The sequence below is a fragment of the Bubalus bubalis genome, chromosome 6 (genome assembly GCF_019923935.1).
Source record: "Bubalus bubalis isolate 160015118507 breed Murrah chromosome 6, NDDB_SH_1, whole genome shotgun sequence".
Lineage (NCBI taxonomy): Eukaryota > Metazoa > Chordata > Mammalia > Artiodactyla > Bovidae > Bubalus > Bubalus bubalis.
In genome coordinates, this window is record NC_059162.1 from 9956836 (window position 1) to 10021337 (window position 64502).

Genomic DNA, 64502 nt, shown 5'->3' on the forward strand with positions numbered 1-64502 from the left:
TTCATCTGTAAAATGGAATAGTAAGAGGCTATTTTGTGTGACATGGTTTTAACAGAGCCTGGTACATAGTAGGGGCTTCCCTCATAGCTCAGCTGGTAAAAAAAATTTGCCTGCTGTGCAGGAGACCCTGGTTCAATTCCTGGGAAGATCTACTGGAGAAGGGATAGGCTACCTACTCCAGTATTCTTGGGCTTCCCTTGTGGCTCAGCTGGTAAAGAGTCTCCCCACAGTGCGGGAGACCTGGGTTGGATCCCTGGGTTGGGAAGCTCCCCTGGAGAAGGGAAAGGCTACCCACTCCAGTCTTTTGGCCTGGAGAATTCCATGGACTGTATAGTCCATGCGGTCGCAAAGAGTTGGACACAACAGAGTAGGGGCTCTGCAAATGGTTGATCCCAAGCCCCTAGTCCTCAATGTGTAATTTCAGAGGAGGGCAGACCCGGAGGCAGCGATTTAACCACACAGAGGTCAAGGTTGGAGGCTGAGGTAGTGGGAGGTCCAGAGGGAGGGGGAAAGAGTGAGGAGAATGAAGCCTTGGGATTGAATCTGGAGATGCTCAGCATCTAGGGGATTAGGTGAGCAGCCCAGGGACCAGCGAGTAGTAAAGCAGGAGAACCAGGCCTTGCCTCTGAATCCTGGAACACGTGTGCATATATTAATATTTACAGCAATCCTCCTGAGCAATAGTGATACTAATAATAACAGGAAGCACCTGAAACACAAGCTCAGCAGGCCCCAGCCAGGCCTGAGGATGAGCTGCCAGGATTCTCAGCGCCGCCTCCTGGGACCAGGGTGTGGCCTCTGTGACCTTTCACCTCTGCCTGCTCGCAGCTCCTGGGGATCAGGCCACATCGACTGCCTCCCTGGTCCTGGTGCCCACTGTGGCGCCCCTTGGAGGACTGACCTGATAGCCCCTCCCACAGAGTATTCATCCAGCTCTCCCAAAGCTGAGGAGGGACCCTCCCAGCAGAAGGCACGGAGATTTTCTTCAACATTTTTGGGAGAATCAGCTCCATCTTGAACCCGAGCCCCTTCCGTACACTACAGGCCCCGCTTGCTGCCTGTCAGGCCCCACAGACACCTCCTGGTCAGGGCACCCCTCCCCGCTGCCCACCTTCTGCCTGGATGCCACTTGCAGCCATGGGGCACCTGCCCTCCCTGCTGTGACTTGCCTGAACTTGCAAGTGGCTCCCCTTGCAATGCTCAATGCTCAGATTCAGCTCCCAACCTCGGCTACAGCCCCAACCCCCACCTGGACTCAGTCCCTTGGTAGAGGCTGTTTTCCTTGCCTGTAACCCTCTCCTCCTCTCACATCCTCTTTCTCATCCTGCATCAGTTCTTCAGAAAGGCACCCTAACTATGTCCTGTTCTATGATGGCAGTCTCCCAGATAAAGGGAAGTGGTGTTGACTTTGCCTTCTCTGCCCTGTCCTGGGAATGTCCTGCATCCTCTCGCATCCATCAGACTAGGCTTCCACCGAGGGCAGGACTGTGTCACGTCTTTTCTCAACATCTGCTCCTTTCAAGAGTTCAGAACCTCTCCATGAGCTGACCTTCCTTGAACTTAGTGTGATGGATGACAATCAGACAGACAATCAACTCCTCCCCCAACTTGGGGTAACAATAGCCAATGCCCCCGATGACTTCAGGGGCACATGATGGAAAAAGCCACAAATATCCCCCCAGATCCTTCTCAAAAGCACATGTGAAAACTGTCCTCCCTAAAAGGGCCTGGAAGCCAATAAGCAGAGTCAGGCAGGACCTGGGAAATCTCTGGTCCAGGGCAAGTGGACATCAGGCATGGCTCTGCTGAACAGGTGAAGCTGCCCCTGTTCCTTGGACTAACAGACTCCTTAGGAAGCTCTTTCCTATACAATGTGCAGGCTTCCCATTCAGTTTATTAAGGACTTGTGGAAATAGATTGCTGCCATTAAAAAACTGAGCAACAGGTTCTTGGGCAGGAGCCTGATCTGTAATGATAACATTGTTCCTGTGGGGAAATAAGATTCCTTCCTTTCAGTACCCATTAGCCTTTCTAGGAATGTATCACTCAGTTAGAGAAAGTGACGAAGGAGGGTGGGAATCATCTCCCAGTTGGCCCCTACCTTTCTATCTATCCATCCATCTAAAATGGATGTGCCCAGTGACCTCTGTTTAGTCCTGAATGGCTGGGGTCTTTCCTTCAGTTGCATAGCTTGTCCCTATACTGCTGCTGCTCCTGAGTGTGCAGCAGCAGCAGCAGATTGTCTCTAATTGTTGCATACGTCGTACCTTGAGAACTGCCTGTCCATTTATCTTTATATCAAATCTGAATGTATGGCCAGTATATACTTAGAGTCATTGTTTGAAAAATAATGTTAATAAAAAATAGCATACCCCAAATATATAACATTGATATGCCTACAAAACCCAAGTTTATCCACCCAGGCCAGGCCTCTCTCCCACACTGCACACTCCCCTGCCTACTTAGATATGTAACAGACATCTCAAACTCAGCATGCCCCAAACCCTGCCCCTGATCCACTTCCCCCAGCATCTTGCCCACTGCAGTTGAGAGCCAGTGTGTCTTTCCTTAAAACCTTTCTTACACTCACCTGTCTCCCCAACACATCCCATCTGAGGAACTGTCTCCCTTCAGAGTGGATCCAACCTTTGACCAGCCTCTCGTCCACCACTGTTATCTGCTGGCTCCCAGCCACCATCATCTCTTGCCTGGGTTAGAGCAATAGTGACTCCACGCATCCCCCTGCTTCCCCTGCTTTTCACTTGCACTTACTCTCAATGGAGAAGCCAGGGTGATACAGAATCTTCCAGCTGGACACGTTTGGCTTCCTTGCCGAAGGCATGTCTGCAGCATGGTCACTCTTGTCCACCTGTATGTCCCCAGCTCCTGCGTTAGCCACTTAGAGCATTACAACTTACTGTGTGTCTGTGGTGGGACCAGGGCATTAAACCTGACCCTCCCAGGGTCTCCCAGCCTCCCTAGGGAGATCATTAATCCATTTGGAAAAATTGCAGAGTGAGGCGCATGATTATTGATCCAGCTTCATGCAAAGCTGGGAGAGGTGATGATCTGAGATCCCTTGAAGGAGGGTTTCTTAGAGAAGGAGGGCCTAGGGCTGGACTTCAGAACTTTGACTGGAGAACAAGGTGGATAAAGGGATATATTCTAGTCTGGGAGGTAGGGGAAGAGCCTGCAAAAATGATCAAAGTGCATGAGCTTGTCAGATTCAGGGACAGGCAAAGGCTGGGCCTGTTTGGAATGGAGGGTGTGGGCTGGGGCTGCTAATTGCTGAGTCATCTCCATCTTAAGGACTCCCAGGGCGGTGCTGGGGGACAGGGGAGGTGGGGTGTGTGTGTCAGCTGGTATGCTCCCCGGTAAGGGGTGTGCCCTCTTCCGTGCTCCAGACTGAGAGCCCTTACGTTTTCTGCTGAAAATGACCATGACGCCTCATCTGTCCAACACTCCAGCTTCCTCTCCATCTCCCCCAGACTTCCCTGACATTCTTCTTAGCTTTAGCATAAAGGACTTGGCTGACTCAGTTCTCCAGGAATGAGGCTGTGCTCTGACGGCAGCATTAAAGCCATGTTGGTCCCCGAGAAAGAGGCAACTTGGTGATGAGACGTTTGTGTGTCCCTCAGACTGGGTGCTCGGACAGCCTCATAGGAGACTGTGAGTCAGGGGAAGGATTTTTACTGTGGTCGGTGATGACCAGATGGCCACAGCTTCAAGGGACGGTGCACAGCAGACCACTAGTGCCCTCCTCTCCCGGCCCAAGGCCCTGACTCATGCTGCCCCCGACTCTTGGCCTTGTCCTCCCTTTGCCTAGGTACCCACTGGCCCTTCAGAGAGATAAGAATCATTCCAGGTTCAGAGCACTAGGTACCCAAAGATGGTCTCTGCTTTGACCTTGCTTCAACTCTGGGGCCGAGAGCCCCCTGCTGGCAGGCACTGGTCTCCATACCGGGAAGCTCTCCTTTCCCCAGCCAGCCTGATCTGAGGGGGCTCCTCTCCGAGTCTCCTTTCCTGTGCCCCGCCCTGCTTCACCCTCCACCGCCCCCACGAAAGGATGCCCTGAGTTGGTTGTTGAGACTGATCTCTGCAGGACAATTATGGTGTCTGGCAATGACTCCTGTGGAGTGAGTGATGAGCTGCTCTTCTCTGACCAGGGTACTGGCTCTGCTTGGAAGGGCTCCCCTGAGACCTCACTGGGGCTTCCCCTGGACAATCTAGGTGGGACTCTGAATGCTGTTGAGTGGGTTGCATTCAGAGAGTGTTGGGGTCCAGGGTGGCCCCTCATGGCCAGTGAGGCATCTCCAGCTCACCCTCATCATTATCAACCTCGAGTCTCGAATGTTTCAGGGCTTTCTGGGGTGAGTAGGCAGGACTCAGGCCAGGTGGCGGAGAAGCAAACCAGGACAGGATCAGCCGGGGCAGTTTGTGCCGAGCCTGCTGTGGGAGGCCCTGTCTGCCTGAGATGACTTACCGTCCCTACAACCTCAGGTTTGTGTTGGGGTCTAGAATGTAATTCTGGATCTGAATGGAGAAATTTACTAGTTACAGGCATGAAACAGCTGTCCTGAGAGGGAGTGGAGCCGGGGAAGAGGGGTCAATGGCTTCTCTTCCTTAAATCGATTTTTGTTTAAATTATAAGGTTTCATTGTTTGAAATTACCTACATTTGAGCATTCTATTTTCACATGATTTCACATACATTGTTCAGTCTCCAAATGTCTTGTTCCTTTTAAAGTCCTATTCCCTGATAATTAAGGGACAATTAACTTCCCCCTAAAACTTCCCCTTCTTTCTGTATTCCCAGTTTGGGTAAGTGGTGCCTCTACCTGCCTTGTTCCTCAGGTCCGATATCCTGCCCAAGTACCCCTCACATATCCCCAAATCTTGTGGTGGCTCATACAGAAAAGAATCTGCCCACAATGTGGGGAACTCAGGTTCAGTCCCTGGGTCGGGAAGATCCCCTGGAGAAGGGAATGGCCACCCACTCCAGTATTCTTGCCTGGGAGATCCCATGGACAGAGGAGCCTGGTGAGCTACAGTCCATGGGGTTGTACAGAGTCGGACACGACTGAGCTATTAACGCTTTTCACACACTTTGTCTGTTCTAGCTCCTAGATATTTCTCTAGTCCATGCACTTCTCCACCCACCCCCCTGCGCTTGTGCATCTCAATTCCAAGCTGTCATCGCATCTTGCCAGGATCCCTGCACTAACTTCATCTTCCTGCATTCACCCTCCTCCCCCCAAACCACTACCGCGCCCCCCCCCACCCCGCCTCTGTCCCTGCAATCCATTCTTCACAAGGCCCCCAGAGGGAGCTTTTAAAAATGTAAGTCTGATTATGTCATTTCCCTTCTTAAAACTCTTCAGTGGCCTCCTTTTACTTTAAGAATTAAATTTTAAATATTACCATGTCCTACCAGACCCTGCGTGCTCTGATCTCTGCTGTCTTCTCCCAGAGTCCCCCTTGCTCATTACCCTCCATCCTTCAGACGTTCATATGTGCCAAGGTCTTTCTAGAAGGGCTTCCGCTCTCTTATCCTCTGCGTGGAGGACCTCCCTACTTTGCATCACTAAGTACTGTCCATGCCGGTCTCAGAGGGAATGTCCCTCCTCATACAGGGCCCTGGGGGTTGCCCCTTACCAGCTCTATTCTTCTCCTTCATTATTCTTGCTCACAATGTTCAGTTCTTTTTCTCTCTAGAGCTCAGCGCAGTTTTAATTAAGTATTTGTGTGTGTTTGTTTCATCTCTCTCTCTCAAGTAGATGGCAAGCTTCCTGGATGCAGAACTCTCTGTCTGTCCTACTCACAGCTGTATTCCCAGCATCTCTGGCATGGAAGCTGCCCACGAGAGAGGTGCTGAGTGATGAGCTGGAGACACACGGCTCAGTCTTGTAGGAAATTAGGGGCTGTTGTTCCCCCACATGATTCCAGAACAGTTTGATTCTGTGCTGCAGTGTGAGCTGGGGCTTGCTGTTCATCATGGGGCGGCAGGCGGAGGGTCTCAGTTCAGGAGCTGGATGGGAATCATGACAGAAAAAAATGATTGTGGTCCAGTGGCTACGACTCTGAGCTCCCAATGCAGGAGGCCTGGGTTCGATCCCTGGTCAGGGAACTAGAGCCTGCATGCTGCAACTAAGACCCGGCACAGCAAATAAATAAGTAAATAAATAAATAGAAAAAAAAGTCCAGTGAGAGGGGTCCTCATATTCAGGCCCACTGTTAACTTTTATAATGATAAGTAAGGCTAACAAATAGTTACATAAAACATGTCCTAGCTTCTTCCTTTACCTACCTATGCCTTCCAAATGGCCCAGAAGGCTAGAAATCTTGGGCTACTGGGATTTCATACCAGAACTTGGAAGCATAGAAGAACTGGCCCTTTGCCCCAGAACCAAGGCCAGCTCACTCTTTTGTTGGGAGTTTTAATCTTCAGCGAGTAACACGGGAACAGAAAACAGGACAGATTTACTCCATGGTAGCGCCTAAGGAGGTGGTCCTGAGGCCTGCACTTTCCAAGGCCTCCTGGCTTCATCCTTTGCAAGGCCAGGTTGGTCAAGATTTTCTTTAGTTCTCTGAGTGGGCTGAACGTTTATATTCTCCAAATTTGTGTGCTGAAATCTAATCCCTAGTGTGATGGTATTTGGAGGTGAGAACTTTAGGAGGTGATTAGGTCCTGAGGATGCAACCCTCAGGAACAGAACTGTGCATGTGTGATCAGTCATATTTGACTCTTTGGGACACCATGGACTGTGTAGCCCACCAGCCTCCTCTGTCCATGGGATTTTCCAGGCAAAAATACTGAAGTGTGTTGACCATTCAGGAATAGAATTAGTGCCCCTAAAAAGAGACCCCAGAGAAATCCCTCACCCTTTCTGCCATGTGAGGGCACAGCAAGAAGACAGCTGTCTGTGACCCAGGAACTCTGGCTCTCATCAGACACTGAATCTGCTGGTGTCTTGATCTTGGTCTTCCCCACCTCCAGAAACATAAATCAGTTTCTGGTGTTTATAAGCCACCTAGACTGTCGTATTCTTTTATAGCGGCTTAAACTATGACACTGAGTTACCCAGAAGTTTCTAATAAATTCTTTTTCCTGCCTTAGTTAGAACCAGAGTTGGTTTCTGCTGCTTGCACCCCGAAGATAGCATCCCTTTATTCTTAAATATTTTGAAGAATGTGATTTTTTAAATGCTATATGTATTGCATTCGCTTGTTTGGCTGATATCCTGTTGTTTTGTGCTTTCCTGCCAATAGCATTACTACTTTTGACCTCTCTCCTTTTTTTTCAGTTCTGATGCGTTTCCTGAGCACATACTTAGCAAAATGGCAGAAGCAGGCAAGCTGGAGTAAATATTCTTTATAGGGAGTATGGCTTGTTTTTGACACCTTGGTGGAATCCTTTCATTGTGCATTTTCCCCACTGTTTACTCATTCATTAACTTAGAATTCATTCTTAAGACTGGGAGGAACTTAATGTTGTTGGGAGGATCCTATGGTTTGTCTAGGGCAGGAATGGCATCTTGGCTTCCAGCTTCAATTGATTGGTCAGAGTTACATGAGTGTTGCATAAAGATTCAGTGGGAAAAGTGTGTCATAATTAATTCTCTGGATTTGACATGGTCACAGAAAGCAGAAGTCTGGATATATGTACTATGTATTTGTCATTCCCAATCTAATGCAACTTCCCACCTCGTCTGAGAAGTCTCTGGTCTGTAATATTACTCTGAGATGGTTTCTGCTTAAGCATGTTCATTGGAACAGATCATTTCATGTTTGGATTTCTCCATTTGTTATTAAGTTCTTCCCTGGGAGTATGGTGCAGGTAAGGGGCTCGGCTGGTTTAGATAACCTGAAGCTAGCTCTGACTCCTCCACCTACTAGTTATGTGACTCTAGGGAGTAACAGTCTCTCTGGGTCTTGGTTTTCCACCTGAGAAATGAAAACCTTGAACTGAGTAACCACAAAGTTTCCTTCCAGGTTTAAGATCCTATTATTCATATGAGTCAGTATCTGCCTCGCAGAGACATGTTCCATGTGTTCACTTACACAACCAGGCTTCTGTGAGAGCTCTTCAGATATTGGCCTTCTGAGTTTTCTGTTCTTGCTAAACATGACCAGTTTCTTTAATCATGTCTGATATGATGAGGTTTCCAGACTTTTCACCATTCTGGCTATTCTCCTGTAGACATGAGTTTTCCAGTGTCTCCCTGGAGGTGTGGCTCCCAGAACCAGACCTGGGCTAGTGGTGCAGTGGGGTATCCCCACTCCTTAGCCATGTGCTCAGCCTCCTGGCCAATGGGACCCACGCTGACCAGTGCACAGTCCACTAAAACTTCCTGAATCTAGGGCTATATGTTTTAGAGGCCCTCCTTCAAGCTGCCTGCAGAACAGATGCAGGGGGCCATGGAGTCATATCTGACCAGAGATGGTGCTTCCCCGAAGACCAGTAAGTAGCCAAGTGCTGATGAACTGAACATGTGCTACTTCTTGATAAACACAGAAGAAAGATTTGCCAGAGACGTCATTAATGTTTGCTGTGGTTGGTTTTAATTGATCAATTTTTAAAATTGAAGAATAGTTGATTTATAATATTATATATTTCAAGTGTACAAGACTGCAATTCAATATTTTATAGGTTATACTCCATTTAAAGTTATTCTAAAATAATGACTGTACTTTCTTATGCTGTGCAGTATATCCTTGTAGCTTATTTTATACACAGTAGTTTGTACTTCTTAATTCTCTACTTTTATCTTGCTCCTCTGTCCTTCCTTCTCAATTTTTTTTTTTTTTTTTTTTTGTGGTTGTTCTTTAAATGAGGCATTGGGTGCTCATATCTCCACTAGTGAGAAAATGTGTCTCTGACCCTTCTCTTTTGCTATTCTGCTCCCCACTCTCATTCTCTCTGACTTTGTGGTACATGACTCCTTTGCCTAAGTGGCTCTTGTATTTACACAGAAGTACAGGTGTGAAGGTTCTTGCTCACAGGAAATACAAGGAAAACAAGAAAAAACAAATGCAGATTTGGAGAGGATTCTGCTTTGTCCATGAGCCTACTAAGAGATGATGATGCCAAAATCATTACGGGAGGACTCTGACCCTCAAACAGAAGAGGGCCCTCTGGCTTCCCTAGCCCCAGGGACAGGGAGTTCTGAAGACCACAGAATCCCAAGTGCTGTGGCCCTGCACGATCACTATGGCCCTCCCTTTTCCTTCCCCACCCACTTTGTTTTGACCCAGATGCCCTGGCTTCTTCTCTGCTCATTGTAAACCCCAATCATGATCCCACTTCAGGGCCTTTGTATCTTCTGCTTTCTGGAATGTTCCTTACCCAGGCACTTCATGGCTTACTCCACTGCATTTGGACTTCTGTTCATACATCACCCCATTTGTTCTCTGAGGTCCCCTTCTCCCCAACACACCATTCTCTTGTCATCTACTCTTCCATCTATTGTCTTAGCTTTCTTAACAAAGCCTATCCAACATGTGACATGTGCTTATTTATATTATCTAGAATATAAACTCCATGAAGAAAAGACATTGCTTTATTCACTACTGATTCCACAGGGCCTTGAAGTATACCCAGCACATGCTGTGCCCTCAATATTTGTTCTTATGTGACATCATTCCCAGTGCTTATCAACACAAACACTCTTCTCACAGAACAGTTTGAGGTTTTCAGTAGCTGGTTAATTAGTCCACCAGTGGGCAAGTGAGTCACTGGGGATGGGAACATCCATTGATTTGAGCAGCGTGGATTTGTTCAAAGGCTCTGGTGTACCACACTACAAAACCACCATCTACATAAAGTCACCAAGGGTTACTGTGTGAAGTGAGAACTGTGAGTTCCACCTCATCCAGAGCTGCTCTGATCTGAGGCGAGGCCCCCGAGATGAAGGCAAGAGAGAAGGCGAGTGGTGTGTGTGTGTGTTTCCCCCATACAACCACCGTGGCTCATTGCTAGACCTTGGGCTTTCTCTTTCACATCAGTTTTAGAGACCAAGGCCAGTTTTGCATGACTCATTGACCAGGCAAGGGGAATGCTCCTGGGGGGCTGTGGGAGCAATATCAGCTGCCGTGGCCATGTGCACCATTCAAGCGGACTTGGAAGAAGGTGATGAGGGAGCAGTGGATGTAGAAGAAGCGTGAGGCCTAGGTGAAGCCGTTGAGCAGCAGAGGACCTCTGAGCAGAGCCAACAGACAGGGAAATTCCAGGACCAGTCAAGTGGAGGAGTGGCCATGTGACTCTAGAGGTCAGTTGAGCTGACCATTTGTCCAAGGTGAAGTGACTGCCCAGGAACTGGGGAGAAGAGGGAAGCTCCTTGCACAGAGCTGACATCCTGAGTGGAGGCATTAAAGCATCCCTGGGAAAATACTTCAAAATCTATCCCTGTTTCTTCAGTGCTTCCTTCCTCTATCATCAAGACTTGCGTGAGGTCCCAGAAAAAAGTCCTATTACACCTGGGAGGAAGTAACTCTGAACCTTACCATTTACTAATTCCTAAGTGTCATGTACAGTTGTGAGAGTTGGACTATAAAGAAGGCTGAGCACTGAAGAACTGATGCTTTCAAACTGTGCTGCTGCAGATGACTCTTGAGTATCCTTTGGAAAGCAAGATCAAACCAGTCAATCCTAAAGAAACTCAACCCTGAATACTGTTTGGAAGGACTGACGCTGAAGCTGAAGCTTCAATACTTGGGCCACCTGATGCGAACTGGAAAAGACCCTGATGCTGGGAAAGACTGAAGGCCGAAGGAGAAGAGGGTGACAGAGGATGAGATGGTTGGATAGTATTACCAATGAACTGGACATGAACTTGGGCAAACTCCAGGAGATGGTGAGGGACAGAGAAGCCTGGTGAGCTGCAGTCTATGGGGTCTCAAAGAGTTGGAACTGACTTGGTGTCTGAACAACAAGTGTAAGTTTAGCTCTTCAATTCTTTTTTTTCCCCAGTGACAGTACTCCAGAGCTTTTCTGGATAGAACTGCTCAGTGGCAGGCTGTGTTTTGCAAAGATGGCTACAATAATACCTTCCATCCCACATGTGCTCCTTTTGAAGTGACCTTGAACATCTTTCCATTGAGTGGTGAGTCCCTTGAACTTGGGTGGATCATCTGCGCTTGCATCTGAAGATAAACATAAGAGATACTAGGATGCCTCAGCACACTTTCCCTCCATAGTTTCCCTTCTGCTTAGCTTTTCCTGGATCCTCCCTCTCTCAGGGTCAGACAGAGACACTCATTCTGAGCTGAGCTGCTTTTCTTAAAGTTGTGCAAGAACTTCCTGTTGGCTGGGCAATTTTTTATTTTTTGACTGTGCACAGCCTACAAGATCCCAGTTCCCCAACCAGGGATTGAACCCGTGCCTCTTGCAGTGGAAGCATGGAGCCCTAACCACTAATTTGCCAAGGAAGTCCCATGGCTGGGGCAAATTTAATCTCTCTTTTTCTGATCACTGTGCTAGACAGTGAGGAGAGAATCTCAACCCCTCTCCCCACCCCAGCTCCTGCAGGAGGCATGATAGTCAGTCTTGAGGGTGAAGATGTCAATTAAAACTATGTTACCTGCAAAATGTCACCCATCCCAAGCAAGAGATGTCAACCATCCTTTGATCATCTAGAACTGTAAATTACCTATGAGGACCATGAATTTGGATGACCTGCAAGTTCTTCAAGGCCAGAAAGAGAAACCCTTGACCCCCATTTCTCTTCATCAGGTTCTAGACCTTTTCTTATGATAATTCCTTGGCTTGGGGGAACCATCAGGGTCTCAGATAACAGGGGCTGAAATTGGGACTGGAAGTAGGTGATTTTCTAATGTCTTTTAGAGGCTGGGACCCAGGCTGGAGGTAATCCTTTGATGCTGGCTGGTTAATAGTTGTATTAGTCTTCTCAGTTCAGTTCAGTTCAGTTGCTCAGTCGTGTCTGACTCTTTGCGACCCCATGAATCACAGCATGCCAGGCCTCCCTGTCCATCACCAACTCCCGGAGTTCACTCAAACTCAAGTCCATCGAGTCTGTGATGCCATCCAGCCATCTCATCCTCTGTCATCCCCTTTTCCTCCTGCCCCCAATCCCTCCCAGCATCAGAGTGTTTTCCAATGAGTCAACCCTTCGCATGAGGTGGCCAAAGTGCTGAAGTTTCAGCTTTAGCATCATTCCTTCCAAAGAACACCCAGGACAGATCTTTAGAATGGACTGGTTGGATCTCCTTGCAGTCCATGGGGCTCTCAAGAGTCTTCTCCAACACCACAGTTCAAAAGCATCAATTCTTTGGTGCTCAGCCTTCTTCACAGTCCAACTCTCACATCCATACATGACCACTGGAAAAGCCATAGCCTTGACTAGACAGACCTTTGTTGGCAAAGTAATGTCTCTGCTTTTGAATATGCTATCTAGGTTGGTCATAACTTTCCTTCCAAGGAGTAAGCATCTTTTAATTTCATGGCTGCAATCACCATCTGCAGTGATTTTGGAGCCCAAGAAAATAAAGTATGACACTGTTTCTACTGTTTCCCCATCTATTTCCCATGAAGTGATGGGACCAGATGCCATGATCTTCGTTTTCTGAATGTTGAGCTTTAAGCCAACTTTTTCACTCTCCTCTTTCACTTTCATCAAGAGGCTTTTTAATTCCTCTTCTCTTTCTGCCATAAGGATGGTGTCATCTGCATATCTGAGGTTATTGATATTTCTCCCAGCAATCTTGATTCCAGCTTGTGCTTCTTCCAGCCCAGCGTTTCTCATGATGTACCCTGCATAGAAGTTACATAAGCAGGGTGACAATACACAGCCTTGACGAACTCCTTTTCCTATTTGGAACCAGTCTGTTGTTCCATATCCAGGTCTAACTATTGCTTCCTGACCTGCATGGTCTTCTAGGGCTGCCAAAACAAGACACCACAGAATGAGTGACTTAACAGAAATTTATTTTCTCATTCTTGGAGATTGGAAGTCTAAGACCGAGGTGTTAGCAGGTTTGGTTTCTCCAGAGGCCTCTCTCCTTGGCTTTCAGGGGGCTTCCTTCTCTCTGTGTCCTTCCATGGTTTTCTTCTGTGTGTGCATGCTTCCTGGGTGTCTCTCTCTCTTCTTGTAAGGACACCAGTTATATCAGCTTAGGGTCATCTCAATGACCTCTTTTAACCTTATCTTTTTAAAGGCCCTATCTCTAAACACAGTCATATTCTGAAATATTGGGGATGGGGTTTAGGATTTCTACATGTAATTTAAAGGGAACAGATCCATAACAATGCTTCATGAACAGTGGAGGGGCAGTGAGTGCTATGGATAATCAATCTATGGATCCTGGAGAACTTCTGGTGTTCTTGAAGAGACGTCCTGCTAGGCCCATGTTGCCCAGAGTAGGGCCAGAGCATGTACCAGTAGAGAGAGAAGGGGGAGGGTGTGGAAGATTGTGCCAACTGCCCCGGCCACTCCTGGGAGGTGGTACAGGAGTCTCATGGGAAGTCCAAGGTCCAAGGTGGTTTCCAGGCACCAGCCACATCCCAGACCATCATGTGGCTGGGCAGTGGGGCTCCTCACGATCTAGGCATTGCTCATGGCAGACCCTACACGAGGGGACTCTCTGTCTCTTGATCCACTCCATCAGCACAGACATCCTTTTTCTTTTTTCCTGTCAAGGAGATCAGAAAGAAGGTAACTCCTCCAGTGTTTGTACCCAAGGCCGCTGAATCCTAACTGTCCTGGTCCAAGATCATCTTGGGCAGAGGGATACCTCTCCTGGTTTTCTAAGACCCTGGAAAAGGAGCTGCTTCAAGGACAGGAAGTTCTTCCTAATGTCTAGTCTTCCTCTGCAACTGCAGCACACTTTTAGTTGTAGAAGGTAAAGAAACTTAGAGCTGGGACAGACCCAGGTAAATGACTGGCAGAAGCCACATGACAAGAGCCAGGGCTGGCTTCCAGATGCCCTGAATGCAGCCTTTCCACTTTCCCAGATAGTCACATTCTCTCTGCCCCCCTTCTTGGTGGGCAAAGCTGCTCTTTTCTGAGCCTCAAAAGCATCAGATTAAGTGAAAGAAATCAGTCACAGAGGACCATACAGTTTATGATTCCATTTACATAAATTGTCCAGAATAGACAGTCTAGAGACAGGAAGGAGATTAGTGGTTGCCTGGGGCTGGAAGGGAAAGGAGGGGTTAGGGAGTGATGGCTAAGGGGCTTGGGAATTTCTTTTTGGAGTAATGAGAATGTTCTCAAATTGAGTGTGGTGATGGATGCACAACTCTGTGACTGTAATAAAAGCCATTGAGTTTTACTCTTTAAATGTATGAATTATATGATATGTGAATTATAGTCCAATAAAACTGTTAAAACAAAAAGCTGCTCTTTTCCTGGCTTCTACCTTCTTACCATGAATCTTGGGGACTCTTTGGGCCAAAAGGCCAGGCCAGACGCTCTCAGGTGGAGACAGGGCCCCTGGATGGAGTGTGACCTCAGCCGTCCCCTCCTCCCTCCTTTGCAAGTGGAAAGAATACGCTGGAGCCAGCTTGGCGGCCCAGCTGCATGCTCAGCTGCTGGGCCAAGACTCTTGCCTTTGAGGACACATCCACTGTAATGGGGTCTTATGCCTCCTTCTCCTTGCTGGCCCACTATCTCCATCCTGGGACCAGCCCAGACAGCCTAGGATGGACATGTCCAGGAGGCCCAGGTCAGCATGGACAGTTCTTTCAGGGGTAACACATCCCAGGACTGGCTGTAGACCTCAGAACCCAGAGCGCCTCCTTCTCTCTTCTCCTGGAAAAGGAAGCCCTGTGAGCCCCCACCCAGAGAGGTGCTTCTCTCAGGGAGCATTTCCTAGGATGGTTGACAAGAAGGGGTTGGGTTTCATCGAGACTTACACCCAACACAGCTTTAGTGATACCAGCTATGTTCCAGGAACCCTTGCTAGATGCCCGGAGGTGACACAGAGTTTGTTTTTCGAGGGCTGAGAACTCCACAGAGATTGAGGGCAGTAGGTGCTGCGACTGGGGTGAGTATTGGAGGGTCAAGGCAGGGCACAGACCCAGGCTGGGTGTGCAGGAGAAGTTCCAGAAGGCTTCCTGGAGGTGGCATGCCTTGAGGATGGTGGGGCTGATAGCCAAATGAAGAAAGCAAGTTGGGTGGGAAATCATGGAAAATATTTTCCAGACAGAGAGAGTAGACTGTGCAAATGCTTACAGAGGTACTTGAGAGAGTAGCACATTTGAAAACTGCTAAAGGAATTTCAAATAATTCAGTCTGAAGAAAGACCAGAATATTCGATGGAGAGGGCTAAGAGATGATGTGGGAGAGGTAAGGAGGGCAGAACATACAAAGCCTAAGTGAGAGGAGGTCCAAACTCTGCCCTCCTCCTCTGCAGACCTGCCTCCTCCGCCCATCCCCAGCCCCCACGGGACTCCTACCTGACCAGGGGCCCCAGTGCCAGGCAGACAGACCAGCCAGGACCAGGAGCAGCAAGACGGGTACCACCACCAGCAGCACGTCTTTGTAGGAGGCCCTCCCTGGAGCTGGACATGGAGGAGACACGGTCACAGGGGGACCAGAAGCTTCACCACCCCTCAACAACTGCTCACCAGCCCTCGGCATACCTGCCTGGCGACGGCAGCTCTCCCAGGGGGTAACTGTGGTCAGGTCCCAGCTGACGGGGTTGGAGACAATGCAGGAATAGGCCACGCCTTTGTCTCCTGGTCCCAGGGACACACTCAGCACCTGTCCATCCGTGAAGAGGCCAGCTGGCTCCATACCAAGGTCCACAGTTCCCTCGCGTCGCCAGCTATAGGTTATGTCGCTGGTGTTGGGAGCCCGGCAGGACAGGAACACGTGGCAGGTCTTGGGGGGCTGAGCATCCCCTGATACAGCGATGAACACTTTGACCACGGGCCTGGGCACTGCATCTGGGCAAGAACAGCAGAGCCGACATGGGTTAAAGGGATGCTGTGCACGCGGATCCCATAGCTCCAGCTCTGGGATCCATGCAGGGCTAGAAGCTGCCTCTGACTAAGCCTCCACAAAACCTTGTCTTTCTCCCACTGCCCACAGGACAGAAGCTGAATTCCTAAGTCTGGTATTTAACATCCTTCAGATGTCAACCTTTCCAGCTATACTTCCTGTTGACCCCCTCCTCACCCATCTTGATTAATTTCCTGTTCTCCAAATGTGTCATGCCCTTCCATATCTTCCATATGGCTCAGCTGTACACGTATGCCTTTTGTTTCTCATCCTTCTAGAGAACTCCTACCCATCCTTCAAGGCCCAGTGTGGAGACACTGCTTGCTGCTCTGACTGTGGAGCTTCCCTGATTTCCTGGTGCAGCTCCGAGCCCTCCAAGCACTCTGTGTATCCCTCTGTGTATTACAGTGTTCCCCCGATACACGGTACATCAGTCAGAGAGACAATCAGCATTTATTAAGGTAGACACAAAGACAAACACATTCCTGGATTTTTGGAGCTTTTGGAGTCTGGTGAGGAAGACGTACCAATGAGTGATTATGAATAACTAGGAAAATTCTTACAAGAATGCAAAGTTCTGTGAAGGAGCAGACAGTGGGTGGGAGCTCTGCCTTGCGATTTCCATACCCCTCACTCTTAAGGTGCTCAGCTACCCGGGCCACTGGCCAAATTGGTGTCCTGGTGTCCAGACCATGGCTCCCTTTTGCTTTATTGGTTGATGAGTAGATCAGGAGTCTCTTGGCAATGAGTGCCAGCGGGGGACCATTCTGGAGACAACGGGAGGGCTGTCTCTGACAGCATTCCAGAGTCAAGCAGAGTAAAACCTCATTAATGCCAGCTCAATCTGGTGGGATTTGTGATATGAAAAAAGAAAAGATTTGCTGGGTGCGCTAATAGTATAAACAAAGATTACAGGGGGGGATATTTACACTACTTAAGAGGACAAGCTGCATCCAAACATGATCAGGCACAGTAGAAACACCCATTGACATTTCTGGTAACTGATCTGCTAATTCAAATCATTCTCATCCATTGTCAAAGCAGAGCTCCTAAGGACGGCTGCTTGGCAGCTTTGTGCAATTAGTTCTAATCACGCTATGTATTTGGAAGCAATAAAACAGCAATTTCCTTAAAATCTGTAATTCAGATGCTGAGAACAAGGCATTTTAGAGCTTAGTGGTGTGGGTGCTGCATGTATTATCACATTCCACGTCCTTATTTCACATGTGCGGCAGCGGAGACTCAGAACAGGGACGAGGCTCCCTGGCTGCCTGGATGGTTGTGAAGGCTGTTCACTGCGCAAGGGCCTTGGGCTCAGGGGTAACAGGTGAGAGGGTGTTGAATTTCAGCCGGCGCTTGGCTTGCCAAACAGTGCAACCTGGGTCAGGGCAGTGTGCATCTGTTTAGTGGCACACCAGCAGCCCAAGGGGCTCACCGAGTGATGACCCACTTATCTCCCTCTGGGCACGTGAGGGTCTCTCTCTTTCCCAATTTACCACCGCCTCTCTCTCCCTCAGTGATTCCTTTTGCCCAGCTCTCACTTCTACTCTCCATTCTTCCATTGGGGCCTTTCTTTTCCCTATTTCTATCCAAATTTCTGAGGTTTTACTAAAATAGGGGTCACTGACACATCTTTACCAAGCCACTAGGTAGATGAATAGGAGCTAAAAGGCCATTTTATCTTGACCAGCAAAATATGGTGGCAGTGGTAGAGGTGGAGGCGGAGCCAGTGACGGTGGAGCAGGTGCCGGTGGGTGATGGAGGCGGGGCAGAGGCGGAGGCAGTGACGGTGGGTGATGGAGAGGGGCAGAGGTGGAGCCAGTGACGGTGGGTGATGGAGAGGGGCAGAGGCGGAGCCAGTGACGGTGGGTGATGGAGAGGGGGCAGAGGTGGAGGCAGTGATGTGGGGTGGGTGATGGTGGGATGGATGATGGTGGGGTGATGGAGAGGTGGCAGAGGTGGAGGCAGTGACGGTGGGTGATGGAGAGGGGCAGAGGTGGAGGCAGTGACGGTGGGTGATGGAGAGGGGCAGAGGTGGAGGCAGTGACGGTGGGTGATGGAGAGGGGCAGAGGTGGAGCCAGTGATGTGGGGTGGGTGATGGTGGGTGATGGAGAGGGGGCAGAGGTGGAGGCGGTGATGTGGGATGGGTGATGGTGGGGTGATGGAGAGGCGGCAGAGGTGGAGGCAGTGACGGTGGGTGATGGAGAGGGGCAGAGGTGGAGCCAGTGACGGTGGAGCAGGTGCCGGTGGGTGATGGAGAGGGGCAGAGGTGGAGCCAGTGACGGTGGGTGATGGAGAGGGGCAGAGGTGGAGGCAGTGACGATGGGTGATGGAGACGGGCAAAGGTGGAGCCAGTGACAGTGGGTGATGGAGAGGGGCAGAGGTGGAGCAGGTGACAGTGGGTGATGGAGAGGGGGCAGAGGTGGAGCCAGTGACGGTGGGTGATGGAGAGGGGGCAGAGGTGGAGGCAGTGATGTGGGACGGGTGATGGTGGGGTGGAGAACGTGGTTGTCTTGGCAGTGGTGATTGTGATGATAGTTGGTCTGATGGAAGTGGAGGTAAAGTTGCTGGAAAGAACGACTCATCCCCCCTCCCGTGAATCCAGTCACACTCGTGAGGTGCTGAGCGCAACTTTATGAATGACCCTACAAACCCAGGTAGAGCAGAGGAGCTGGTCAGCTGAGCCCTGGAAACTCAGAGTTGTGAGAAATGAAAAGAGTTGTTTTTAGCTGGTAAAATTGGGGATGGTTTATTTTGCAACAATACATAATAACGAGAACCCTCGAATGATATGCATTTAAAATCTCTCAATACGTCTAAAAGTGCTCTTTAAAGAAATATGAAATAATTCTATACTTTAATCAAAATTTAATTTTTAATTTAAAATGTTGTGTCATAGTTTCATTGTAATATTTACGTTTCTTTTCTGTGGTGCATAAAATAATGGCACATCTTATAACCTGATATCTTAGAACTGACGACTTATAGGGTAAAGAACCCGCTTGCCAATGCAGGAAATGTAAGAGATGTGGGTTCAATCCCTGGGTTGGGAAGATCCCCTGGAGGAGAGCATGGCAACACACTCCTGTATTCTTGCCTGGTGAATCCCATGGACAGAGGAGTCTGGTGGGCTATAGTTCTTGGGATCGCAGAGTCAGACGCGACTGAGGGACTGAGCACATGCGCACAGGCTAGCCTCTATCCTAGACGCTTTTTCAACTGATTTTATCTTTATTGGCATTTTCATGATAATATTACTGTGCTGGTTTTACAAGTGAGAAAACTCAGTGTCAGGCAGCTAAGTATTGTTCTAAGGCCACTGAGATAAGAAGACAGAGCTAGAATTCTGACCAGGGCTGTCCAGTGGCAGAGTCTGGCTGCCCCAGCCAGAAACTCACGTGGGAGAGCCCCAGGAGTTTTCTTACCTGTGAGTTTGGGGGAGCAACTGTTCCCTGAATCAGCCGTGAGGTCAGAGGCCAGAGGTTTCTAGAACTCCTCTCTCCCCAGTTCTCAGGACTCAAGATGCCTTCCTGGAGTTTGATGGGAAGGCGTGGGGCAGAGAGTCTGCGTCAGGCACACTCACCGTACACTTTGAGCTGCAGGGTCTGGGTCCGGGCTCGACCTTGCTTGTCCACCAGCAGCACGGAGAAGTTGCCGCTGTCTCCAGACTCCAGTGGCCGCAGCTCCAGGCTGAGGTTGGTGTGTAGCTGGGCTCGGCCCAGGAAGCGGGAGTGGTATAGAGTCTCTGGGGAGCCCCGGAAGAACGTAGCCAGGAGCTCCTCTGAAGGCCAGAGGGATCTCCAGATGGCCTCTCGGACTTGGAAACCGGGAGGGTGATCCGCCACCAGCAGCGCCGAGCCGCCCACCTGGCCCTGCACTTGGGCACTGGCGATGACCATGGGAAGCAGTGCTGAAAGGACAGAGCTCCGTCACTCTGCCTGTGCCAAACCTTCTCTCTCCCTGCACTCAGCTGAGCTGCTATGGAGCAGAGGGCCCTTCTCTCCATGCCCCCTCCACCCAAGCTGAGGGGGCAGTGTGCCAGGGCCTGGGAATAAAACACTGAGAAAGGAATTCAGTCCCTGGGCTCATGGAGCTCTGACTTTTAAGAAAGCAGTCTGCCACAATGGCCAAAAGGCGTGTCCTGGGAGAACACGGGTATGGAGATAGGGTGAACTGGCCTGGCCTTGAAGAGCTCAGAGAAGCGAAGGTTAAGCTGAGACTTGAAAGAGGAATGGGAATCGGCCAGGCCAAGCAGAGGGCAGCCTGCAGTGGGGACTGGGCAGTGTTAGAGGCTGGGCGAGCAGCAGAAGGGCCCGGAGGGTGAGAGAGCTCGGTGCACCAAGGGAACTAAAGTAGCTCTCTGCAGGGGAGCAAGACATCGCACTGCAGAGTCTGCTGGAGCCAGGTCCTGCAGGGCCCTGAAAGCAGCTTTGGAGTTGGGGCTTTATCCTTAGAGTGATGGGGAGCCTCGGATAGGCTTTAAGTAAGCGAGTGACATGATTAGATCCATGGTTAGAAAGACAACTCCAGCAGAGGTATGGAGGATGCAGAGGACGTGGGGGAATGCTGAGGCTTTGGCTACTAATCCCAAGGAGGGTGATGGAAACTTGTATCATGGAAGGGAGCACTGGGGATGGGCAAAAGTGGGAGCAACGACGTGGGATTAAGGTGTGTAGTCAGTGGGATCTGGTAACAGATTAGATCTGGGAGTGAGGGAGTGAGGAGTCAAGAATGGCTCCCAGGTCCTTGGGACCCACTAGGTACCATTCTCCATGATCCAGAAGAGAAGGAGAAATAGAATGGAGGTGAGATGGCAAGAGGCTGTTTTGTTGGGAACATACTGCGTTCGATGTGTGTGGGTGACACCCCTGTTTGAATTCCCACTCTGACTCCTTTGCTGGCTAATTTCTGCTCATCCTTGAAGCATTCCCGCCTCCCCAACCTCCCCTATTCCTCATTGCTGTTTACAAACTCTCTGTGTTCTCACAGCAGCCTGGGGCCACCTCTACAAATGCTCTTATCCCTCTATGTTACCGCTTGTTTACGAGTCCCATGAGACCCTGAGTTCCTCTTCTGATCTTTGGGCTCCCCGTGACCACTGCTGTTTAGGAAGAGGATGCAGGAGAAGCCAGCCAGTTTACTTACCGCATGATGAAATTGGCGAGGACTTCCCTTGCGCCTGACTCGGTGGCATGCACAGGGGTGCAGAGCAGAATGAGTGCAGATAGGGAACATACCCAAGTGTTGGGAGGTTGGTTAGGAAGATGTATTCTGGATGACCACTCAGCCAGCCACTGTAACTCCAGTCCCCAGTCCATCTCACTGCCCTGCCAGCCCCAGGCCCCTCAGTCCGAACTGGGGATGGCTCCAGAGTTAATGCACATTGGAGATGCCACATCCAGAGAGCACAGCATTGGCTGTCAATCAAGACTCCTGTTCTATCCTACTCTAGCTGTGCTATGAATGAACTGAGCAATCTTCGGGGGCACTCTCCTCCCTTCTGTCATCCCATCCAGAAAATAAGGGGGTACATTCAGTCAGTGGTACTTCCACCACTCAGAAAAATTATTTTAGCTTCCCATGTCCAAGGATTTGAAAGATTTTCAAACCTAACAGATTTCCTCTTTGGGGCAGGACTTCCTTGACATATTTAGAAATGTTGACACTTGCAGATTTTTGGAGCCAGGAACTCAGGTGGGAAACCCAGACAAAGTTGTCTCAAAGGCCTTGTGAGTCTCTGCTGCAAACAGAAGAGTCTGAGTCTTTGCTGCACCCCACAACGCTCATCCCCTGGCCGCACTGCTGGCTTTTGTCACATTGACCACTTGTTGACCAATCAGGGGTGGGGGGGTGTCAGGCATCAGACAGGATGCAAGGGGTGTCACCCAGTGTTGAGGAGACCTGAGGTCTCTTCTGACATCACACTGTTATTGGCCACCCGAAATCTGCATGCACTCTATTAACTTGCTTTTGCCTCTCATTCTACTCGGTGTCCACTTCCACAGACCTTGGGGTAGGGGCTCAGGTTTCCCACAGGCAGCTGGAAAGACGTCCTTAGACTGCAAGAGCCCCACTCTCCCCTGTTCCTCCCAGACCGTATTTAGAATTTGCATGCTGCCAGACCCTCATGTTCTCACCACCATATCTAGCAAAACCAATGGTCCTACCAGCTTCAGTTTTAACCTCCCTGGACCACAAAACAGTTCATGTCTCATGGACACAGGCTCCTTGTGCTTCTACCCTTCTTCCCAAGATCCTGTGTCTCTTTGCTCCTGCCTGGCTTTCAAGGCTGCCTGAGAACTTACTTCCATCTTCCCTACCCCTCCTCAGCTCCTGAGTTCTCCCTTGGAAGGGGGAGGGGCCTTCAGTTCTCTGAGGCTAGGCCTGCCCTACTTACCTTCCCAGAGAAGCAGACTCCACAGAGACCACACAGCCATACTTCAGAGAGGCAGACGAACTCCCTCAACGACCCAAATCCAGAACATCCCAGGTCAAGTGGATGCTCGGAAGGAGCTGTGGTCCTTCTGGAAAGTCCCATGTTCAGAAGGAGGAATCTTGACTCAGAACAAGATGCCCCGAAAGTGAAAATATCCAGAGAAAAGTGGAAGTTGGCCTCAGACTTAGCTGGGCTCTTTCAGGAGCCAGTTCTTGTAAGTCAGCCTCTTTCAAATGCCTATGGTTCAAATGCCTAAGGCAGGCGGCAAGCACCCCCGCACATCCTTCTCACCGAGTCTCTCTGGGCAGCCCCGCATCCCACGCTGCCTGGCTGCCCCTCCTTTCCTGTTGAAGCCACGGAAAACCCTCTAAACTGCAATTCCCCTTGTCACTTCTCCTCTGCTTAAAATTTTTCCATGGCCTCCAGCTGCCCTCAGGATCAAGGGCAACTAAACTGTTGGCTTAGGATACAAGGCTCTCCTAAGTCCAGCTCCAGCCTGCTTCTCCAGCCTGGCGTCCCATGCCCTTCTGCTCTCCAACCACGCCAAGCAGTGCCGCCTCTTCTCAGAACTGCTGATTCCACACTTTCACGTTGTGCGCGATCCTCCAGCAGGCAAGCTGTTTCATCCATCCTCCCGGACTTGCTGTGGTTATGTAGGCTATGCAGCTGACCAGACTCCCATTCAGGGCTTCCTGACCAGGGGCAGTGTGGGGAAGCTTCCCTTCTGTGTGCTCAGGGCACGCCTGTGCTTCTATTATGACTTGTAACATGTTGTCCTGTAACAGTTTTCTTATCTACATAGACTGTTTATTGCCAAGGTCTCATATTTATTTCTGTGTTCCCCTTGGTGCTGGGCAAGCCACAAATGCTTTGTTGTTTAGTTGCTAAGTGGTGTCCTATTCTTTGTGATCCCATGGACTGTAGGCTTCCAGGCTCCACTGTCCATGGGATTTTCCAGGCAACAGTACTGGAGTGAGTTGCCATTTCGTTCTCCAGGGGATCTTCCCGACCCAGGAACCGAACCTGTGTCTCTGCGTCTTCTGCATCAGCAGGCAGTTTCTTTACCACAGCGCCACTGCACATCAGGGACTATGAGCCCAGACCTTAATGGATGCTTAACGAATATTTGTTAAATGAGGGCACGAATTCTAGAGATGGTTACATATTTTGCTTCCTGAAAGACCTACAACTCTTCTTCGAGAGGATCTGATTATCTCCCTGTTAGAGATGGGGGAGTTTGAAGACCAGAACGAGGTTAGCATCTTTCCGGGGTCACAGAGAAGCAGAGTTGTGAGCTGAGCTTCAGCCTTTGGAGCATGGCCCATTCTGCCAGTCACCCCATCCTCACTACCATTATCTTTTCACTTCTGAAGGTTACTTGGTTTCTTGAGTCAAGGAAGGTTTTGCAAGAAGGAAGATCCCCGAGCTTCCTGAGTGTGGCTTGTGATAGCTAGTCCTGCCTAGCTTCTGGCCTGTCAGCCAAATTGGACGCTCTGCTCTGGACCAATAAGGAGGCAGACGTGGTGGCCGATGAGCAGGAGGATTCCAGGATAGGCTTCCAGACCTCCAGGTACTCACCACCAAATGGTAGGAATAGCATATACCTAGAAAGGGAAGACCCACCACAGACAGACATGGGTCTGGGCAAAAGAGCAGCACAGATAGTCTACCCCACGTGATCCCATAGACTGTAGCCCACCAGGCTCCTCTGTTCATGGAATTCTTCAGGCTGGAATACTGGGCTGGGTTGTCATTTCTTTCTCCAGGAGATCTTCCTGATCCAGGAATCAAACCTTGGTCTCCCGCATTTCGAGCAATTTCTTTACCATCTGAGCCTCCATGGAAGCCCCTGGTGGGCAGGGGCTGCTTCCTTAAAAGGAGGAATTTGAACTGCATCTTGAATATGGATATACTTTGGATAGGCTGAGAAAACAGGGTGGGCCAGAGGTTGGGTGGGGCGGGTGGTGCTCTGAGCATGAGGGGAGAGCAGTGCGTAAGGCTTGATGGTGGGGAGGTCCCAAGTAGGCTTCAGGGACAATGAAGGACCAGAAGGGGGAAGCCTCTAAGGCTGCTGTGGGTAAAATGGAAAGGGAGGTTAGGGGTCAGATTGTGGAGGCTTTGAGTATGGGGTTAAGTTTAGTCTTTTACTCTGGAGACCTGCAGTTCTCATCCTTGCTGAAAACTTGGGTTCTCGGGAATTCTGTTAAGTGGGGCTGGGCTGGATCCCAGGAGCCTGTCGTTTTAACAATCACGGCATTTGGGGTGGTTCTGAGCTGGTGGATGGAGGGAGCTCTGAGAAGCACTGCTTGGAAGGAGGGGGCTGTTCGTCGCCCATTTTTGGCTAGCTTTCTAGTGGGAGGACAGCGTGCAGGGCTGATTGCTGTTGTTCTTTAGTTGCTAAGTCGTGTCTGACTGTATGTGACTCCATGGTCTGTAGTCTTCCAAGCTCCTCTGTCTGTGGGATTTCCCATGCAAGAGTACTGGAGTGGGCTGCCATTTCCTTTCCCAGGGGATCTTCCCAGCCCAGGGATGGAACCCACATCTGCCGCAGCGGCTGGAGGATTCTTTGCCGCTAAGCCACCAGGGAAGCCCAAAGGCACACTGAAGCAGAGGATGGTTTCGACCCATTAAGCCTTGGGTTATGGGCCCAGCACACTTTCACAGTACCACTCTGCTACCTCAGGGCTGATAGGGGGAGAAAAAAGAGGCAGGGTGGCCTGGGTAGCAGCTGTTGCGATCGTCCCGACTGAAGTAGAAAGGAACCCTCTAGGGAGAAAGGGGCAGAGCTGGAGTCATGATGGAACTAACCCTAACCTGCCTATAGGCGGAGAGGCCAAAGGAGGGGATCAGCTACACGACTCTACTGTCAATTTCCTCATCCATGTGTCAGATATTTATTGAGCATCTACTTACGTGCCAGGTGCTGGGGACACAGACATGAAAGGCACAGCCCCTGCCCTCAAGGAATCTGCAGTTTAGATGAAAAGATGGACATGTAACCCAATAATTACAATCAGAGTGGCCAGAGCAAAGCCAGCTGTGTGCAAAGCACGCTATGGCAGTCAGAGGGTGGATGGATAGGAGCCAGCAGGGTGGGCAGGAGGCTGGGAGGCCCCTGTGGAGCTGGGGTGGAGATTGAGGGGAGCCTTAGGATATAAACGACGAGGGTGAGGATAGGACTTAACTCAGGCTCTGGGGTTGGGTTTTGTGGGTTCAGATCTTGGTTGTGAAACAAGCAAAGTGACTGCTCTGTGTTTGGCATCTTCCTTCATGAAATAGAGATTAATAACAGTATCTACATCTTCATGGTGCCCCTCAGGGTGAAACCACTTAGAATGGGGTCTGGCGCATGGTCATGTGAAATGAAGAATGTTGCCCACCATCCAGTTCTACAAGAATCAAGTCGCTGGCTACTGCAGTTGTTACCCTGAAAGGAATTCAGGGTGACAATCAGGATGAGGCCCTCTGTGCTCTGGGAAAACAGGCAGAACAGGCCCTCAGATATATTGAAAGAAAATTTTATGAACCCTATTTCTTGCATCTTCCCATACTTAGAAAAGCAATAAAATGATTAACTAAGATGGCTGTGCCTCATGCCTAGCAGCAACCTTCTACCAAGGTGTGTGCTGAATTGCACGTACCCCTTCTCCCAAACCACATATATGCTGACCTCCCCTAACCTCTTCAGAGCAGCTTCTCAGAGCGACTGGAAAGGCTGTCTCCTGGGCTCTAGTTCTCAGTGAGTCTCCAAATAAAACGGAGGCTCTCAGCTCTCACACTGTGCAATTCAATTTCAGTTGATAGTCTGCACTCAAAAAAGTTAACCATTGTCACTACGCGGCCAGAGAGAGGGAAGGAGAGCCGGGCAAGCGCAGGTAGTGGAGTGTTGAGGTTCGAGCAGCCCTGCTCTAACTCTCTTCTCCCAGACTGTGAGCTCCTGAGAGTGGGGATCAGGCCCCCTTCATGTCTGCACCCTGTATATCACCAAGGACAGGCTTTCTACCAAGTGGTGCCCTCCAAACAGGTGTTGAAGAAGATTGAATGATTCTGAAGTGTCAAGGCCAGGTTTGGGATGGCCCTGGGGTGCAGGAGTCTGGCCAGCATGTGAATCCTGGGAATACAGATGCTGAATTCCCTTGGGGGAGACAGTGGGCAGTCACACTCCCTCTTGGCAGAAGGGGTGGTCGGTAATGGTCCATCCCAGCAGGTCATGAGTTGCTGTCTCCAGTACACCAGCCCTTTTTCTTGAGGGGACTTTCAGGGGGAGAGAGTGAGAAAGTGGGGAGGAGAAGGTTGGGTGAGGACCTGAAAATATCACACGCACCTCCCCTCAAAGAACTTCTAGCAGCCCTGAGACAACTGGAGAAGAACCAACTGATGAAGGCACAGGAAGGGTTAAGTCGTGGCAGCAGTTTCTCTCCCCACTGCTAATCACTGGTTCAGACCACATTAATTACCCAGCCACAGGGGGAGTGCACAGAGCAAATTAACTGCTGAGTTCAAAGGGGCCACTCCCCACATTTCTTAATTAAGAGAGCAGCTGGCAGCCTGGGCTGCACTCAGCCTCCCTGGGGCCTTTCAGGGAAACTCCAGTGGCTGAGTCTGAGTCCACCTCTGCCCAGGCGTGGGCAGGCAGGGTAGCCCCATCTGTCAGGTGGAGTGGTCTGCATTCGCCCTCACTGTGGGCTGGGGGTGGGGGGCTGGGGGGAGCAGGTGTGCACTGTGGGGGTGGGGGGAGCAGGTGTTAACTGTGGTTCATCTGAGCCCACATCCCTCAGCTCTGAGAGCAGATTTCAGGTCGGGTGGTGGTGCAGATTCAGGGTGGGGTGGAACTGGATGCAGTGTGAAGGGTGGCCCAAGCGACGCCCTGTTCTTGCCTACTCACACTTGTTCTTCTTGGACTGGCCTTAGGGCAGAATGGCCTCGCTCCCTCCCCGCCTCCCTGCACTGGGAGACAAGTGAAACAGGGGGGAAAAAGTTAGAATGTTTGAGAAGAGAAGGGAGCTGGCAGAGGAAGAGCACCAGGCAGGAAGGGGTGGGGGGCCTTTAGAGGCTTTTGGAATACAAGGAAGAAAGCAGGGTGTTCCTGGGGGTGGATGGGTCTCTGGGCACTGCTTCTTCTTCTTTTTTTTAAATCATTTATTTATTTTAATTGGAGGATTAATTGCTTTAGAATATTGTGGTTGTTTTTGCCATACATCAACATGAATCTGCCATTGGTATACGTGTGTCCCCCCCATCCTGAACCCCTACCTCTTCCCTCCCCACTCTATCCCTCTAGGTTGTCCCAGAGCACCAGATTTGGGTGGGCACCACTTCTAAGCAGGATGGGGCTGAGGGGCAGGTAGAACCCCCATGAGCCCTGTCTGTGTCTGCCTTCACCTATGTGGTTCCCATAGAATGGGCCAGCTGCCTGCACCATCTGCCAGCTGATGCCATGGCAGCCCCGAAGGCTGCCCTGGTGAGGGGGCGTGCTGTGTGCACCCCTCCCTTGGCAGCCAGCTTGGTCAGTGGCGCTGCCCTGTCGGGGAGACTAGGTTTGAGGCAGTGTGTGCATATTTGAAATGGACACATCTTACTTCCCCTGAGAGGACACTCTAGTGTCTGCCCGGCCCAAGGAAGGCTTCTGCTTCAGTATTTGTGCCCAGGGCACCTCTCCTACATCAGCCTCATCATGGCCCTGCTGGGAATTGGTGGAGGGAATGGGGCCTGCTGCTCACAGCTGGAAGTGGGAAGACTAAGGAGAGGGGAGAAAGAGGGAGCCTATGAAACAGCACTCAGGAGACTGGGTGGGAGGGGTCTGAGGCTTCAGCAGGCAGGGCCTGCTTTTGAGGCAAAGACACACTTTCCCAGAGGGTGGAAGAAAGATGGCCCAGAAAAGAAAGCAAGCCATGATTGAGCTGTGTTGAAGTAGAGAAGGGGGAGAAGGAAACTCACTTCTTCACTCGCTTGCTTACACAGTATTTGCTGGGTTCCCATGCTGTGCACACCAATGTACTGAGCAAATGTTGATCAGGGATCTAGCATGAGTAGGCCCTGTGCGGTCGGGAACACAGGCTGATGATGTCAGCGATCATGTTCCCGACCGTGAAAGAAACAGTCACTATTGATCGGCACTTCACTTGGGAGAGAATTCCAGAAACAAGTAGAACAGAGGCTCTTCATTCACAGAGTGGTGCGAGCTGAAGGAGCAGCCTTGGTGATGCTCCAGGTCTGCTGGTACAACTTCTTCTGGCCGTGTAGACAGAGATTCAATATGGGGAGGCCTGGGTCTTCCCCATGCTGTGGCCCTTGTCTGTGCTTACTATCATCACAGTTGAGACAAAGATGAAGGACACAGAGCTGTTTCAGTTCAGTTCAGTTCAGTTCAGTCACTCAGTCGTATACGACTCTTTGCGACCCCATGAATTGCAGCATGCCAGGCCTCCCTGTCCATCACCAACTCCCGGAGTTCACTCAAACTCATGTCCATTGAGTTGGTGATGCCATCCAGCCATCTCATCCTCTGTCATCCCCTTCTCCTCCTGCCCCCAATCTCTCCCAGGATCAGAGTGTTTTCCAATGAGTCAACTCTTCGCATGAGGTGGCCAAAGTACTGGAGTTTCAGCTTCAGCATCCATCCTTCCAAAGAAATCCCAGGGCTGATCTCCTTCAGAATGGACTGGTTGGATCTCCTTGCAGTCCATGGGACTCTCAAGAATCTTCTCCAACACCACAGTTCAAAAGCATCAATTCTTCGGCTCTCAGCTTTCTTCACAGTCCAACTCTCACATCCATACATGACCACTGGAAAAACTATAGCCTTGACTAGACGGAACTTTGTTGGCAAAGTAATGTCTCTGCTTTTGAATATGCTATCTAGGTTGGTCATAACTTTCCTTCCAAGGAGTAAGCGACTTTTAATTTCATGGCTGCAATCATAGTGGGTGCTTATTTAAATAAAAGTGTAGGAGGTCTATTTCCTAGCCAAATTTAAAATAACCTGGAATTGAAAGAAATTCCAGCATGTGCAACCTGCCTGGTTCAGGGAAGGGCCGTGCTCAATTTTTGTTGTTCATATCTAAATGGTATAGTCACATACAAAACAAGGGTGGGGTGTTTAATGAGACCTAACAACAAAGTTGTCCAATGAATGGATCAGACCACAGTGTAGGCTGCTGTGCAAGTCGCCGACTACCCAAGAGGGTCACTAGGGAGCAGCTCCTGGTTGTCCTCTTCCTCTCCACATTAAGGGGCAGCTCCAGATGCCTCTCGGTCCTTATCCCAGCTAAGTTCTCTTACCTGTAAATGATATGACCCCATAGAGCCCAGGTCCCTAGATGAGGCACAGCTAACTCACCCCTGCTGGGTAAGTGTTTGCATTTAGCTCTGACTCAGAAAGAAAAAGAACGTTTCATATTTCAGAGCCTTGATCAAGCATGGAGGCTGCTGTGGGCCTTCCTGTGGGCAGCAGCACGGCAGCAGGCTGTGGGATCCCTTCTGCAGGGTCTGGCCCACCCTGGGCAGTGCTCCTTCCACCCCTGCCCACCAGCATCCTCTGGGAACAGAAGCAGGTACCTACTCTGAGAACTGGAGATGGGATTTGGGGCTGGATGTGTTGACATTAGGGCTTCAGGTGTCACTAGTGGTAAAGAAAGAGAGACGGAGAGGGAGAGAGAGATTACAACTCCTCACGAACCTGAGTTGAAGGACCCGTTTTTCTTTATTACTCTCAATCCACTGTGGAGCTACACTTTTGTACAATACCATAAAAATGAATTACTTAAAAAACATTGAAAGAGAGGTACAAAACACAAGCCCTCGTTTTAATGATTATATTAAAAAAACATAAAATTACTCTATCAGATTGCTATAAAAGTTCCTAAATTCTTGTTTTCAACTGTTCTATTATCTTGCCTGGACTGGTAAATTCAATTCACAGACAGACCCCAGTTCGTGGACCAGGAGCGGGTGTGGGGCAAAGGGCAGGGAGGTATGAAAGCTCAGGAAGGAGGTGGTCTGTGGGCACGACTGGAGGGCTGGCTCCTTCCAGTCCCCATCACCGCTGTTCCCTTCATGAGCTGTCTTACCTACGTTTCGACTTTTTAGAAGTGGGTGGCTCGTTTACAGAGGGCCGGGTAAAGGATTAGGGTCAGGGGAGGGTTACTTCCTGATGGACCTGTGAAAGCCCTTGGCTTCTGGATGGTGTGTGACTCCCAGTAATGCTGGCAGAATCAAGGGGCAAAGGGGAGGGGGCCCTGGTGTATTCTGGCTGTGCACTGGATGGGCGATGAAAGAGACAGAGAACCGGAAAGAGGAAGGGCTGGGATGGGAGGAGGCAAGGGAGAACAGGGAGTAGAGAGGCGAGAAAAGAGGGCTAGCCTGGGTTCCCCTACCACTGTCTTCTCCCAAAGGACAACTGCAAGCAATTAAGCTCTCCAAGACAAGCAGACTGATTTACTTCCACCAAGTATGTATTTTGGAGGTAGACAGGGCTTTTAAAACTTTCATGTACATGCAAATCGTCCGCCTAGAGATCTTATTGAAATGCAATTCTGATTCAGCAGGTCTGGGCGTCTGCATTTCTAATAAACTAGAGGGGAAATGATAGAAGTTTGCAGCTCTGAGGGGCCAGGAGTTCTCTGAACATTAATTTCTTACTAGGAGAGGAAGGTGCCAGTTCTGGTAACTTGGACCCCACTCTCTGTGATTCCAGGGCATGGGCCCACAGAGCAAATATATATTAATAACTAACCTTCATTGACCCTGCTTCCTTTGTGGCTCAGATAATAAAGAACTTGCCTGCAATGCAGGAGACCTGGGTTCCATCCCTGGGTCAGGAAGATCCTCTGGAGAAGGAAATGGCAATCCACTCCAGTATTCTTGCCCAGAGAATTCCATGGACAGAGGAGCCTGGTGGGCTACAGTTCATTGGGTTGCAGGTCAGACACGACCAAGTAACTAACATGTTCACTTTGATCATTGACACCAATTCAATGGACATGAATTTGGGCAAACTCCAGGAGATGGTGAGGGGCAGGGAGGCCTGGCATGCTGCAGTTCATGGGGTTGGAAAGAGTTGGACGTGACTTAGCAACTGAACAACAGCAACCTTCATTGAACACTCTGGTTGTGGACTGCATTGAGACTCCACTCCTTTTCCCTCCCCTGGTCCTTCCTCTTCCTCACCCTCCCAAACTCTCATTACCAGGCCGGTTCACGGAGTCCAATCTCCTTGAATAAACCAGACCAAATAATCAGGCAGCCCAAATGATCGCCACTGATGGACAATATAAAATGAATTGATACACCTTTATTAACAAATAGATCTACAACCATGTATCTTTTTGAACACTAAGGGATAACAGGAGTTTCCTCATGCACTCCGCAAATGGGGGTATTGCTGCTAGGTTGGGGAACTGGAAGCCACAGAAGAGGCTGGGGTTGCCTGGCCTCCTGGGGAGCACTGGGGGCTGCAGAGGTGTGTGTGTTGGGGGTGGGGGGATGCCGTTGCTAGCAGAGGGCCTCCTTGTATTCACTAGCAGGAACTCAGTGGATCGTGCTTCTTCTATTCAGCCCCTTGTCTGGATCCTTGCTGAGCTGCGGGTGTTTCACCTCAGCATAGATGACAGAAATGTCCTGTGGGAGAGTGGGGTCAGGGTAAGGGAGCTGATGTCACACAGAGGAGGAGAAAAGAGCAGGAGTCCCATCTCACCTTTTCCTGCTGGGCTGGCTGGGCAGGCCTGGCTGTGGGGAAGAGCAGTGTTCAGGTTAGGGTGCTGAGCTCACAGGGTGTCCCTTTCCCACGTCCTTGCTGGCGCCTTCCTCTAGAGAACACGGACTGGCAGGGTCTGGGCTGCTCCCCTGTTACTTCTCAGGGCCTCTTGCCCTCAATCTGAAAACAGGTGGAGTCAGGAGACCCCAGCTGTGCAACTTGACGCCACTGACTTGGCCTCTAAGCCTCAGCTGCTTCAACCAGGACAGGGAGGTGGTGATGACGGTGACTGCCTCGTAGGATTCTAGTGAGAAGCAGGGGAGACGAAGGTCTCCAAGATACTTTTAGAATAACTCCTCCATTAGACACCTGTTCTGCATGGAGCAACCTTTTAGGTGTGAGAATTATATATCTAGTCTATCTAGTATATAACAAGCAGAGGTCTAATTCTACATATCTAATCTCACATCAGTCCTGTATAGCAGGGGGTATTGATTCCAAGGCTCAGCGAGGTGAATAACTCTCCACAGTCACTTCCATAAGAAGTGGTCTGTGCTGAATCACTTCAGTCGTATCTGACTGTTTGCGACCCTATGGACCATGTCCTTCCAGGCTCCTCTGTCCATGGGGTTCTCCAGGCAAGAATAAGAATATTGAATCTTAGAGAATGTGAAGCATTCTCCCACTGACAAAAATTCCAGCATCTTGGAACATAAGGGCTCTCTTTGCTCTGGGTTTCAGATCCCTGCACCCACCATCAGGTAAAGCCTGTTCAGAGCCCGAGTTGGAAACAGACCACCTCCACCCCCACCCCTGCCTTCATCTTTGTTGTCTGCAAGGATTAAAGGATCCCATTTCCTCATTTCCCTTATTTTGCTCGTGAAAACCATATAGTCTGTGGTTGACTTCTTTTTTTTTTCTTCTTATGTTTAAGTCCTCATTGTGACTCTTCACAGGAAGGAACTGTGCCCACGTGGGCTTCCCATCTGCCTGGCCATGTTATGAGCACAACTGGTCAGGTCTTGAGGGAAGAGCCTTGTGTCCAAGAGACTCCTTGGCTGTCCACTTTCCCTAATGTGGGGGAAATGTGGCGGTGGGGAAGCAGAGCCCCTAGGCTGATTCAGACCCATTTTATAGACCAGGAATTGAAGTTTCTGTACAGGTGAGACATAAAAGAAAACTCCCTGTTTTTGAACACCTATTGTATACCAGACAAACTTTGTGGTTTCTACAACCCAGGTTCTATTCCTAGTCATTCATAATAATTTTACAAAGTAGCCATTATCTGGGCTTCCCTGATGATGCAGCAGTAAAGAATCTGCCTGCAATGCAGGAGCCACAGGAGATCAGGTTTGATCCCTGGGTGGGGAAGATCTCCTGCAGGAGGGCATGACAACCCACTCCAGTATTCTTGCCTGGAGAATTCCATGGACAGAGGAGTCTAATGGGCTTCAGTTCATAGGATCTCAAAGAGCTGGGCATGACTGAAGCGACTTAGCACGCACACATGCAGGCATTATCTGCATGTTATAGATTGGGCTTGGAGAGTTTATGTAACTTTCTCACAGTCACACAGAACACAGAGTCAAGTTCTGAACTCAATTCTGACTGATGCAGAAACCCATACTTTCCCACAATTCCATGGTGCCTGTTTGTCTGTTTGAGAGAGGACTAGCTCTCCCCGTTCTGCCAGCCTCACTGTTGTATCTGTGGCTGCGGTTCCTGGTCTTTTTGGCTCCATCTTAGAGCTGGGACTGTCCTGTTTAGACTTATACTTGGGGGCAGAGACAAACTATCATTCTTTTTCCTTTGTTCCTCCACAGTGCTCAGAAAAGGGCAAACAAACAAACACAAACCACCTCCCTAGTTGGGATGGTCACAGTGAAGGTGTGGTGGAGATGATGTTTATGATGGTGAGATCTGGCAGAGTGCCTGAAGAACTGTGGACAGAGGTTCGGGACATTGTACAGGAGGCAGTGATCAGGATGATCCCCAAGAAAAAGAAATGCAAAAAGGTTGTCTGAGGAGGCCTTACAAAGAGCTGAGAAAAGAAGAGAAGCTAAAGGCAAAGGAGAAAAGGAAAGATACACCCATCTGAATGCAGAGTTCCAAAGAATAGCAAGAAGAGATAAGAAAGCCTTCCTCAGTGATCATTGCAAAGAAATAGAAGAAAACAATAGAATGGGTAACACTAGAGATCTCTTCAAGAAAATTAGAGATACCAAGGGAATATTTCATGCAAAGATGGGCGCAATAAAGGACAGAAATGGTATGGACCTAACAGAAGCAGAAGATATTAAGAAGAGGTCACAAGAATACACAGAAGAACTATACAAAAAGATCTGAATGACCCAGATAACCACAACTGTGTGACCATTCACCTAGAGCCAGACATCCTGGATTCCGAAGTCAAGTGGGCCTTAGGAAACATCACTACGAACAAGTTAGTGGAGGTGATGAAATCCAACTGAGGTATTTCAAGTTTTAAAAGATGATGCTGTGAAAGTGCTGCACTCAATATGCCAGCAAATTTGGAAAACTCAGCAGTGGACACAGGACTGGAAAAGGCAATTTTCAGTCTAATCCCAAAGAAAGGCAATGCCAAAGAATGTTCAAACTACTGCAAAATTGCACTCATCTCACACGCTAGCAAAGTAACGCTCAAAATTCTCCAATGCTCAAAATGCTTCAACAGTTCATGAACCAAGAACTTCCAGAAGTTCAAGATGGATTTAGAAAAGGAAGAGGAACCAGAGATCAAATTGATAACATCTGTTGGATCCTTGAAAAAGCAAGAGAGTTCCAGAAAAACATCTACTTCTGCTTTATTGACTATGCCAAAGCCTTTGACTGTGTGGATCACAACAAACTGTGGAAAATTCTCAAAGAGATGGGAATGCCAGACCACCTGCCCTGCCTCCTGAGAAATCTGTATGCAGGTCAAGAAGCAACAGTTAGAACTGGACATGGAACAATGGACTGCTTCCAAATTGGAAAGGAGTATGTCAAGGCTGTATATTGTCACCTTGCTTTTAACTTATATGCAGAGTACATTATGTGAAATGCAGCTCAAGCTGGAATGATTTCTGGGAGAAATATCAATAACTTCAGATATGTGGATGACACTGCTCTTATGGCAGAAAGCAAAGAAGAACTAAAGAATCTCTTGATGAAAGTGAAAGAGGAGCGTGAAAAAGCTGGCTTAAAACTCAACATTCAAAGAACTGAGAACATGGCATCTGGTCCCATCACTTCATAGCAAATAGATGGGGAAACAATGGAAACAGTGACAGATTTTATTTCTTGGGTTCCAAAATCACTGCAGATGGTGACTGCAGCCATGAAATTAAATGATGCTTGCTCCTTGGAAGAAAAGCTATGGGAAACCTAGATAGCATATTAAAAAGTGGAGACATTACTTTGCCAACAAAGGTCTGTCTAGTCAAAGCTATAGTTTTTTCAGTAGTCGTGTATGGATGTGAGAGTTGGACCATAAAGAAAGCTGAGCACCGAAGAAGTGATGCTTTTGGACTGTGGTGTTGGAGAAGACTCTTGAGAGTCCCTCGGACTGCGAGGAGATCCAACCAGTCCATCCTAAAGGAAATCAGTCCTGAATATTCATTGGAATGACTGATGCTGAAGCTGAAGCTCCAATACTTTGCCACCTGATGTGAAGAACTGACTCCTTTGAAAAGACCCTGATGCTGGGAAAGATTGAAGGCAGGAGGAGAAGGGGACAACAGAGGATGAGATGGCATCAGTGACTCAATGGACAAGAGTTTGAACAAGCTCCAGGAGTTGGTGATGGACAGGGCAGCCTGGTGTGCTGCAGTCCATGGTGTTGCAAAGAGTCGGACACAACTGAGCAACTGAACTGAACTGAACTTTCGACACACCTGTGTTCATGGTGATGGTGGTCGTGAAGTCGTGAAGGAGGAGATGGTGGTGGTGGTCACAGTGCCAGTAATTACGATGACGGTGGTCAGGGTGGTGATGGTGGTACTGATACCTCACACTGGGCCCCAGACTTCCCCTTTACATGAACAAAGATGTCAAGGTTGGTCAGAGATCACTTACCTTCATGCTCCCTTGGGATTGTGATTGTGTGAATCTCAGAGTAGATAACTGCTTCGTTGTTTTCATTCTGGTGATAAACTGAAAGAAGGAATGCGACTTAACTAGGACCCACCTGCTCTCCCACTTCGAGACCTAAGTGCTCTGAGGACGCTTATGGAAGGAAGCCAGTCAGGGGCTGTTATGCTGATAACTGGCAGTGGGAAGTGGTTATTAATGTGAGATATCCATCTTGGCAGGAGGACTGTGCTCCCTGATGCAGGTTCTAGCAGTTTCCCCAGCCCTGATGTTGTTCAAACTAGAGGTTGGCAGCTAGAGGTTGGTTTGGGTTTTTTTTCGTAAAGAAAGGTAGTGAATATTTTAGTTTTTGCAAACCCCAGCTCTGTGGTGTGAAAGCAACCATACACAGTACATACACAATGTTCCTTGCAAAAATACTTGGTGGACCAGATTTGGCCCCTGGGACATAACCTGGTAATCGTTGGTCTAAACCTCCCCTCTGGGGGCTGGGATCCCTTCCTGCTTCCCTCTCCCACCACCAGTTCCATGCCCTTGCTCCTCAAGCTCTCCCCGGAAGCCTCCTGCTTTCTTCCCCAAATGACTGATTCCCGAGACTCAGGCTCATGAGGCCTTCTGTTTCCCAACTCCCCTGGCAAGACCCTTCTTTGCCTTTATGGACAGACGCTGGTCCTGATGCAAGTCCTTACCGTTGACATACAGTGGGTGCTGCTCTTCACTTGGGGCTGAGGGTAAATTCCGGGGTGGAAGGGGCCCTAGGAGATGCAAGGGTATGATTCACTGAGCGCCCTCAGAGAGCAGACTAGACAGAGGGTGCAGAGAGACCGAGAGTAAGACAGTCAGTTTACCTTTACAAATCGTGTAAAATTACCTTTAAAAATTGTATAAAATATTTAAAAATTAAATTAAAAAAAATGTCAGTGGAGGTTGCTGGTCTTCCCTAGTGGCTCAGATGGTAGAGTCTGTCTGCAGTGCAGGAGACCCGGGTTTGATTGCAGGTGGGAAAGATTCCCCTGGAGGAGGGCACAGCAACCCACTCTGGTATTCTTGCCTGGAGAATCCCATGGACAAAGGAGCCTGGCGGGGTACAGTCCATAGGGTAGCAAAGAAACAGACGCAACCGAGCGACTAACACAACAGTGGGTTGCTGGAGGTCTGAGTCGGGTTTGCTGATGATTGTTAATCAACAGGTCTGGACACGGTTGATTTTTATGGGATGTTTCTTTTGAAAAAAAAAAAAAAAATACTCTAATGAATAGGATGGCTCCATAGGAATCACAAACTGGAGGAAGCAGGGTCAGAAAAGATGGGTTACACCCTTGCGTTGAAACAGTGCAGATCCACAAGTCAGGCCGCTTTTCAGAAGGAGGAAAGCTAATAATTTTGACAACACACCACGTGCCAGAAACACCCCAGGACCAGGGAATTCAAATGCAACGTCTTCTTAATAGCAAAGCTCCTCACCCAGGGGCCAGCAGAGAGCCAGATGTCAAAAAGGGCCCCCTTCCTAATTCTTTGCTGTCTGACATTTTTCACAACCACTTTGCAAAGGTTAATCCTATGATTTCCATTTTTTAAAATGAGGTGACTGGTTGGGAGAGGTGATTTCTTCAAGGTCACACAGAAAGCGGGTGGAGACAGAATCTTAATCCAGTGTGTATGCGTTTTCTCCATTAGCCTGCTGCCTCTGCGATAGCAGGCGTTTCCAGAACTTTAAAAATTATGTCCTGGGATGGGAATTGGGTCACGGGTGTATTTGAGAACACCCAGTTCATGCCCGGTGTCCAAGAAATATTCATCAGCTCTAATAGCAAGAAAGCATCAGAGTCATCAGGTAGCGCCTTTGAACATGGCTCCTCCTGTAAAATGAAGAGGGCATTTGTGGAGACTCAGAGAGGCCCCTGATTATTAAACATTCCCTGATGCTCATCTGTCAAGGCTGTGTTTCTGAGTTTTCATTCCCAAAGAGCTCTGTGAATTTGATGGAACTGTGTTTTATGGGAGGCGTGACAACAGGAAGTAAAATGAACACTTAAAAAAACAGCCAGAACTTGGACACTTATGTAAGCGCTACTTTGAAGCAGACCCCCTGTATGACCACAGCCTAGTCCTAGTGATTCCGTCCTTGGTCAAAACGCTTTGAAGCTTGCCTTCAGAGATACACTCTGTGGAGTGTTTTCATTTCTTGAGGAATGAATATGCTGTCTGCAAATGATTAAGGATCTTGGAAAGTCGAGCATGGAGAAAAAAGTTGTTGGACAGTGTTTCTTGGGTAACTGGGGAATTTGGCCTGAAGCTGGTTTTCTGAGTGACATTCTAAAGAAGGGTTTGTGCCCATGAGATTCTGAAGTGGTAAGACCTCCACTGGGAGTCTTATTTTCATGAGAGACAAGTTTCTTTTGAACTGGAGTCCAGGTGCTCACAGGCTGACAGTGGGGGTGGGTAGGGGGGTGGGAATCAGTGGGGAGGCAGAGTCTCCACATGAAGAGGGATGTCCCTTTGTCCCATGTGAAAGACATCTTCTTCTTGAAGATCTTTCACCAGTGACTGCTCCTGCACCATCTTGTTTGGGGCTGGGAGGGAGAAGACTGTGATGTGTGGCTTTGCCTTTAATGCTTTGACCCAGAGGTGAGTGGGTAGGAACAGCCATGTTACTGAGGCCAGGCCAGGGAAGGAGGTTTTATGCAGGTGCGGGGAGAGCAGAATTCACAGGCCATCAGTTCACGGTCCCTGCTCCTGTGCCTCCCCATCTAACTCTGGGCCTGCCTCCGTGTCTCTCCAACTGCACGGTCCTTAGTTGCTCTGTGGTGTCCAACTCTTTGCAGTCCCATGGACTGTGGCCCGCCAGGCTCCTCTGTCCACTGGGCTTCTCCAGGCAAGAATATGGGAGTGAGTTGCCATACCTCCTCCAGGGCATCTTCCCAACCCAGGAATCAAAGGTCTCCAACCCAGGTCTCCCACGTTGCAGGCAGATTCTTTATCATCTGAGCCACCAGGGAAGCCCATGAATACTGGAGTGGGTAGCCTATCCCTGCTTCAGGGATGTTCCTGACCCAGGAATCGAACCAGAGTCTCCTGCACAGCAGGCAGATTCTTTACCAGCTAGGCTACCAGGGAACCCCCCTGGTACCTTAAAGCAACCCTGGCCTGACTGCATGGACTCTAGACTCAAGACTAAAGGAAAACAGAGATGAGAAGTTAGATGTACAAAGGCTGCTAAATTAAGAAGGGGAGAGGAAGCTGGAGGCTAACTTAAGCTCTAACTGGGGTGCCTGGTGAGGTGGTGGGGCTGGGGGTGGAGAGAGATACCTTCAGGTACCCTGGCTGTGGTCAGGGAGGAATTCTTGAAACTGTAGGATGGGGTGGTCTTCCTCAAAGAGCAGGCTGGCTTAGCTCCCAGAAAACTCATCACAAATTCCTTAACAGAGGGGGCCGCATACTTGAATAAGCAAATCTAGCTGAAGGTCTATGACACCAATTACTTTCGCCCTTGGCAAGTGGAAAATAAAAATGTCCCTGGGGGAGGAAGAAATAAGTTGATTTGAACCACTGTAGGTGCCCTAGGAATAAACTGGCACCAAATAGCTTTGGCGCTGGGAACCATTCCCTTCAACATGGCTTCAGGCAAACAAAGGTTAAAATTGGAATAACTTGGAGCCACCCAAGGTGATTGCTTTGAAAGCCAACATTCATGCTTAATTATCATGACCAAGACAGGAACAGGAGAAGAGTCTTGAATTTCAAAACCCATAGATTACGTAGAAATCCCATTTATCTAATTATTTTCACTTCTTTCTCCCTATAGAAAGGGAAAGTTGCTCAGTCGTGTCCCACTCTTTGTGACCCCAGGGACTATACTGTCCATGGAATTCTCCAGGCCAGAATACTGGAGTGGGTAGCCTTTCCCTTCTCCAGGGATCTTCCCAACCCAGGGATCAAACCCAGGTCTCCCACATTGCAGGCGGATTCTTTACCAGCTGAACCACAAGGGAAGCCCTAGAATACTGGAGTGGGTAGCCTATCCCTTCTCCAGGGGATCTTCCTGACCCAGAAATCGAACCGGGGTCTCCTGCATTGCTTGCAGATTCTTTACCAACTGAGCTATCAGGGCAACCTCCTTCTCCCTATAGAATCCTCCCTATAGCCGATAGCATTACTCTCATCTGATTTTTGTTGTTGTTCCGCAAAAGAACGTGATGGATTTATTTCAAGAGTACATATTTCAGTCTTTAAATGCTGTTAAGAGAAACGAGGCTTGTTGAAATGTAAGTTGGAGGCGGGCATGTGGTAGACAATATCTTATGGAATAGTTTCACATCTCATCTGAAACTTAACTAAACTTTTTATTTTCAAAGACTCTGATTGGAGGAACTGGAGAATGGATAGCAGGAGCAAAGGCAGCCTGGGAGCCCGCCAGGTGATGTGCTCAAACTAGAATGAGAACGTGCTGCACTCCCACTCAATGCCAGGCCAATACATTAGGCATGAGATAGATGTTACCTCATTATCTCAGACCTTACAACATCCCTAGAGGGAGACATTTAGTGAACCTTCGAGGGAACTGGCCCAAGGTCACCGAATTAGTAAATAGCAGTACTGGGACCAGGCCACTCCCCAGTCCTCTCCACCACACTTCCTTCCTTGAGTTGACATACATGGATACTCACCCAGAGCCCAGTATAGCACAGAAGTGTGTGTGCGTGAGCACACATGTGCACTGGAGTTTTCATGCCCTCTTTCTCCCCTGCTAAGCAGACCAGAGCTCCCCTGACTTCAAGGAGAGAGTTGGAGGCCTTGGGTTTCTCATATTCACAGCCATAGACTGTCTTTCAAATGTGAAGGACACTGGTCTACATCTTGTTGGGCTTGTAAGAATTCCTCTGTTTGTGCCTTATTCATGCCTGAGTGTGCAGCAGTGTGTTTGTGTGACTGCACCAACACACTCCTGGGTGTGTGTGAGTTCTGGAAGGTGTAACTGTCCCTCCGGGGGCCCCTTTGTGTGACATGTGAAGAAAAGTCCCTCTCCCCACCAGTAACCAGAAGTAAGCAATTGGTCCCATCAGACTCGGCTTTCCAGTGGCTGGACTGTGCCTGGCATAGGGATTCAGTAACTAAGAAGGCCGAAAAGAGTTACTAACCGTTTTTCCTCCAGGGTCTGAAATACCCCAGAAGTGCAGCAGCAATGACCATCATGGCAAGCAGGCTTGCAGGCAGCCAAGGGACCAGCCAGTTGCTACTGGTGGGGGCAGGTAAGACCTGAGGATCTGGGGGGTGAGTAGAGGTCACCATGAACATTGAGGATGAAATTCACAAACACACCCAGACAAGCGCAGGAGAGTCAGAGTGGCTGGCGTTAGTGGGAAACGCCTGGCCTGAAGAAGCCTAGGCAACGGGAATGAGGGAAGGACCAAAGGATGTCAACGTGGATGGGCATCCCGTGGCTGACCATGTGGCCCCCCCGCCCATGGTTTCCCCTCCCTCTCCGTGGGCTTCACTATTTCCCCACCAGGTTCAGTGGAGATGTTCCCAGCAGGGTCCATGCTCAGTCAGTCATGCAGTGCCTGCTCTGTACCCAGCATTGAGCCGGGCACGGCAGGAGGAACACAGATCAGTGAGGTCGAGGGCTCAGAGCCCAGCTGGGGGACAAGACCTACCATCCACCGAGAGTGTCTCGGGCTCACTTGTCTCTCTGGAGACACGGTTCCCAGCCTCACAGGAGTAGTTCCCAGCATCCTGCTCTGACATCACCCGGAAGAGGCAGGAGGCGGGTCCCCCATGGGGAGCCACGTGGTTCCGCAGGATGTCCCCATTGAGGTGGAATGAGTACAGAATCGGAGGGGAGCCCCTCTGGACCTCACAGAGGAGCTCCACCTCGTCCCCCACAGCTAGGCTGGTGGGTCTCAGGGTGAGCAGAGGACGGGACACGGGAGCTGGGGAGCACACAATTGGGAGGTCAGTGGACTACCCAGGCGCCTCCCTTAGGGACCCCTCCCCACACAATCAGGGGCCCCACTGCCCATAGCCCAGGAGTCTAAGCAGTGTCTCCCCTCCCCCACTCACCCCACACCCTGAGCTCCAGCTGAGGGCTCCGTTTCTGGACCTGGCCACTCTCAGGGGATGCCTTGCACCAGTAAAGCCCGGCGTCTCCCTCTTTGGCTGCTGGGATGCGGAGTTCTGGGCGGGAGCTCCTGTTCTGCAGGGTGCGGCCCTCCTTGTGGAAGGAAAAGAGAAGCCGCAAGGCCGACTTCTGACTGTGCAGCTTCGTCTGGCATCTCAGGGTCACAGGGCTCCCCTCGCAGAGCTCGTGAGAGGGGAGGGCTGTCAGCACGGGAGGCAGGAACAGCTCTGGGGAGAGACAGCTGGGGGCTCAGGACGGGAGTCTTGACAGTGAGGCCTGGGGAGGCTGAGGTCTGAGCTTCGGCCCACTCCAGACCCCACGGGAAATACCGTCACCGTCTCCCAGCACCTCACCGCTCATCCCAACCACAAACCCTGAAACAATGCCCATGCTCCCAAGCTCCTCTGGGGTCCCAGAAAGCCAGACCCGGAGGGGCCTTAGTGGTCACCTAGTCCCTAGAGGGGAAGAGTCTGGCTCAGGGTCTCAAGGGGGCAGTGAGCATCAGGGTTGCTTCTGGGCTCTTCCCGCCCTGCCCGCCCAGGGCATCTTCCACCTCCTTCCCTGACTCCAAGCATGTCCCATGGTGGGGGAGGGTATGCAGACAGCATCTTGGGCATCACAGGGACCTGCCGACTGACCCAGCAGCAGGGGCAGCCAGAGAGAGGGGTGCAGCTCCAAGCCCTGCTGTCCTCTAAGACCAGGCCCCTGAGCAGCACCCTAACCATCCCACCCCCCACGTGGTGACTCACCTTGGACTTGAACCATGACAGTCCCTGAGTCCCATGAGTCCATGTTTCTGGGATATTTCACCTGCCCAGTGCAGTTATACCAGCCACTGCTGTTAGCTGTTGCTGTCCCCAGGAAGAGAGGCTGGTTTTTCTTAGAGAAATGGAGGAATTTTCCATCTCTGTAGAATTTCACATGGGACAGCACCGCGTTCTTCCTTCCCCGGCATTGCAGAATCAGTATATCCCCCTCAAACACGAGGTATGGCTGGGCTTGGGGGCTCAGCCAGACTGTAAGATGCAGGAGCAGGGTCACCCTGGAGCTGTGGGCCCCTCAGTCCATTTTCTCCCTCTTCCCCAGCCTAATCCCACCCCGCCCCCCACCCCCCTACTCCTGGGATGGAGGCTCCTGGATGGCAGCCTTGCAGCTGTCACTGTCCCCAGGTCATCATGCCAGACCGGGGCCAGCCCTCTGCTTTCTTCCACCCCTTCCCCTCTGTTTCCTCTGCCCTTCTCCTCTTTTCCTCCTCCCTCCTCTTCTCTCTCCATGCCTTCTCTCTGGCCTCCTTCCCTCCTACCCTTCTTCTCTCCATTTTTTTCCCTCCTACATGACCAGGGTTGGAACCCTTCCCTCTGCAGTGGAAGCTCAGAGTGTTAACCACTGGGCCATCAGGGAAGTTCCCCTCCTTGTTTGCTTTTGCAACGCACTTTGCCACCTTGGCAAGCTTGAGGCAAATTGCATTCCTTCCATCCATTGTTCTTTGTTCCTCCTGATTGGATCCCCATTCTCCTAGTTTGGTTTCTTCTTCCCTGGTGACCCCAGCGCAGCTCTTTCTGCAGTGTCCACTTCAGATGGTATGTGCACCCGTCCCCACCAGAGAGGAGCTGGAGGGGTGGGTGTTGGATGTGCCATGGCCTGGGCTCGCTCCCCACTGCTTCCCTCATCGGGCTTCCCCAGGCCCAGCCTCCATCAGCACTCCCAGCAGTGAGGTTTGTCTCTACCACAATCACAGTGTGGGATCTGCCACCTCTGTCCTCCTTTCTAAAATGCCTTTTATGCTCTGATGTGGACAAGAGAAGAGCTCCTGGGGACCCAGCATCATTTCCAGGGCAATCCCAGACTGGCCTGGCCCTGGGACATACGTCTTTGGCTAACCAGGTACCGCTGGTCCCAGACAACCTCAGAAACCTGAGAGTAATGATGCGTAATCAGATAGGGAGCCCTAAAAAGAGCCTCAGCACATCCTACCTTTGTCTGGTTCTCCTGGATCCCCTGGATTCTTATTCTCACCCAAGAACTAATGATGCTCACAGCGTAGCTGAATAATGGGCCTTGCTTCCTTGGCTGCTCTTTCTAGCACCACTAAATATTGGTTTGGAGTCTTCCTCTCGGGCATCACAGAACATGCCCCTAGAGGTCAAGATTTCATAGGTCAGAGTTTTCACCCACTTGACAGAAGCTCCATGGAGGTCAGTGGGACAGGATGAGCAGGAGGGCAAAGGTAGCCAGGGGAGAAAGAAGGCTGACCCACAGGCAAAGATGTCTGCTTCCTTGAACATGAGTGGGATGGAAGCGAATCCCGATGTTGATGAGTGGGGATGGCAGGAGCTCCAGAGCCACACTGACAGGAGGAAATGGAGGCCGTTGGACTTATAAGGGGGCCAGGTGGAGGCCGAGAGTCATTCTTCTGGAACTTGAAGTCACCCTGTGACTATCACAGCCTGAGACAGTGAGGTCCTGGGTTTCTCCTCTTCCTAGGCACCGGTGTGGACCCCCGAGGAAGAGATCTAGGCCGGAGCTGCTCTGAGGATGTTGCTGGGGACCCAACGTTGTTGTTGTTCAGTCTCTCAGTCGTGCCCGACTCTTTGCAACTGCATAGACCTGCAGTGTGCCAGGCTTCCCTGTCCTTCACTATCTCCTGGAGTCTGTTCAAACTCATGTCCAAACTCATTGCTAGCAATACTCAGTGATACTAGAACGAGCAGCCAAGGAAGCAAGGTCCATCATTCAGCTACACTGTGAGCATCATTAGTTCTTCTGATCCAGGGATCCAGGTGGACCAGGTGAAGGCAGGATGTGCTGGGGCTCTTCTTAGGGCTTCCTAGTCTATTACTCATCATTACTCCCAGGCTTCTGATGCCATCCAACCCTCTCATTTTCTGTCATCCCTCTCTCTTCCTGCTCTCAATCTTTCCCAGCATCAGGGTCTTTACCAATGAGTCCGCTCTTCGCATCAGATGGCCAAAGTATTAGAGCTTCAGCTTCAGCATCAGTCCTTCCAGTGGATATTCAGGGTTGATTTCCTTTAGGATTGACCCAATGGCCCTGATTTTGCCTATCTATTAAGTTTTGGCCCAGAGACACCCTTGGAGATGAAAGAGACATGGACAAGACTCACCAATTTTCCCAACACAGGGAACTGCAAGAGAAAAAATGTGGTAGATTAAGTAGCAGAAAGAACTTTCTGACAAGGAGAGGGCCTGTCACCTTACAAATAGATGCTAACATTCATGCAACCAGTCAACCACCCAGCCCCCTAAGCACATAACTATCTAAGCCACCCAACCATTCACATACCCAGCCACCCACCTATCTAACCAAACAGCCACCCAGCCACTCAATACCCAGCCACCCAGCTATCTAACCAAACAGCCACCCAGCCACTCAGCCACTCAACTTTTATGGTGGACCTACTGCCTGGAATTCTTTGCCCAATCTCATTTTAAATATTACCTCCTGGGACAGGTCTTGCTGGGCTTCCCCAGGTGGTGCTCATGGTAAAGAACCTGCCTGCCAATGCAGGAGATGCAAGAGACACGGGTTCAATCCCTGAGTTGGGACGATCCCCTAGAGGATGAAATGGCAACTCCAGTATTCTTGCCTGGAGAATCCCATGGACAGAGGAGACTGGCAGGCTACAGTCCATACGGTTGCAAAGAGTTGGACATGACTGAAGCAACTTAGCACAATTATCATAATACCCTATTGTGTTACCATCAGAGCACTTATCATCATTTAAAATTACCTTACCATTAAATTGCCTACTTGTAATCACCTGTCTCCCTCCCTCTGTGTGGAACTTAAGCTCCATGAGAGCAGGTCCTCTGCCTGTCTAGTTCACTGCCATGTTACCTACACCTAGGGCCCGTGCCTGGACCATGGTCTGTGTTCAATAAGCATATACTATATACTAAATAGTTGCACGAATGCTTCTCCCACTCGAGCAGGGACGGGAACAAAAAGTAGAAGACACAGGACTAGATTCCTACACTATTGTGCCTAAGGGGCCTGTTTACATGCACAGAAGAACTCAGCAAAGCAGGACCGAATTCTTGTGGCCCATCTGCCCACAGAGCTCTGGGGAATAGAGTATATGGAAGTGATCATAGGAAGGAGGTGAGAATAGAGTGTATGGGTGTGATCACAGGAAGGAGGTGAGGCGTCCCTGGAGGAGTAGTCATTAAACGATTGTGGGGCATGGACAGGCAGCTTGGACGCGTGAGAGAACTATCACCAGGCCAGCAGTCACAGCGTGTTGCATCTGGTACGCATCACACTAATGCTTCTAGAAGAACGAATGTTTGAGGAGAGTGAGTGGACAGGAAAGTGAAAGTGTTAGTTGCTTAGTCATATCTGACTTTTGGTGACCCCATGGACTATAGCCTGCCAGGCACCAGTGTCCATGGGATTCTCCAGGCAAGAATACTGGGGCGGGTAGCCATTTCCTTCTCCAGGGGATCTTCCCGACTCAAGGGTCAAATTCAGGTCTCTTCCATTGCAGGCAGATTCTTTACCATTTGAACCACCAGGGAAGCCCAGGTGGCCTGGAAAGAGAGGCCAAACCACAAAAGGATGACAGATGAGGTTAGGCAGGTGTGATCAGCCTAAGGGATGGGAGACCCTAAACTGAGGGACAGAGTTGGATATAAAGCAGTGGAGCATATTCTGGGCTTTGGGGCAAGAGGCAAAAGAATGAATGATGTAGGGCTGAGTGCAGTCGGTCCAGCTGGTCCCCAGACATTTACTTGTGCCTTTCTTTGCTGGGTGCTGTGCAGAATCCTGAGAAATGCAAGAATGGTCTTGGGAAGGGTGGGTGCTGAGATCCCCTCAGCAGATCTGCCGTGTTCATTCACAGGCTATCATGCTTGCTGTCCACATGATTTGGGACATATTCTCTACCTACTCAGCTCAGGTCAGCTTCCCCGCAGGTTCTCAGGGTGTATAAGATTATGAGCCCATCCCTTCCTCTTTCCCTGCCTCCAATCTAAGTGCATCTTCTGTGATCTTCGTGTAGTGGGAACCAGATGACGTGGACTGATTCCATGAGTCCATCCCTTTCTATGGGAACTTGCACAGGTTGTTTAAAGTTCAAGAGCCTCCAATTCCTGGCTCTGTCTGTATAGTGGAAATGACAATGAAATGGAGCAGGACCGTATGGTCCTTGCCCCTCCCCCCACCAGCTTCTCTGCTAGCCATTTGCCTCTGGAAAACCTTAGTCAAAGAATAAGCTTAGTCAGAGAAGTGAGAAATGCTGAAACAAAGGAAAACATTCAAAGGGGACCAAATAATAATAATGTAGTCATTAGGCATAGTCAAGGACCTTTAGTTCTGTCTCAAGGGCTATAGATAATATTCTGAGCCATATAATGTGAGCTGTCTTATAGATATCAAAACCCCAGGTGGAGAAATTAACTACATGATGACCAGACTGTGTCCAGGACATGAGCTGCCACAATTTCAAGGACTGACTGCAAAGAAATGGGAAAAAATGGACCCCCAAACTGAAGATTAACAGTACCTAAAACAACCAAGATGATGCCAGTCAGACCACTGATGACCAATTTGAAGATGACTGTCAGGGATGACTGTGCTCTTTCTGCATGTAGCCCCCCACCCCCAGCTCTGTCTACAAAAGCTCTCACCCGCTGCTTGTCAGAGGGGGAGTCAGCCTTTGGACAGATGTCTGCCACCCTCTCCCACAGTTGCTGACATCTGAAATAAAGCACTTTCCTTTCCACCAACCTGGTCTGCTTATTGGCTTTTGAGTGGCAATCAGCCAGACCCCGCCATGCATACCTTTTGGTAACAATAAGTCATTTTTTCCTTACAGAGCAGTTATATAGATTATGCTGACCCCCCGCCTGAGGAGGTGGCTTCTACATTAGCTGAAAGCAGAAAGAAGGCCTGACCTCAGAGTGACTAAGACCTCACTGGGCAGTGATGCCTCCCCATCCTTTCTCTTCCCTACCAGTAAACAGTTTTGCAGCTACAAAGTGATGAACAAACAAGGCTGAGGTGACTGATGCCTATAACAAGAGGGTAGGCTCCAGCGAGCATAGATGCTTCAAATGAGCTTGTGCCCCAGATCCCAATGACTTGCTCTCCAGGGCACTGCAAGGCCTCGGGGTTGCGATTGCAGAACCACTGTGTCTAATCAAAACGGCCACCATCTGGGGACAAACAGAGTAAATGACACCTGCTTTCAGCAGTTCCTATGACGAGAACCCGAGGGTTTCAGTCCAGTAGAGGCTGAAGATGAGGTGACAGTGTGATGTGAAACCAAGAGCTACTGTAAAGCTGTGGAGTCCTGGATGGCTGAGGTCACAGCCCCAGTGAGCTCTGCACTCACTGGGCCACTTTGGAAGGGATAAGAAAGCCCAGCTCCTGACCCACTGACAAAGCTTAGCAGGACCGAGCAGACCAGGGCGACGAACAGGGCCTAGAAACCTTTTCCTACTAGAGGAATTGGGAGATGTTTATCTGAGAATGATGAGACAGAGTAGGGATAGTCAGTGGCCTTCGAATACCTGATGGACTAAGGCAGGGTCTTTACCACTAGCGTGACCTGGGAAGCCCTCATAGGGCAGAAGTGAAACTAGTTAGATCAGAGAGGCAGGTTTCAGCTCCGCGCGAGGACCTGCTGCTGCTGCTGCTGCTAAGTTGCTTCAGTCACGTCCGACTCTCAGCGACCCCATGGACTGTAGCCCACCAGGCTCCCCCGTCCCTGGGATTCTCCAGGGAAGAATACTGGAGTGGGTTGCCATTTCCTTCTCCGACTACATCACAGTAAATCTCTACCACACTGTAACATGCTACTCTGCCAAGGGTTGGCAGCCGTGCACCGGGAGGGCTGTGTGTCACGGATACTGTGTGTGTATGGGGGTGGGTTCCAGTACGAGGACTGAAGCTGGCCGATGCACAGCTCAGAGGAAGATCAAGGTTCATCGCCTAAATTTTAAATACATCATACTGTGTGTTAATCACTCAGTTGTGTCCGACTCTTTGCAATCCCATGGACTGGGGCTTGCCAGGTTCCTCTGTCCATAGAATTCTCCAGGCAAGAATACCGAAGGGGGTTGCCATTTCCTTCTCCAGGGGGTCTTCCCGACCCAGGGATTGAACTCAGGTCTTCTGCGTTGCAGACAGATTCTTTACCATCTGGGCCACAAGGGAAGCCCAAATACATCTGTTATACAGCCATGACCAGCGTGTTCAGTGTCAGGGCTTCTAGCCTCTAGAATCTGTGATAGCCAATACTAACGACAGGTACCATTTGTCATGTGACCATGTCCTGCCATGTACTTTAAATGAATATAATTTCTAGTTTTACCTGATTAAAATCCAACTACATCCGGACTAGAGGTAGTGAGATAGAACAGAGAAAGCACAGGGTTTGACAAAATGAATTGGGTTTGCATCTCTGTTTTGCTTGTTAGCAGGGTAATTTCAGGCAAGTTTCTTAACATTTCTGAACCTCAGTTTCCCCAACTGCTTCATAGGGATAAAAATTAAACCCTCCCCTATAACGACTCTGAAGGTTATATGAGATAATGCACGTACCGTACATTTAATGTTTTTTTTTTTTTTTTTCTCCTCTGTCTCTCTGGCCACATCTGAGAGGAAATAGCACTTGAAAGGAAATAGCAGCTTTACCCTTACAGTAACTTCGTTCTGACTCTTTCAGACAGGGCGTCCAAATCTCAGGCTGGCTTTCTGGGATCCTGAGCATCAGATGTGACTCAGTCTTGCCTGGGTTTCCCATATGCCATCCAATTATTCAGCCCGTTACTGACTTTCCACCCCTCCTCCTTTGCTTTCCCCCATCCAGATCCTGGGCTACACGCCGGGAAGCTCTTAGATTTGTATCTAGTCAAGTCCAAGGACTCTATTCCTTTCCAAGGAAGGGATGTGCCCTTAAGAATCTCCCATCTGGAGCGTATCCAGGCCCGAGGCCGTCCTGTCCCTGCCCTAATGTGAGCACTGACCTTCTCACTTGTCCAAATGGCCATTCATAGAACACACAGGGCAGCATGGTGATGCTGGGGAAGGAAGAGCCCTGAGTGCAACGAGTATTTTCTTCTCAGAGGCTAAATTCCCACAAACTCTACTCAGGAAGGGGGTGTTTTTAGGAATGCTTTTGCTTTTCAGGGCTTCCCTGGTGGCTCAGACAGTAAAGAATCTGCCTGCAATGCAGATTCTGGATTTAGTCCCTGGGTGAGGAAGATCCCACGAAGAAGGAAATAGTTATCCACTCCAGTATTCTTGCCTGGAGAATTTCATGGACAGAGGAGCCTAGCGGGCTACAGTCCACTGGGTTGCAGAGTCAGACATGACTGACTGACTAACACATTTTGCTTTTCTGGTTCAATGAAAACAAACTTCTGGGACCAAGCTTAAAACAAAAACCAAGTCAACTCAGAAACTGTGAAGCGAAGTGATCTACGTGCCCAGACTCATTCGTTTCGAGTGTAGCATCTGACAATGGCTGAGACTGAGCTGAATCTAGAGGAGCCAAGTAACCCATCCCCACTCCAATCCTCTGTCTGGAGACCAGTCCCTTCTGGCATGTGTGACTGGCCCCATTGGGTCAAGGAGACAGCTATGGATTCAGAAGAATGGGTTTGAACCTTCATATGCATTGGAGAAGGAAATGGCAACCCACTCCAGTGTTCTTGCCTGGAGAATCCCAGGGATGGCAGAGCCTGGTGGGCTGCCATCTATGGGGTTGCACAGAGTTGGACACGACTGAAGCGACTTAGCAGCAGCGGCAGCAGCATAGGTTCCCATGGGCTTCCCAGGTGGCTCAGTGGTAAAGAATCTTCCTGCCAGTGCAGGGATTCAGGAGATGCAGGTTCGATCCCTGGGTTGGGAAGATACCCTGAAGAAGGAAATGGCAACCCACTCCAGTATTGTTGCCTTGGAAATCCCATGGACAGAGGAGCCTGGTGGGACACGATGTAGCTACTCAACAACAGCAACAATAACAAGAACATGGGTCCCCATGGGCTGTTCAGACCCAAATCAGAACCTCCCCCGACAGAGAGAGGAAGTAGGCAGGATAAGAATGGCCATTTTGAAGAGGGCTTTGGACACTCAGGGTATAAACCTCTTGACCAGGGAAGAAGCCCAGTCATTGTTGACTGGTTCCAAGAAAAGGCTGAGGCTTCTTAAAAATACATCTCCTTGTAAAACCTCATGTTTAGTTCTGCTTGCTGAGCAAAATGTGTGGAACTGCCTTTTGTCCACTTCCCTGATCATTCCTCTGCACCCCAGCAGCCTCCTTTCCTTCTGTGATTTTATTTTCCTTTCAAGATAGACCTGATGGATATTTTAACTTGATTTCACAGGGTGAAAAATGTCACTGGACTTCAGCATGTGATTTTTTTGGCTCCCTAAATTAGCTTTGACACATCAAATGGTTGCCCTTCCAAGGACCCAGGAAAATGGGGTAGGAAAGCTTGAGGCTCCCCAAATGGCCTCATCCTCATCACTCTAATCCCCATCAGTCTCACCTCCATCAGTCTCACCTCCATCACTCTCATCCCCATCACTCTCATCTCCATAACTCTTATCTCCATCACTCTCATCCCCATCACTCTCACCTCCATCACTCTCATCCCCATCACTCTCATCTCCATAACTCTTACCTCCATCACTCTCATTCCCATCACTCTCATCTCCATCACTCTCATCCCCATCACTCTCACCTCCATCGCTCTCATCCCCATCGCTCTCATCCCCATCACTCTCACCTCCATCACTCTCATCCCCATCACTCTCATCTTCATCGCTCTCATTCCCATCAGTCTCACCTCCATCACTCTCATTCCCATCACTCTCATCTCCATAACTCTTACCTCCATCACTCTCATCCCCATCACTCTCATCTCCATCACTCTCATCCCCATCACTCTCACCTCCATCACTCTCATCCCCATCACTCTCATCCCCATCACTCTCACCTCCATCACTCTCATCCCCATCACTCTCACCTCCATCACTCTCACCTCCATCACTCTCAAGCATACCCATGTGCACACACTAGTTTCAAGCTCTAGCCATAAACCCACTTGAACTAGGAAAGGTGAAATAAGGAACTTTGCATCTTAGGAACGACACAGTCTTTGGTGCCCAGGAGAGGCTACTGGGACTTGGTGACTTACCGAAGAGGAGCGCAACTGTCCAGAGCAGCATGGGGCCCAGCCTGGCGTGGAGGAGGGTACACGGCAGACGGGAGTCAGGGGCTAGGATGGCAGGGAGAGCGTCTAGGCCACAGGGGTGGGTGGGTGACCCCCTCTGACGTGGGTTGTGTTAGCGCTTGATAATCTAAATACAGGAAGTGGGGAAGAAACTACAAGCTCAAATTGGTATTTCTTCTTTGCTAGAAGGAGCATAACACAAATGAATTTTCTTGACCATAAAGATAAGGTAGTCAGATAAGCCACTGGCAAGCACTTTATTGTTTTCTTTATATATATATATATATATATTACTGAAGTATAGTTGACTTACAATGTTTCAGGTACACGGCAAAGTGATTCATTATACATATACACATATATTGTTTTTGAAATTATTTTCCATATGGTTCCCTGTGCTGTCCCGTAAACCTTTGTTACTTGTTGCATATCTATTTTTTAACTAGAAATCTAGCATTCTATTAATACTAAGTCAAACAAGTGGAATCAAAATGTCATTAATGTGTTAGGCAAAAATTCATGTTTTCTAAAATATATATAATACATATTACTTATATACATATATGTATATAAAAGCTTTTCTACTACATTTGATAAAGGCTTGAGAAAGAACATAAAAAAAAAGAATAGATGGAGAAATTGGAAAACATAAATTGCTGCCAGTGTCCCAGCCCAGCGATGAAGCCCTGCTGACCCCCGCCTCCACAGGAGGCCCTCCAACACGAGCAGGTACTTTTGGTTCAGTCTCCTGTGGGGTCACGGCTCCTTTCCTCTGGGTCTTGGCGCACACAAGATTTTGTCTGTGCCCTCCAGGACTGGAGTCTCTGTTTCCCCCAGTGCCTTCGAAGTCCTATAATCAAACTCCTTTGGCCTTCAAGGTCAGATTCCCCAGGGCTTCGCAGTCCCTTTGTCAGATCCCCAGGCTGGGAAGCCTGACGTGGGCTTCAGAGCCTTCACCACAGTGGGAGAATGTCTTTGGTATTATTGTTCTCCAGTTTGTGGGCCACCCCCCAGGCTGCTATGGAATTTGATTTTACTGCGGTTGTGCCCCTCCTACCGCCTCACTGCAGCTTCTTCTTTGTCTTCGGACGTCTTTACCTTTTCTTCTTTGTCTTTATCTTTTTTTGGTGGGTTCCAGCATCCCCCTGTCCATGGTTGTTCAACGGCTAGTCGTGATTTTGGTGCTCTTGCAGGAGGGATGAGTGCATTCCCTTGCAAGCACTTTTGAACACTCTCTTGGTGGTTTGAAAAGGTTCATGCTAGGAATTAGGGTGGGGCATGGCTAAGGAAAGACCCAGAGACTGCCAGAATTTGCTAGCCTCAGCATCACTTGGTCTGGAAGGTAGCACAGCAATGGAAACACTAAGATCCTCCACACTGCCCCACCTCTAGTTCTCCAAGGTGCCCTCTTCTTCAAGAAGAAATGTGTCTGGCCTCTGAAATAAGGTAGAGAAGTGGAATCCTGAAGATATTCCACAGGGCCATCAGCTCAGCAGAGAATCAGGGATCAATGTGGCTGGCGTAGAACGGGGATGGAGGTTCTGAACCTGAGGCTTTAAGACTATCAGGTAATTATTTTGAGAAGAACTGTTCATTAAAAGACATCATTAAACGAGTGAACAGGCAAGCCACAGAGTGGCAAGATATTTTAAATACATATTGCTGACAAAGGACTGGTATCCAGAGTGCAAGGATTTCTACAATTCAACATGAAAAAGACAGGCAACCCTCTAGAAAAATGGACAATATTTTGGACAGCTACTTTACAAACACAGATATCCAAGCTTTCAATAAACACAGGATAAGGAACTTGACTTCATAAATCACTGTGGGAGTGCAAACCTGCACAGCAATAAGATTCCACTGCATCCCCCATAAGAATGGCAAAAGCTATGGATGACCAAGCGCTGGCGAGGGTGTGGAGCAACTAGAACTCATGTGCCCCTCCAGAGGGAATATAAATGGGTACAGCCACTTTGGAAAACTGCGGCAGGATCTAATCAACCTGGACACATGGATCCCGAGGGCCCAGTGTTTTCATTCTGAGGTATCTGCACACGCATGGGCATCACAAGACAGGTGCAGGAATGTTCATAGTGGCGTCACTTGTAACAGACGAAAACTGGAAACCACTGGTCTCTCAGCACAGAAGGAGACTGTCCCCTTGGCCCCCATGTCCTTTGAGAACTGAACATGTGAATTTAAGGAGAAGCGTGGAGAGCTGGGTAAAATGCCAGGAAGCATTTTCTGACAGTGAGTTCTTCCTGGAAGACTTTAGGTGAGAATTTTCAGTCTGAAAAGAGTTTGCTGTGCTGACTGCTGAAGGAGCTTCCCAGGTGGCGCTCAGTGGTATAAAACCTGCTTGCCAATGCAGGAGATGTAAGAGATTTGGGTTTGATCCCTGTGTCGGGAAGATTCCCTGCAGAAGGGCATGGCAACCCACTCCAGTATTCTTGCCTGGAGAATCCCATGGACAGAGGAGCCTGGCATGCTACAGTCCATAGGGTCATGAAGAGTTGGACAGGACTGCAGCGACTTAGTACATACGCACTGCTGAAGGTGGGAATGGAAAGGGTGAACTTTCTGTTTTCTCCCCAAGAATCTCTGATTCAGTAGAAATGGGCAACCGATCCGGCACTGCCAGGAAGTTCTTTTGAGTCTCGGTTGATTGGGAGGGAGTTAAAAGGAGTGAGGAAGTAAAGTAGGAATTGAATACCTTGTTGGCTCAGCTCAAGATGTTAACATTTATGCATTTTCCTCTATTTGTTCTCTTTCCAACACATCTCTCGACTTGAGTCATCTTTAACTTTATTCAGCTGCATGTGTAGAGGGTAATGTGACACCTCTGCAGGGCTGCAGCTAAGATAGGAGATGGGGCAACCACAGATGGTCTAGCTTGCACGCACTGAACGTGCTTTGCAGGCAGAACCCATGAAGCCTTGGCCCCTGGCTGCTTCTACCTTCCCTGGGTTCAGGTGGCCTGACCGTGTGAAGCCTCCCCCACTTCTCACCCTACCCTTGCAGAGTGAGGTTTTGTTGCACCTTCAAAGGTGTTAATGACATTGGCTCTCTGAGCTTAACTGGCTGCACACTGCTTCTTGGGGGTGAAGATCACCAGAGGCAAGCAGGGCTGCTCCCAAGTTATGATTCTTCCAGGGCCCAGACTGAATGGAATCAAGATTGGGATGGGTTGCGGGGGTGGGGGATCAAAACCCACAATACTCTAAGGGAAATGAGGGGCTAAGAGGAGGTGGGTGGATAACAGAGAGGGGATTCTCAGCCAGCAAGGGCTTGAAGCCCAGGGGTCCTCATTCCTCAGGGTCAGCTCACAGGGGAGCGGTGGTGATGGACAATGGCTTCTGGGGAATGGGAAGATTCAGTCCCACTCCTAGCAGGGAAGAGAGGAGAGTAGGGTAGGCAACTGGGGTTAGGGGGCAGCTCTGGGCATGTAGATGCCATGGTGGGCCCCAGAGCCACCCACCTGGTCTTAAATCCTTGCTCTGGATACTAATCTGCTGAGAGCTTGGTGAAGTTTTTAACCTTTCTGCACTGCAGAGTCCTTAACTCTAAAGTGGGATAAATGATTACTCCTGCATTGTAGGGGCGTTAGGAAGGGTAAATGAGATAACACTGTGAGAAATGCTTAGACAATGCTTCTAACAGCCCTCTCTGCAATGGTGGTGATGTTCTCTGGGCTGTTCAGCCAGCTGTTACCAGCTACATGTAGCTACTTGTGGTTGGCTAGTGAGACTGAGGAACTGACATTTTCATTGTTTTAAACTTTTGCTGTTGTTCTGTTGCTAAGTCTGCCTGACTTTTTGCAGCCTCCTGGACTGCAGCTCGCCAGGCTTCCCTGTCCTTCACTAACTCCCGGAGTTTGCTCGAACTCATGCTCACTGAGTCGCCGATGCCATCCAACCATCTCATCCTCTGTGGCCCCTTCTCCTCCTGCGTTCAGTCTTTCTCAGAATCAGGATCTTTTCCAATGAATTGGCATTTTGCATTAGGTGGTCAAAGTATTGGAGCTTCAGCTTCAGCATCAGTCCTTCCAGTGAATATTCAGGGTTGATTTCCTTTAATACAGACTGGTTTGATCTCCTTGTTTGTTCAGGGACTCTCAAGAGTCTTCTCCAGTACCACAATACAAATTAAATAACTAGATGTGGCTAGTGGCTGCCTTGTTGAATATTGCAGGCTTAGAATAAGGCCTGGCAAGTGCTTGATGATCAGCTGCTGTGTAAGGAAGAGTAAAAGCCTTGAGCCCCTAGAGCCTTCCTCTCAACCTTAGCTTGTACTGGTAAATCCCAGAGAGGTGAAGCAATTTGTGCCAAGGTACTCAGCCATGAAGCCTGCTGGGACTGGAGGCCCAAGGAAAGACTTGACATTTCAGAGTTAATGGCAATCCACCCCAGCACTCTTGCCTGGAAAATCCCATGGACGGAGCAGCCTGATAGGCTACAGTCCATGGGGTCCCAAAGAGTCAGACACGACTGAGCGACTTCACTTTCACTTTAGAAAGAGGGCAGGAGCTGTAAAGACCAGGAGTCCAGTGAAGATGGAGCTGGACAGGGAATGAGACTCTGGGCCTGGCCTGCGGAGGGCAGACAACATGGAGGCATCTGATCACCATCCTCTTTCCCTTTCCTCCTAGAGACTTGGAGAACGAGCTTGGACGGGCCAATGGGAAACTTTGTATCAGGCCTGCAGCGACCCCTTGTGGTTACATAGACAACTGCCCTAACGAGAGCATCTTTATTAATCTCGAAAGATCATTCTCTATTTACCCAACCATCCAGGAAGCTTTATTTTTTATTTTTTAGGTCTTGCTCAATGCCCTGTATATCCCTGCCTTCAGGAGGTCAGGAGGAGACAGGCATATACTCAATATAGTCTTTGTGTTTTTTAAAGCATTTTTTCATGCCTCCATTATCCTATTTTCATCACTTTGTTTTATTGTCTTTTTCTAATTCCAATTTTTGATCTCCCTAAAGCCAAGAGCCAAGTCTAATTTATTTTTGTGTCTCCAGGCCTAGCATAGTAAGATCTTCAAGATACAGCAAAGTATAATTTTTAGAAGTTCTGGAGTCAAAGAGTTGGGTTCTAATTCTGGTTCTGCTGCTTACTAAGTGGAAGATGGGGGTGGGAGGGGTGGCTTAATCTCAGATTTTAAATCTCTAACAAGGTGATAATGACATTGATTTCTAATATTGTGGAGAGGATTATGCTTTTGCTCACACAATATCTTGTACACTCATCTCTCCACCTGAAACTGGGGTCTACAGTTACATCTTCGATTCCTGGGTCAGGATGATCCCCTGGAGAAGGAAATAGCAACCCACTCAGTATTCTTGCCTGGGAAATCCCACGGACAGAGGAGCCTGGCAGGCTACAGTCCATGGGGTCACACAGAGTTGAACACAACTGAGTGACTAACACTTGCCCTTGGCTTCAAGGAAGCTCTTTCCTGACCAGGCTTTGGGGCACGTACATGTCTCAGCTTCAGGGTACATACGTGTCTCAGCATTTATCTGGCATTGTAATCACCTCGTGTATGCATTCCCTGCAAAGGACTGCAAGCCCTCAGAGGTTACAGGCCACATTTGTCTTCTGTGCTGTGCATTCAGTGCCTGGTTCAACACATCTGTGTGGGATGGAGGCTGAGATACACCAGAGGCCCCCCTCCTCTGGGTCCTACTAATGTCCAGTAGCAACCATCAGGAGGCTGCTGAATTGTCACCCGATTTGACCTTCTTCAGGTCCTCTCACCCCACCCCTCGATTCTCTTACTCTTAAATAAGTGGGTCTTAAGGTAAGAGTTTCCTACCTTGCATGGCTTTGTTTATTTGCTTGTTTCTGAGGGTTTTGTTTTGTTTTGTTTGTTTTGGCCACACCACATGATATGTAGTATCTTAGTTCTCCAAAGCAGGGATCAAACCTGCCCCCTGCAGTGGAAATGCAGAGTCTTAACCATTCCCTGATAGCTCAGTTGATAAAGAATCCACCTGCAATGCAAGAGACCCCGGTTCAATTCCTGGATTGGAAAGATCCCCTGGAGAAGGGAAAGGCTACCTACCCCTGTATTCTGGCCTGGAGAATTCCATGGACTGTACAGTCTATGGGGTCGCAAAGAGTTGGACACGACAGAACGACTGTCACTTTCTCACTTCCTCAACCGCTAGACCGCCAGGGAAGTCTGAGATTTCCCTACCTAATGTGCTTGGTTGTCTCTGAGTTAGCCTAGTATCCAAATAACTCAGCAGCTCTATTCCTTCCTTTCTGGCAATGAGAGATCATTCATTTCTTTGAAGGGGGGGGGTCCCATTTAATCTATGTTTCTTTGAATCACAACTCCACCCCACCTCAGTTTCCTCACTTTTGATTGTATACATACTCATTACATTCTCCCTTGCATTTTTTTCCCCCTAAATAATATGTTAACTTTTTTTCAGTTGTGCTTCAGATAGGGCAGCCTAGAAGCCCATGGTCACCAAAAACAGCCTTAGAAATTAGGGAATGGTTTCATAGAAGTGACTGGAAATGGACGGAGACACATTCTTCCCTGGAGACTGAGGAAGAAAAGCATATGCAATTAAAGCAATAAATTGGATTTTTTGAGTGTTTTTTGTTTACCATTGTCAAACATAATCTATTTCATGCATTTCTACAGAATGCATAAAATAGGTCAGATTTCATTTTCTTCAGTTTGCTTATTTTCTCCTCCTGTTCCCTGCATAATGGGAAGACGGTAGACGTGTGTATTTAGAGAAGGTGGGGGTAGAGGATTGGGTGCACTGGACCCTGGAGTTGGACGCCCGTGAGCAAATAAAAACTAAAACGTGGCAATGAAGTATCTGGGAACGAGCACGGGGTTTGAGTCAGACAGACCAGAGTTCGGGTTCTGGCTCAGCTGCAGTCACTGTGCGCCTTGGGTTTCACTCTCATTCGTCTCCTGCTGCATTCACCCCCTCCACTCCTCCCTGCACCAATTTCTCTCTCCACTGGGTCCCTTTCATCTGTATGTGGTCGTGCACAAGTACCGTCTCAAACCAAACAAACCTTGCCCCCTGCCTTCCTCATCCCTTTCAGCTTCCATCCATGCTTCTCCTCCCTTTACTGCCAAGTTTTCAGAGGAGTCACCCACACTCCCTGTCTCCTCTTCTGCAATCCCTCCCCAGGTCTCACTCTCGGATGATCTGCCTTCAGCCCTCACTGACCCACTTTTGTCACTCACAATGGCTCCTCTGTGTCCAGCCTCAAAGACCTGCCCCCTGATCGCCTGGCTCCTCAGCAGCGTTTCCAACAGTCGGGCTGCTTCCCTCCTGAAACACTTCTTGACATCCATCACCTCCCCCTCGTCTGATGGTCTCCTACTTCTCTGGCTAATCCTTCTTAGTCTGTTTACTGGACCCGTTTCTTCCTGACACCGAATGTAGGGGTCCTCAGAGCTCAGTCCCGGGATCCCCTCCCTTCCCATCTCTTCTCTGTTTATGCTGTTTCCCTGGCCCCACAGCATTAAATAGTGTAAGGCAACCCCAAATTTATATATCCTGACCTGACCCGACCTCTCTGGTGGACTCTGACCCCGAATATACAACTGCTGGTTCTCCTCCTCCACTGGGGTGGTTCACAAATATTTCGAACTTGGCATATCCAAAAGAAAACCCTTTGTCCCTCTTCTTGCTGGGAACAAATTACCCTTTCACTGTTCCCACCCTTCTCCCCATGTTTTCTCATCTCAGTAAGCACCACCACTCAGAAACTTCAGAGCCATTTCTTACCACTAATCTATCATCTAGTTCTATAGGTTCCTCTCCAAAATATGTCTCAAATCCACCTCATTCTCCCCATCTTTACTGCTACCTATAATGGAGTTCCTGATACCTTTTGCCTCCATCACTGGGAAAGCCTCTTGATCCTTTTCATTATAGGGGACTGGAATGCAAAAGTAGGAAGTCAAGAAACACCTGGGGTAACAGGCAAATTTGGATCTTGGAATATGGAATGAAGCAGGGGAAAGGCTAATAGAGTTTTGCCAAGAGAACACACTGGCAAACACCCTCTTCCAACAACACAAGAGAAGACTCTACACGTGGACATCACCAGATGGTCAACACTGAAATCAGATTGATTATATTCTTTGCAGCCAAAGATGGAGAAGCTGTATACAGTCAGCAAAAACAAGACTGGGAGCTAACTGTGGCTCAGATCACGAGCTCCTTATTGCCAAATTCAGACTTAAATTGAAGAGAGTAGGGAAAACCACTAGACCATTCAGGTATGACCTAAATCAAATTCCTTATGATTATACGGTGGAAGTGAGAAATAGATTTAAGGGACTGGATCTGATAGAGTATATGATGAACTATGGACGGAGGTTCGAGACATTGTACAGGAGACAGGGATCAAGACCATCCCCATGGAAAAGAAATGCAAAAAAGCAAAATGGCTGTCTGAGGAGGCCTTACAAATAGCTGTGAAAAGAAGAGAAGCAAAAAGCAAAGGAGAAAAGGAAAGGTAGAAGCATCTGAATGCAGAGTTCCAAAGAATAGCAAGGAGAGATAAGAAACCTTCCTCAGCAATCAATGCAAAGAAATATAGGAAAACAATAGAATGGTAAAGACTAGAGATCTCTTCAAGAAAATTAGAGATACCAAGGGAACATTTCATGCAAAGATGGGCTTGATAAAGGAAAGAAATGGTATGGACCTAATAGAAGAAGAAGAGATTAAGAAGAGGTGGCAAGAATACACAGAACTGTACAAAAAAGATCTTCACGACCCAGATAATCACAATGGTGTGATCACTCACCTAGAGCCAGACATCCTGGAATGTGAAGTCAAGTGGGTCTTAGAAGGCATCACTACGAACAAAGCTAGTGGAGGTGATGGAATTCCAGTTGAGCTATTTCAAATTCTAAAAGATGATGCTGTGAAAATGCAGCACTCAATATGCCAGCAAATTTGGAAAACTCAGCAGTGGCCACAGGACTGGAAAAGGTCAGTTTTCATTCCAATCCCAAAGAAAGGCAATGCCAAAGAAAGCTCAAACTACCACACAATTGCACTCATCTCACACGCTAGTAAAGTAATGCTCAAAATTCTCCAAGCCAGGCTTCAGCAATACATGAACCGTGAACTTCCAGATGTTCAAGCTGGATTTAGAAAAGGCAGGGGAACCAGAGATCAAATTGCCAACATCTGCTGGATCATTGAAAAAGCAAGAGAGTTCCAGAAAAACATCTATTTCTGCTTTATTGACTATGCCAAAGCCTTTGACTGTGTGGGTCACAATAAACTGTGGAAAATTCTGAAAGAGATGGGAATACCAGACCACCTGACCTGCCTCTTAAGAAACCTATATGCAGGTCAGGAAGCAACGGTTAGAACTGGACATGGAACAACAAACTGGTTCCAAATAGGAAAGGAGTACGTCAAGGCTGTATATTGTCACCCTGTTTATTTAACTTCTATGCAGAGTACATCAGGAGAAACGCTGGACTGGAAGAAGCACAAGCTGGAATCAAGATTGCCAGGAGAAATGTCAATAACCTAGATATGCAGATGACACCACCCTTATGGCAGAAAGAGAAGAGGAACTAAAAAGCTTCTTGATGAAAGTGAAAGAGGAGAGTGAAAAAGTTGGCTTAAAGCTCAACATTCAGAAAATGAAGGTCATGGCATCTGGTCCCATCACTTCATGGGAAATAGATGGGGAAACAGTGGAAACAGTGTCAGACTTTATTTTTTTGGGCTCCAAAATCACTGCAGATAGTGATTGCAGCCATGAAATTAAAAGACGCTTACTCCTTGGAAGGAAAGTTATGACCAACCTAGATAGCATATTCAAAAGCAGAGACATTACTTTGCCAACAAAGGTCCATCTAGTCAAGGCTATGGTTTTTCCAGTGGTCATGTATGGATGTGAGAGCTGGACTGTGAAGAAAGCTGAGCACCGAAGAACTGATGCTTTTGAACTGTGGTGTTGGAGAAGACTCTTGAGAGTCCCTTGGACTGCAAGGAGATCCAACCAGTCCATTCTAAAGGAGATCAGTCCTGGGTGTTCATTGGAAGGAATGATGCTAAAGCTGAAACTCCAATACTTTGGCCACCTGATGCCAAGAGTTGACTCATTGGAAAAGACCCTGACGCTGGGAGGGATTGGGGGCAGGAGGAGAAGGGGACGACAGAGGATGAGATGGCTGGATGGCATCACCAACTCGATGGACGAGTTTGGGTGAACTCCGGGAGTTGGTGATGGACAGGGAGGCCTGGCATGCTGCGAATCATGGGGTGGCAAAGAGTCGGACACGACTGAGTGACTGAACTGACTGATAATGGAGTTCCTGATATCTTTTGCCTCCATCACTGGGAAATCCTCTTGATTCTTTTCTGCACCTCTGCTCTTGCCCGCCCATGCATTTCACAGAGAAGAAAGACCTAACATGGAATATAAACAGACCCATCATAAACACTCCCTGACTTAAAACTTCCAATGTCTCTCCATTGCACCAGAATGAAACATACCCTGTTTTGTAAAGCCCAGAAAGGGGAGCCCTGTGTCTCTTTCTAGCCTCATGTGAAGCCAGCTGCTTCTCTTCCTTTGCTGTGGATCATCCTTCAGGTCTGTGAACGACCTCAGAGCCTCCCTCCTCACAGCCTTCATCTGCTGCTCCTTTTGCCTCAGAGCCTCTGCCCCCACCCCCACCTCTTCTTCCCCCCTCCATAGTGTGTAATGATATAAAATTAAGGAAAGTGATAAGGTAAGCAGCATCTGAGTACTCACCACCCAGCTCTATTTAATCTAAAATGCTGTCTTACTTGCTTTAGATTTTTGTCTTTCTTAAAGGAATAAAGTAACACGGAATTAGCTGAAGACATCTCGCCCCTGGACTCCTAATTCTAGTCTCTCTCCTTTCCCAGAAGTAACTTCTGAGTTTGTTGTTTATCATCCCCGCCCCACCCCGCCTTTTTTTTTTTTTTTAACTTTCCTTACATGCGTTTGTATCCATCAACAGTATTTAGTTTGCAGGTATTGTGGGAGGGTTTTATTGTGAGAAGATTCTGCAACTCACCCAGTTCTTCAGCATGGTTTCTGAGAGGGATCCATACTGAAACAGGTGGTTCTGGCTGTCATTTCTACGAAGGCATAGTATTTCATTGGATACAAATGTCTACGGGGAAGGCGATGGCACCCCACTCCAGGACTCTTGCCTGGAAAATCTCATGGACGGAGGTGCCTGGTAGGCTGCAGTCCATGGGGTTGCGAAGAGTTGAACACGACTGAGAGACTTCACTTTCACTTTTCACTTTCTTGCACTGGAGAAGGAAATGGCAACCCACTCCAGTGTTCTTGCCTGGAGAATCCCAGGGACGGGGGAGCCTGATGGGCTGCCGTCTCTGGGGTCGCACAGAGTCGGACACGACTGAAGCGACTTAGCAGCAGCAACAAATGTCTAACTTGATTTACTCTCCTAATGATCAATTATGGTGCCATTTTCAATTTTTGGCCATTATAAACAAGGCTTCAAAGAACATCTGAACACATCTCCTTGTACACATACTTGAGAGTTTCTCTAAGGTAAAACCTTAAAATCGGAATTTCTGAGTAATCTCTGCAACTTTACTAGACAGTGCCGGATTGCTCTTCACAGCGGTTGAACAGGTTCCACTCCCACCGCAGCCGGGTCGTTTCCCCGAGCTCCTTATTCTTACTACCGAGCTGCCGAGCTCGGTCAGGCCTCCAGGGGGCGCCGTGCAGCTCCCTGTAATTCGTGGTGGCCGCGCCACAGCTGTTGGACTCCGCTTTTCTCGCTGCTATTAAATGTTCGTGGTCCGCTGGGCCAGCAGTCGTTGCTGAAGACGGTATCCCAGAGACGCGTTTAGGGCAAGCTCCAGCCTCTGGGTCGCTGGGAGATGTGGTCTTAGTCCTCCTCTTTTCCAAATCTTTTCTAAAATTTGAAAGCAGTACAAAACAAAACCTTCTCCGTCTTGAACTA

General features: G+C 49.1%; 2 protein-coding genes and 1 long non-coding RNA gene across 4 annotated transcripts; 1 reads left to right on the forward strand and 2 right to left on the reverse strand.

Annotated features, from left to right (window-relative positions):
• Positions 1-12925: 12925 nt before the first annotated feature.
• Positions 12926-23137, reverse strand: SLAMF8 (SLAM family member 8). 2 transcript variants are annotated; one of them, XM_006061023.4, is made up of 5 exons: positions 22360-23137; positions 19546-19872; positions 15601-15906; positions 15415-15519; positions 12926-13646 (listed from the first exon to the last, which is right to left on the reverse strand). In XM_006061023.4, exons 1-5 carry the CDS (start codon positions 22397-22399, stop codon positions 13582-13584), a joined length of 843 nt encoding a protein of 280 aa, XP_006061085.2. In that variant the 5' UTR covers positions 22400-23137; the 3' UTR covers positions 12926-13581. The 2 variants fall into 2 exon arrangements, with proteins under 2 accessions (XP_006061085.2, XP_044800092.2); XM_044944157.2 differs by lacking the exon at positions 22360-23137 and adding an exon at positions 21108-22339.
• Positions 23138-23448: 311 nt separating this feature from the next.
• Positions 23449-48040, forward strand: LOC123333957. The gene is made up of 3 exons (XR_006551569.2): positions 23449-23968; positions 41337-41433; positions 47693-48040. It is a non-coding gene; the product is annotated as an uncharacterized LOC123333957 (long non-coding RNA).
• FCRL6 (Fc receptor like 6) lies at positions 31673-52662 on the reverse strand. Its single transcript, XM_006061019.4, has 10 exons — positions 52472-52662; positions 45427-45447; positions 43052-43318; positions 42245-42529; positions 41839-42114; positions 41323-41448; positions 36874-36939; positions 36170-36247; positions 32093-32124; positions 31673-32016 (listed from the first exon to the last, which is right to left on the reverse strand). Exons 1-10 carry the CDS (start codon positions 52500-52502, stop codon positions 31927-31929), a joined length of 1272 nt encoding a protein of 423 aa, XP_006061081.4. The 5' UTR covers positions 52503-52662; the 3' UTR covers positions 31673-31926.
• Between the last annotated feature and the right edge of the window lie 11840 nt (positions 52663-64502).

Bases quoted from the DNA above. Each gene is read 5' to 3' on its own strand.
- SLAMF8 (XM_044944157.2), bottom strand. From the start codon at position 21,360: ATGTGGCATCTCCAATGTGCATTAACTCTGGAGCCATCCCCAGTTCGG. The intron at 15,520-15,600 runs GTATGCCGAGGG...CTCCATGTCCAG, and splicing joins GAGCTGCCGTCGCCAGGCAG to CTCCAGGGAGGGCCTCCTAC. The intron at 13,647-15,414 runs GTAGGAGTCCCG...TCTCCTTGACAG, and splicing joins GCACTGGGGCCCCTGGTCAG to GAAAAAAGAAAAAGGATGTC.
- FCRL6 (XM_006061019.4), bottom strand. From the start codon at position 52,502: ATGCTGCTCTGGACAGTTGCGCTCCTCTTCG. The intron at 36,940-41,322 runs GTTAGTAACTCT...TGCATCTCCTAG, and splicing joins CAGACCCTGGAGGAAAAACG to GGCCCCTTCCACCCCGGAAT. The intron at 32,017-32,092 runs GTGAGATGGGAC...ACTCTCCCACAG, and splicing joins AGCCAGCCCAGCAGGAAAAG to GACATTTCTGTCATCTATGC.